Raw genomic sequence first — 72,089 nt, 5'->3', positions numbered from 1 at the left:
AAATGATTCAAGGACTTAGTCACAGAACAGAGATTCAAATCTCCAAAATCCAACTGGCTGCATCAGGACATATAGTCTGAAACTCTGCACAGTTTCCTGTTTGAAGCTGCTTCCTGTTGGCTTCAGCTGTTTGGAGTTTCCATTTTCTAAACTTCTACATTCTGGACCTTCTTCAGCTCTGAACAGATGATGAAACACTGAATGATTTCAAGCTCACACTTTGTCTAATAAACTTACATCTTTCATTCTTTATACAGATTGATCGACTGTGGTTTGTCAAAGATCAGCTGTGATTATCTGGCAGCAGCACTGAAGTCCAACCCCTCCCATCTGAGACAGCTGGACCTGAGCTCCAACTACAAGCTGCAGGATTCCGGAGTGAAGCATCTGTGTGGTTTCCTGGAGAGTCCAGGATGTGGACTTGAAACTCTGAGGTCAGTCAGCATGTTTTAGTTGTGCTGAGATGAATATGATGTGAAAGTTGTGCTGACACTAAACTGCAGACATCAGGCTGATATTATACTGATCCACACTGAGGATCTTCATGGTAAAGTCTTGTTGTGTCCACACATACTATTGCATTTGTTCTGTAGATGCATTTACCAGAAGCGCTAGAAGGGCGCTAGTTAGTATATTGTTCTGGTTGTCGTTTTTGAAGAGGAAAAATAAAAATAAAGGAAGGAGTCATCTCCGATGATCCTCTGTTCCTACCTGCGTATGTGTGTAATGCCTGCTAAACTAACACCACACAACAAGTGGCGACGAGACTGGTTGTGATTAAGTTATGGCTCTGCTCTCTTTGCAACTGGGTGATCCGAAAATTCCATTTGCTGCGTGGAAAAAGTTTTTCGATAACTACTTGCTGGCGATCAGGGGTAATGACTTTGCTACGCAGAGGAAGAGGGCCCTGCTCATTCACTGCTTGGGAATGGAGGGACAACAAATCTACAGCGCCTTACCACTCGCTACGGATGATTACGAGGGATCCGTAAAGGCTTTGGAAACGTACTTTCATCCAAAAGTCAATGTTGTCGCCGAGAGATACCATTTCAGGCAACGAGCCCAAGCTGTCTTTGAATCTACATATCACTACGTTGCAGCACTGCGTGAGCTCATGAAACAATGTAAATTCGGGGCTATGGAGAATGAAATGTTGTGGGATCAACTTGTAGAGAAGACAAATAATGCTCGTATACATGAAAGACTGCTAATGGAGGAGGATTTGACGCTCAATCGAGCTTTGGAAATTGCAAGGCGTACAGAGGCTGCAATAGCTGATGCAAAGTCCATTGCTGTTGGTGAAACAAAACCTGTTGCCACTGTTCAAGTACAAAAGAAGATGCGCAAGCCAAAATACAAAGCAGCTAAAAAAAAACGGATACAGCTCCGACGTGCTACCATTGTGGTTCAGCTGATCACAAAGCCAATGATAAATCCTGCCCCGCAAAAGACTGCAAATGTAATACGTGTGGGGAAATCTGACATTTTTCGAGAGTGTGTAAATCTTCTCATAAGCCTGTTAATGAAGTGACTGTGCCTGAAATGTGTGTTTTAACTGTTGACAATTGTGTCAGTGGTGATCCGGCTAAACTGATGTGCACTGTTACTGTCACTGTACCAAAAACTGCACAGGCATGCTCTGTTAAGCTACTAGTAGACACAGGGTCTGGTGTTTCCATACTGCCTGAACATGTTTACAGCACAAATTTTGGCTCAGTTAAGTAATCCAGCTGTTCAGCTTATTACATATTCAAAAGAGAAACTGGATGTATTAGGGTTTCTTAGAGCTGACATTACTTACAATGGCAAGAGTGCCTCCACAGATCTCTACATTGTGAGAACAGGAACACCCATACTGGGAATGGACTTGGTGACTGCCCTCCAGCTACACATAAAAGGGGGACAATTAGTTCTTGACAGTCCCAAGGTCTCTGCTACACTTCAGCAAACCTCTGCTCTGCCCACTCAATGTAAACAGGAATGTGAGTCTCCAGTTGCATTCGGATGTGCAAAGGACTTTGTACATAAAGTGGAGGTGCGACCTGAAGTGAAGCCAATACAGCAGAAACTTCGACACTTACCCCTGTCAGTCTGTGATGCTGTTTCTGCAGAACTGAAGAACCTTGAGGAACATGGCATCATAGAGAAAATCGATGCATCTGAATGGGTCTCCCCGATTGTAGTCACTAGAAGGAAGACTGGTGGCATATGCATGTGCGTTGATTTGAGAGAACCTAACAAAGCGGTGGTCGTTGACAGTCATCCCTTGCCACTGATAGAGGACATACTGTCTGAGCTGCGTGGGGCTGTCATGTTCTCCACCCTGGATCTTAAATCCGCCTACCATCAGCTGAAACTACATGAAGAGAGTAGAGGGCTCACTGCTTTCATTACACATGAAGGACTGTACCAGTACTGCAGAGTTCCCTATGGGTTGAGTTCAGCACCTGCAGTCTTCCAAAAGATGATGACACAAATCCTACGTGGCCAGAAAGGGGTGCAATGCTATCTTGATGATGTCATCATATACGGAACTTTAGAAGCTGAACATGAGGCCAACCTGCGTGCTGTGTTACACAGAATCAACAATGCAGGACTGAAACTCAATGTTGACAAATGTCAACTCCATCAAACTACTCTGAGCTTTTTGGGTCAAAAGATCGGTCCAGAAGGTCTGCTGCCAGATGACTCTCATGTCACTGCTATCCTGCATGCTCCGCCCCCTACCGATCCTGCTACCTTGCGCTCATTTCTCTGCTTGAGTGCATGGTACAGCAAGTTTGTGCCAAATTACACGACTGTTGTTGAACCTATGAGAGCTCTTCTGCGTAAGGACTGTTCATTCCACTGGAACGAAGCAGCTCAAGCAGCATTTGATCAAATCAAGCGGTTAATCGTGCACAGCCCTGCCCTGGTGATGTTCGACCGCAGTAAGCCAACCATAGTCTCAACAGATGCCTCAGACTACGGTGTAGGTGCTGTTTTGACTCAACTTGACGGTAATGATGCAGAACAGACTGTTGCATTTGCATCTCGCAGCTTGTCTGATGCAGAGAGGAAATACTCAATCGTTGAGAAGGAAGCCCTAGCTTGTGTCTGGGCTGCTGAAAAATGGCACACATGGCTCTGGGGCAGAAAATTCCTCCTACGAACAGATCACCAAGCACTTACAACACTGCTGACTACTAAGGGCAATAACAGAGCTGGTCTACGCATAGCCAGATGGTCAGCTCGCTTGTTGGAGTTTGACTATGAAGTGTAATATAGAACTGGGTCATTGAACCATTTTGCTGATTGTCTTTCTAGGCTCCCACTTTCCGAGACAGACATGGCATGTGCAGAGGATGTGGAGTCAGTTGCAGCCATCCTCACTGATCTGAGTGCTGTGTCTGAGGATGACTTCCAGTCAGAGTGCAAAGCCTGTCCAGTGTTCACAAAGCTCCATGTGCAGATACAGAAAGGCTGGCCTGCAAGGAAGACGTCACTGAAACCTGACTTACAGCCGTACTTCCCAATCCGCCATGAACTCGCGGTCTTGAATGAGTGCATCGTCAGAGGTACACATCGCTTGCTAGTGCCTGAGTCGTTGCAGAAAAAACTCACTGATATAGCTCATGAAACTCACTGAGGCATTGTGCGTACCAAACAACGCCTGAGGGAATTGTACTGGTGGCCCAAAATGGATTGTCACATAGAGACACTGATAAAGAACTGTGCAACGTGCAGACAGAATGACAAGTCCACTGTCACCCATGATGCTCCACTCCAATCCATTTCTTTACCAGCTGCTGCTTGGGAAAAGGTGTCTGTGGACATCATAGGCCCTTTTGAAATAGCCCCTTCTGACTGTAGATTTGCCATCACATTGGTAGACTACTTTAGTAAGTGGCCTAAAGTAGCTTTTGCTTCCCGAGCTGATGTAGCTACTATCATTCAGTTCCTTTCTGTAGCTTTCTCTCATGAAGGGAATCCAAAGACATTGATAAGTGACAATGGCTCTCAATTTCTCTCTGCTGAGTTCGCTGACTTCCTGAAAAGCAGGGGAATCCAACACCTGAGATCCTCAGTGTATTACCCAAGAGCTAATGGGGAAGTTGAGAGATTCAATAGATGCGTTAAAGACTGCCTACAGACTCCCTCGATTCAAGGACAACCCTGGAAATCGTTCCTGAGAACTTACCTGATGGACTACAGAGCAACCCCTCATTCAACAACTGGAGTTTCCCCTTCAGAACTGCTCCATGGACGACGAATGAGAACAAAGTTACAGGTAATGGATATGCCTGTTCTTCAGACAGAAAGGCATACCATGTGCGAAAGAGTTAAGAATAAGCAAATGAAAATGAAAGAATACACTGATGCTCGCAGACACGCCAAACCATCCAACTTTCAGCCTGGTGACAAGGTACGGGTTAGGAAGCCGTGGAAGGTAAAGAAAGGCGAGTTAAAGTTTTCCAAACCTAGGACTGTCATGACAAGGAAAAGACCAAACACTTATTTGCTGGATGATGGACGGACCTGGAACGCCTCACACTTATCGGCTCTGTCAGAGCTGAACACAGGTACTGATTCTGACACAAGAATGGACTGTCATAAACCAGGAACTGATCTAGCATCTAACTCTGAGTCTGATAGTAGGCTTAGGCCCACCAGGATGAGGAACCCACCTTTCTGGACCCAAGACTTTGTCATGGGAAAGTGAATGTTACTGAGTAATGTGAAATATGTTAAACGTGTATTAGGTGACATACATCAGAATGATGAATTCAGGTTTACATAAGAAATCCTTGTTCAAAGGGGGAGATGTTGTGTCCACATACTATTGAATTTGTTCTGTAGATGCATTTACCAGAAGCGCTAGAGGGCGCTAGTGAGTATATTGTTCTGGTTGTGGTTTTTGAAGAAGAAAAATAAAAATAAAGAAAGGAGTTATCTCCGGTGATCCTCTGTTCCTACCTGCGTGTGTGTGTAATGCCTGCTGAACTAACACCACACAACAAGTCTGTTTTCTTCTTCTCTGGTTTAGTCCATTGACTGCAGCAGAACAATGTTCACATTTCAAACAGTGAGACTCAACGTATGGCCCGCGGCCCACACGCGGCCTGCCCACCTTTCCTGATTCAGAGAGAGGGGACCCTGATTAACTGTGTAGTGTTCTTCCTCACAGTTCTAAGTATCAGACACAACAATGAATAATCCACAGCTGACTGTCTTTAGCAGGTCAAAGGTCACGGCACACAGCAGACGGTGGGAAATATTATAATTCTGATCATTTATCAGCACATATCCATATGTATAAAAACAAAGCTGACACTGTGAGACTTGATCAGAGGTGTGATCATCACAGCAGAGGCCTTTGTGTCAAAGTCACTGAGGATCAAACAGAAACACATGAAGCAGATTTTCCTGTTCTGGCTTTTTATAGCAGATACCCTTCAAAATATTCTGCAGTCCATCAAAAACTGAAGCAAACCATGAATCAACATGTGAACATGAGCTGATGCTGCTGAAGGGAAGCAAAGTTACAGAGGTTTGATTACAGACACAGCTGAGAGTTTGTAATCTGTCATCATTTTAAAAGGTTTACATTTCTTCAGTATTGAACAGCAGAAATGAGGCTTTGTTTTCGGAGGCCGACAGCAGTGAACACAACAGCAGACAGGTGCGTAATAAGCAGTGAATAATGCAGGAAACAGATTTTTGAAGGTAAACTGTTCTTGAAGTACACTGAGAGAGAGAGCTGTGCAGGAAGTAAACGTCAAAGTCAGAGAGAATTCATGACGATGTTCATCAAACGTAAAGCGTAGTTTGGATCTTCTTCTGCTGCTGGTTCACTCAGTTTTGGTTGGAGACAGATGAAACCTGCAGCTTCAGGATCTGTGAGCTGTCCACTTTCAGCCCCGATGGCGTGTCCGTGTACGTGCCGTCGAGTGAACGATCCACGCTCTGCGTTTCCATCTTTGTGTGTTTAGCTGCTCTCATTTACTGTTTTATCTGTTTGGTTGTTGTTGAAATACTTTTGGGAGCTTTAACCTGAGATTCTGGCAAAATACATTTATATTAAAAATCGATTCAGGATTGAAAGAATCAACATCGCTTTATTCAAATTAAAACCATTTAAATAGGAAAATCCATTTTTTTACACCTGCCTCTAATGCTGGGTAATGTCAGCTGGTCCATGTGCAGCTGGCTGTGAGGCTCAGGGAGCGTCTACAAAGTGCAACACTGAAAGAACATCAATAAATACTGAACTCTCATACAGCGAGACTCAAATGCCTTTAAACATCAGCTTATCCTGCTGATCCAAGTCCAACACTGAGTTTGTAAAAACATGTTTGTCAATCATTTTGTTTGGTTTCTGAGGAAAATGATTCAATAACTTGCTGCTAACACACAACATTTCATCATATTTCCTCATAACCCTCTTTTGTCTGACCATTTGATCCCATTTGAATTTGCAATAAAGGATCCACAGAGTTTGGTGACAATAATGACAGTAGATGTTTGTGTGAAAGTGCTGGAAGCAAATGAGTGTGTGATGTTCTTTCAGTGTTGCACTTTGTAGATGCTCCCTGAGCACTGGTCTCACAGCCAGCTGCACATAGAGACCAGTGTTGTTAGTCCAGGTCAGAAGATGACTTGTTGGAATGAAAATGAGCTTGTAGTTTGTCTGCTTTAATAATGTGACTGGAAAAAGGTGTTGGACTTCAAATATGTCCATTTCTTTCACACTTCACCTTTAAAAGTGAAGCCTTGTGGTTCCTGGAAGGAAAAACACGACTTTTTCAAGTCTTTGTCCTGTTTTTATGATAAATGTACGACTTTAATGTGAAACATTCAGAGTTTTTTCTCTTGTAGTGTTTGTTTGAAGCTGTTTCCTGTTGGCTTCAGCTGTTTGGAGTTTCCATTTTCTAAACTTCTACATTCTGAACCTTCTTCAGCTCTGAACAGATGATGAAACACTGAATGATTTCAAGCTCACACTTTGTCTAATAAACTTACATCTTTCATTCTTTATACAGACTGGGGAGCTGTGGTTTGTCAGAGATCAGCTGTGATTATCTGGCAGCAGCACTGAAGTCCAACCCCTCCCATCTGAGACAGCTGGACCTGTGGGGAAACAACCTGAAGGATCCAGATGTGAAGCAGCTGTCTGATCTTAAGCAGAGTCCAGACTACAGACTGGAGACTCTGTGGTCAGTAGAGTGATGGAGTGAGTGGGTGGTGCTGTCAGCAGTATTGTACTAAACACAGTCAGTATGAAACAAAGATCCAGTGTTTCCTGTAAAGCTGCAGCTTCTCAGTGAAGCTGTGAGAGGAGAATGGTGACAGGCTTCAGGATTGGACACAAACACTTCCTCTTTCTGACCTTTATGGTCACCATGGTAACGGCTGACACGCTCTGATCAAACACTGTCAACAGCCAATCAGCTCTCTGAACAAAGCAGCACGCAGACCAATGACTGCATTCATTTCCAAGTTTAAAGCAGTGAAGAACACAGTCTGTAGGTGAGGAAGAATTTAGTGAGAGCAGATGTTTGGATGGAATTCCTCCAGTTAACAGCTGGAACCGTCCATCTGGATTGTTGGGCTTGTTGTTGGGGTTCCTACAGAGCTCAGAGTGGACACACCAAGGTTCTTCTAATGAATGAAAGTCCAAACTCAAACTAGGAGGGAAAAACATTTTCAGCAACTTCAATAAAAATCCAAAGATTAGAAAAAGTGAAGCAACAATGAGTCCTAGTACAGTCCCAGCACTGAAGTCCTTGCTGCTCTTTATACTGGATGTGCTGCATCACTGACTGACAGCTGATGAAGAGTCTCTGGAAACACTCGTTTATCTCCTCTGCTCTTCCTTCTTCTCTCTGCAGGTGGAGGCAAAGATGGTAAACAGGACGGTGTGTGTGCTGAGAGAGGAGGAGCTGTGTCCTGATGATCCAGAGAGGTTGAAGCAGCAGCAGCTTGTGTGTAGAGACGCTCTGACTGGGCCATGTTACTGGGAGGTGGAGAGGAGAGCTTCATCCAGCAGAGGAATGAGAAGAAGTGCAGATGACTGTCAGTGCTGCAGAGTGAACTGCTCTGAGAACAGCTCCACTGTCAGACACAATGTAGAGTCCAGCATCATCCCTGTGTGTCCCTCTGGATCTGACAGAGGATCATCAGTGTATCTGGACTGCTCTGCTGCTGCTCTGTCCTTCTACAGTCTCTGCACAGTCTCTGTCTGACTCTGGCTTCAGACCCTCCTGGATCAAACTCACCTGGAAAGACTTTCAAACATCACTCAATAGATTTGAATACAGAATATATTTGATATATACTGTAGATGTACTGTAGAGTTGCAGTTTGTCACTTGTAAATACAGTCTGTGAGCAGCTATGAGCTGAAAGATCTTTCTAGAAACACGAAATGTTTTCACTCTTCTGTTGCTTTTTCATATATTTCCACAACATTAATATTGATCCCACCTGTCTCACCTGTTTCATGCTTTTATACATAATAACAGGACACGTGTGATCTGAGCGCTGCTGTGGTTGCTGTGCTGCACGTCTTCATTTAGATAACAGAGACATCTAGTGGTTCAGAGTAAGAACTGCAGGAGGTGGAGCTGTGTTTTAGCATGGAAAACTTTTTATCTTTTAGGCGCAGATACAAATATGACAAGTATCAGTGTGAGATACAAAAGGTCACATCAGTCAGCAGAGGGAACAGTGATCACACAGCAATGTAAGAATAGAAACATAACAGTGAATCTGGACATGTATACAGATGGAAGCAAACAAACAGGATGTAACACTACATTAAAGCCACAAATGGGAAGAAAACAAAGCCAAAGGAAAATATATTAGATCTCAGGAATCCAAATCAGATGCTTTAGAGCAGGGGTCGGCAACCCTGGGCACGCGTGTCACAGCTGCCACGTGAAGGGTTAACTGATGGCACGACCATAGCTGGACTGGCCATCGGGCATACTGATGGTGATTTTTCGTTTTTATGGGCTGATGATCTTTTTTTATTTTCTTGTAACGGTATAAACAATGAAAGATGGCGGATTGGCTGGATGCTGGTCGATGTGTAAAAATAAGTCAGTTGTTTGGTGGTGGCTTTGGCGGAGCTTCCACAGAGGCAGCAGGTGGATGAGGGAAAGGGGAGGGAGGAGGAGCAGAGACCCGAGGCGGCCGCCGGTCCGAGTGTCAGGTGAACTGAACTTCAGGTAAGAAGTTATGACCTGCAGTCTATCTGGGTCAGATATAAACCAAGTTTAGGTGCAGTTTATTTTCCTTGTGCTGACTTTTTACAGTCAGTTATAATAACTCCCACTCAGAGGAGACCAGAGATCACATTAACATGTGTGTCTCTATATTAACAAACACGACATATTGGCCCAGTTTATTTTTCTTATCATTGTTGTGAGGAGACCATAAATAGCATTTGTATTTTCTGTTGTACAGTTCATTTGCTGTTATGGATAAAAAGTCTTTTTTTGTTTCAAAATAGCTGATAACTATTCGCTGATAGCTGCAAACATCTGCGCACAAATATAATCCTATAAAGTGGTTCTATATAGTGTGTAATTTGTTGCTAATGCAATCATATGGCACATTGACTTCTGAGGAAATTTTAGATGCACTCATCATCAGAAAGGTTGCCGACCTAAACCAGGGGGTTTAGAGCATCATAGAGTTTTTGTGGTTTGTTTTCTTTAAGTCATTTCACAGATTTTCTCTATAATTTCAATTCCTTGAATAAAACAACAAACTTAGGGGATGATTTTGTAATCCAACTTTATGTATGAAAGATTTGACTAAACATAAAACAATCTTCCAACTCAGTCGTCATTCTTATCTTGTGAAATCAAACCAAATGTTCTGTTGTCTCTAAATCAGGGATTGATGAAATCTTTGGTTGCATCCATTTATGAACATGTTCTCATTCATATTAAATCGTAGTCTAAGTCCTTCTTTAGAGGGATAAATGTCATTCATTATCTTCAAATGTGTTTCTGTTGCTTTGGGGGGAAGTTTGAAGTCCATTGTTCAAAGTCTGTTAATGAAACTTTATGAAGTTTATGTAGGATGTTTCTCCTATTTTGTATTTGTTTGAATTATGATGTATTTCTGACTCTTGCTGCCATGATGCCAGGTCTCTCTTGAAAACAACATTTTTAATCTCAATTAAATTTTCACCTGGAGAAATAAAGATGATAATAATAATTTTGTCTTCAGGGAATCATTTCTCTGTAAAACAGCTTCTTCTGAAACTCTTGTTACATTTCTTGTTTATTGTTTGCTGGTTGTAGAAAAATGTCATCGTCTCTGTGTGAACTTAAACTCTACATGTGGTGTCAGCTATAAACGAGCTCTAGAGTCTAATAACGATGCTTTTATTATTGTCTGGTATCCAACCTAACCCTGGGCCTCTGGCTGAATGTGAAACACCAGCAGATGTTAAAAACTGTCTGGGTTACACGTGCATCACGTCGTGTGCTTCCTAACATGGATATGATTGGAATCTGGGCTGTTCAAGCGGTGCTGGTATCATTGTTGTTTCTGAGACTTTCCAAATCTTTACTGGATAAAAACGTAGCAACTGATGGATTTAACATTTAGCTCTCAGACTGTCCCAGAAAAGGCGGAGGTCTGGAAGTTTATGTGAAGCTCTGTCTTGCTGCTCAAGTCTTGTTCTCTCCATCTGCACCTCAGCCATTTGAAATCTTGGCCTTAACTATTGATCTGTTTGGAAATCAGACTGTTGTTGGCTGCTATCAGCCTCCACCTGCTTCCCCCAGCACATCACCGTCTCTGGTTCAACTTTTATCTGAGCTGCATTTTAATGACGTCTTTCAGATGGATGATTTTCATTGGGACTGGCTTTCTTCTGTGTCTGATGAGTTTAAGGCACGCTGCTTGTTTTTAAAACTGACTCAAATTATTTAAAGCCTCACACGCCTTGATCCTAAACACCCAGATAAATCTGCTCTTATTGACCTTTTTTAACTAATATGCTGCGTAAGTTTTCCACATCTGCAGTTTTTGCCAACAACCTGAGTGATCACTGCGTAGTTGGTGCTGTGAGAAACACTAAAATCTCACACTCCGAGCCCGCATCAGTTTGAACTGGGGTCGTATTAAACAGGCTGACAATGTCAGTTTGGGAACATTTACAGGAGAGTTGTGTCTACTTTGTGGACAGACACGCCCCTTTTTGCCAGGTCAGGGTGAAAGGTCGGGACAGGCCTGGTTTGGTTCAGTACCGGCCGATCTCCTACATGAGAGAAACCAGGCCTGGGCAGGAAGTCTGGCTCTGATGCTGATTGGCTACGTTTTCATTAGCTGTGTAATCGGATTACTGCCTCCATCATCAAGATCCAATGTAACTATTTTTTACTTTAACGACTGACAGTCCAAACGACCGTTTGTTAGGATGCCTGGGTCGTTGACCCAGGGTTTTTGAGTTTATTATATTATTTATACTTTCTAGTTTTTGGTTTCTTTGAGTTCTGTCTTATGGTTTATGTCTCTGTCTTCTTTAGTTGCTCTGTCTCCCCTATCACCTGCATCCCCTTGTCTAGTTCACGTCTATGTGTATCCTAAGTTCCTATATCCCCGTGTTCAGTCAGTGTTTGTGTCTGCCCTGGTCCCACGTCTCTGTTCCCTTTGTAGTGCCTGCATGTGAGTCTGTGTCTTTGTTCAGTCTGTGTTATGTGTTTCCTGTTTTACTTTGAAGGTCTCTGTCTTTTCTCAGTGTGTTCAGGTTACGCTTCTTTGGTCTCGTCAGTTCTGATTTGCCCCAGCTGTGTTTCCCTCCTGTTACTCATTTCCTGATTGCTCCCTCTGTGTATTTAAGCCCTGTGTTTCTCTGTGTCCGTGTCGCGATCTACCGTTTTCCTAGCTGTGTGTTCTGTCATTCCTCCAGTTTAAGTTTTTTTGAGTTTTTCCAGTTATGTTATATTTTGAGTATTAAATTAAAGCCTTTTTTGAGTTCACGTCTGCCTGCACACAGCCACACCTAGTGATGGCCAAATGAAGCTTTCCGAAGCACTGAAGCTTGTATTGAAAAACGGTTCATTACTCGAAGCTTTTCAACACAGTCCTCTCCGGTGACATCTGGTGGTGAAAATTTTGAAGAGCAGCTTGAATCTGCAAAATAAAACGGACTGCTCAATCATCACTGCTCACTCAAGAGTGGAGTTCTCTCTGATATTGGGCCACCGTTCCGTTGCTTTGAACATGTAATTGATTTTGTTTTCTCGATTGGGGGGGCTGAAAAAAATGTAATGCGTATTTGCGTAATACATTTTGATCAATAAACTTTCCCTATTTAAACATGCACTATGGTGTGGCCTTTCTTTGCTCATAACTCCTTGATGTTGGTAAATACAATAAGTGAGCAATATATATAATATACATATGAGAATGCACAGCACATTATGCAGTATGCCCCTGCTGTGAAGTCCTGCCTCCATCTACTTGTCATTTAATCACTGGACAGCTGGACAGGTTCATACAAAATATTAGATTAGGCCAATTGTCCTATACATATTTTTGACCTAGGGGTGGGATTGATTGTGAACTGGAAAGGGAAAATGCTTAGGAAGCTGAGTACGGCTGCATCGTCACTGATTTGTAGAATCATTTTGATTCGATACAGGATCCGATTCAATTTGATTGGAATCTGGAAAGTTTTGCCTCAGTCAGAAATATTACAATTCTGATCATTTAACAGTATTATATCCATAATTTTGTATCTATTAAAAGAAAGCTGACACATGTGAGACTTAATTAGAGATGTAAACAGAGAGTTATGAAACCTGCAGCTGCAGAAGCCAGCGAAAAAAAAAAGAGGCAAACACAGCGCGGACCCGACGACACATCAAAATCTGATTCTGACGCGTCGGGTCCGCGCTCTGTGTTTACGTTTGTATGCAGAATCCGTAAACCTGCTCCCAGTTACTGTTTTAGCTGTTTGGTGTTTGACGACATGTTGTGAGGTTTGACCTGAGATGCTGGCGTTTCAGGCATAATAACGTTAATTTACAAATCGACACGGGATTTTAATGAATCAATATCACTTTATTCAATTCAGCATGGATTGTAATCAGAAAAGCGATAATCAAAACCCACCCCTAATCAAGAACTTGCAAAGTAAAAACATGATCTATGTAAGGTAGCCCTTTTGTTATTTACATTTAAAAAGAGGATTAGTGTTACTGTGCGCTGGCTGAGTCTGTTTCTTTTCTTAGAAATAGTTTCTCCTGCCCTGGAGAAAATCCACTTGCATGGAACAGAAGAGGCTGTGGAGTGCAGGAACTACACTGCAAGTTGGTAGATATGCAGGTATTCCTGGGTCCTGCAGACTATCACCTAAAAACAATAAACAAAATGATTTTCTGAACTGTGTAGCAATGTCATGTACGTATAGTGTCAAATACATTTTTGTAGTCTTCATTAGCTTTAATTCACATGGAAGTGTTCCTAAAGTCATATGCTGTAATGATATTTACATTATGAAAACATGATTTTGGACATTTCAAGTTTTTCACTTCGGCAGATAAAATGAATTGAGCAAAATCAACTCAAAATATTTCCACACGCCAGAACGTCCTCTCTTCCTCGCTGGCTCCATATCTGTCAGTGGAATGATCACCTCTTCGCTATCTGTCACCATCAACACACTCCACGAATCCCGTGGATGATTCACTTCCTTATATCCGTTTGAATCAGGTACCGAAGCAGTTACGTGCGTAATGAAGCTTCGGACGTCACTGGTCACGTGACTTTTGCCAAACGAAGCAAGCCTCGACACAGTGCTTCTGAACCAGTGTGTTGTTTTTTTCGACACACGCTCCGGAGCGTCAGCTTCAAGCGGGCCATCACTAGCCACACCTAACACCGTAGGAGGTTTTGGCAAACTATAAAGTGTCTCTGCCAGCTGTGACTCCTCAGAGCTTCCTCCTCACTTAAATATCGACTCCACTCCTGTGTCACACAAAACTGAAACTTTGCTTTAACAAACACTTTGTTGCTTCTTGTTCTTTGTTCAGCACAGTATCTGATGGTAAACCTCTTGCACACAACTCTGCTCGTAGTTCCTGGTTACTGATACCTTTTCCTTCACACCTGTCACAGTAGAAGAGGTTTGTAAGGCTTTGAATAGCCCCAACACCAGAAACTCGTCCTCACAATCGTTCTCCTTCCTTCTTGCACTTGGCTGCAAATATCATAGCTGAGCCAGTGTCTTATATTTTTAATCTTTCTCTACAACAGGAGGCTTTACCACAGATGTGGAAGTGTGCCTCTGTACTCCCCCACTGAAAGCTGGTGATTCTTCAACAGTTAGTAATTACAGGCCAATTTCCAAACTCTGTGTCTTATCTAAGGTTCTTCAAAGGCTGGTAAATAATCAACTTCAAAGTTATCTGGATGAAAATAGGATTTTATCTCCCTTCCAGTCTGGTTTTAGGAAACTGCACAGTACTGGAACTGCTTCGATAAAAGTTCTCAAAGACGTCTATGAAGCGCTGGATGCAAAGAACTACTGTGCAGCTCTTTTTATTGATCTATCAAAGTCTTTGACACTGTTGACCACAACAAAAACTCTTCTGGCACAACTTCACCTACTTCCAAGCTGCGTGGAGAGGATGAGGATCTAACAGCACAGGAACTCCAGCAACACTCAGCAGCAGCTGCTCCCAGTCCCTTGGTTTATGAGCTGAGCTGCTGACCACAGCATTTTATGTCATAGATTACTGGAAATAGGCCTTTCAGACCGAGCAGCTGGCTGCTTCTCTAATGTTCTTTTGGACATCAGCAGTGCGTTCAGCTCAATGGTCTCTCTTCCAGCTTTTTAAATGTCACTAAACGAGTGCACAGGGTTCTGTCCTGGGCTACTTATGTCAACGGTGTGGCACAAAATCTAGATGCATCTGTTCATTTTATACCATCAACATAGTTTTCAAACCATTACAGCAGCTGTTGATAGTATTCAGTCTCAGCTGGCTCAGACTGGCTTTAAATGTAGAAAAGAACAAAGTCATGTTGTTCACAAACAGAAAGAGGGTCCGGCTTTATTTCCTTCTCCTGTATCTGCTCAAAGTATTTCTATTGAAACTGTGGCCTCGTACACAGACCTCGGTATTGTGCTTGATGACAGTCGTTCCTATAAGCCACACATTGACCATCTAATAAAGACACTGAGGCTGAAGTTGGGCTTCTCTTCCAGGAACAGATCATGTTTCGAAGGAAAAAGCTTGTTGCTGCCACCTTTTTTTTTACCTGCCCTGGATTACAGTGACATGATTTATATGAATGACTCTGCTCGCTCTCTTCATCTGTTGGATTTTGTCCATCATGGGGCATTAAGATTTATAACTGTCTGTAAACCTTTAACACACCACTGTACTCTGTGTTCTCTGGTTAACTGGTCCTCATTGGTCTTACACAGGATGGTCCATTAGTATCATTTTATCTATAAATCTGTTTCTGGGTTACTGCCTCCTATTCATCAGAGTACATGTTAGGCAAACAGTTTAGTCACAGCCTGCAGTCTCAGGACATCATTACATTCACTGTTCCATCAGTTCATGCAGAGCTTGGGAAGAAGGCGTTCTCCTTTTCTGCTCCGTCTTCATGGAAAACATAACCGAAGGATTTAAGGCTCTCCGTTGATTTCACTTGCAGACTTCAAAAGACGTACACATGTTTTTGTGAAACCATCTCTGGGAACTTGTTCTCGTTTTTAATGTGACTGAGTACATTACACAAACTTTTCTTTTATTGTTGTAATTTTAATATGTTTGTCTGGAACAGGTCTCTCTTGTAAATGAGACATTGAGTCTCAATGAGCCGACCTGTATAAATAAAGCTTCAATTACAAAGTCCTTTGTATAAAAGTTCCTTCAGCTGCCAGTGGGACGTGCTGTGGCACTATCGGTTGCTGAGCCTTTATATTGTTAGTTAGAAACTACAAATATAATGGCTCACTGTATTTCAGAATCAGAGAAACTTTATTAATCCAGGAGGGAAACTGAGTTATCATAGCAGCAAATATACAAGAAACAACAAGCACTCATATAAAGTGAGTGTAGAAACAGTTATGATAGATAAATATTCAGATAAATAGAGAAATACAGAAATATAGGTATAAATTGTTACGAAATCAGTTTTACCCCGGTTCTTTTATTCGTCGAGGCATCCAGAGACGGCACCAGAACTCAGTAGTTATTTCACAAAACCTGTATTCATCTTCATTTAAGAATAAGAATCTTTACTCTTTAATGTCACAAATTCCTCTTTGTATGTAACATAACAACATACATGATACAGCTGCAGCAACTGAGGCGAGGAGAGAGGCAGCAACAAGAAAACTGGAAGAAGGAGACCAACAACACCACCTGTGGAAATCTTTCCCCAATCAAGCGTCATCATATCAGCATTTCATCAAAAGCACACATGCTCCGACCTGACAATGCAGAGCTGTGGCAAAATCATTGAAATCATTTATGAAACAAATGAGTGCATCAAAAATAAGAGTGGAGCTGCAATGAAAGAGAAGTGAACTTTCTTCAGTCAACACAAAGTTTTCCCTGACAGGTGACATTTAATTAAAGTGACTTTATCACCACACACACATTCAGAGGCAGTCTACAGCAGCAGAGCTGCAGCTATTCAGCAAATGTCTCCCTGCAATCCTCACTGCAACACCTACATGTGAAAATGAAACCACCTCTACTGTTCACACATGAAAAGTCGTGTGAAGAACCAGTTTTCCTCAGATCTCTGTTTTAGTAACTCTGAAGTCTGAACTTTGGATTTTTGCATCCTGTTTGTACTGATAACTGTCAGTGGATGATTTTGATCCCAAAGAAATCTTTAACACACATGTAGTGATGGGACGTGTTACTGAAACAATGGTTAGGAAACAGAAATCGCCTGAGAATCTGCTCATGTTTAAGATTTCTTCTTTACAAACATTTTCTATGGCTGTTCCCAGTATGACCAGTGATACAAAGCATGGGAAATGGGGATTAGTTCATTCAGACAAATACACTTTTTAAAATGTAAAAATAAAGAAATGAATCAATAAAATAAAAAGTCAAAGAAATAAAAATAAGGGTCTGAGGCGTCTGTCTCACTGTATCCATGGCAACAATTTACTTCCTGTTCCTTCATATCAGAACCACATCTTTGAAATCAAAACATTTAAGATTCAAATTCAAACACAGATGTGTTCAATTAGATATTAAATGAAGCAGTGCAATGTTTTTATCACTATCCAAGTTTGAACTCTAAGTAGAAGATTTAAAAAAGCAACACACACACACACACACACACACACACACACACACACACACACACACACACACACACACACACAGTATGCAGACATGATTTAGGTGATGATAACATAACGACTGCACAGACCCGTGGGATGATTCATGTCCTTTTTCTTACTCTATGCAATGATGAACTTCTTGCTTCAGGACCTTCTTGATGAATTTGTTTTCTAATCCACAGTTTTCTACCTGATCTGTGTGTTTGAAGTAAAATGTGTTACTTCAAATGTAAAAGTTAAACAGACAGAAAGCATCAACGTGGACTTCAATCAGTGTTTTGTGTTCATACAGGTCAGCTGTTGCACACAGAGCTCCTGGATTTACACTGTGCCCTGGTTCCTGTGTTTCTGTATGTAGTTTAGTCTAAAGTGGATCCTCCTCATGCACAGACTGAATTATCTGTTCAACAATCAGCATTTCTGATTCATGGATTTCATTTGTTTTTGCTAGTTTTGACTGAGATTTCAACATATCTGTGGTGGCATCTGTTCAGTGTTGTGGAAGTTTTACAGCACTAATCTCACTTCACTCTGTAACATAACAGTGAACAATATTACTATTAGAAAGATTATTAGAGAAGCCACAATCAGATGATCCCCTATGAGGTGTCCTTGGTTATAGTGTGAAGTCATCTGAGGGGAGAGAGAAGAAAGAAACACTTCAGTGTTAATGAAAAAGTCATCAGTCTTCTTATGGGAAGAGACCTCCACCAGACCAAGACAGATAACCATCCAACACGTTCTCATCCCAAAACCTAACATACCGATGCCATGTGACAAATCGATGCCATGTGACAAACCGATGCCATGTGACAAACCGATGCCATGTGACAAACCGATGCTATGTGACAAATCGATGCCATGTGACAAATCGATACCTTTCGGTCTCCCTCTCTCTCTTGTGCTCCTGCTCCTGCCAAAAGTAAGTAGTAAGTAAGTAAAATTTATTTATATAGCACATTTCACAGATAAAAATCACAAAGTGCTTTACAGTAAGATCAGACATACAAGTTAAAATTAATTAAATTAGTTAAAAGCCCGTTTGTATAAAAATGTCTTCAGCTGCTTTTTAAAGGAGTCAGTAGAGTCTAGACAGCGTAAAGACAACGGCAGAGAGTTCCACAGCCTAGGTGCCAGTGCCTGAAAAGCCCGATCCCCACGTGTTTTAAATCTAGTACGTGGGACCACCAGTAGCCTCTGACCTGAAGACCTAAGTGCTCGGGATGAAGCATGAGGTTAAAAGCAAAGCAAAGCATCCACCCTTTTCTTACCGGCGTCGTGAATTGTTTGTCAGCATCTACTCATCCTAACGTTGGTCCAGTCTTTGTCTCAGTGTCAAGTCAGTCAACACTTTAGTCCACATGGTCAGTCCAGTCACAGTCCAGTCACACACATCATGCACACACATTCACACTAGATCTTGCTGATAGTGGAGCCTCACGCACAAAGCATCAGAGTCTCCACCCTCATCAATATGAGCTCATTTATTTGTTCTTTCTTTTGTTTTTAGAAAAAGAGTTCTTTATGATCTTGGACTGGATTGACTCGCTGCAATCCTTTAGACAGGAACTGGCAGGTTCCCACAGGTGACCTTTTCCTCAGCCCATTGTAATCTGGAAAAGCTCACCTTATATTTGCTCTCACAACAATGTTTTACAGCGCTGTTAATTCAATCTTGCAGGCCTGCTTAGAACAAAGAAGGAGGAAAAGAGAGCTGATTATTAGCTCATCAGAGCACAAAACATCATCACCAAAGGGGGCGACACCTGACAGTTTTCTCTAAGTGCACTGTTACAGAAATAATGAGCCGCTCCTCGACATGTCCATGTTTAGTAAAACTCCCTCTATTGAAATAAGAAAACAAGCCAAACCTAACTGACAGAATGTATGTATGTTTGTATGTAGACGTCATATGTTAATGAACGTCATATGTATATTCATGTAACCTCAATAAAAGAGCAGTGTTACGGGGGAGCGGACGAGAGCAACTGGGGTCAAGCGAAGGAACGGCGTTTGTCCGGTTCTCTCCCGTGCACGGGAAACATGAAGAACTTTGCCTACTCGTGTCTTGCTTTGCTATGTAATTAAATTGTCCTTAACGTTCCAACGAATAGGTTTATGCTACAAACCTATCACTGAGGTTAACTACACAACCCCTCGCCACCTCCTTATACACAGGAGTGAGTACAAAAGGGTTCGTACAGACGCATCAGCCGGCCGTCCTTCTGCTCGACACTGTTAGCTGAAAGATGATCGGATCATCCTCTGTCCTGTATTTAAGGCTGAGAGTCTTTGTCCAGTCTCTTTTCCACAGCTACTGTCCACAGCACTGATCCACCTGCAGCACAGCCCCACTCAGTTGTTTTATGATTTACATTGTGCACGTTTCCCTTCCACTGAGCTTACAAAACCTCTGACAGGAGAAGTCAGGCATGTGTTTCCCCCACCTCCCCTTTTAGGCAGTAATAAAATAGAAAACAAACAATCAAACAGGCTAAAGCTAGAGCACAAGCAAAGACAGCACCGGTGACTAAGTTCTCCCATACTGGACGTACGCTACCACGTGGGCTCAAACAGCAGCACATCAGATATGACTCGTTTAGATTTTGGGAAACGTGCATCGACAGGTACAGTGTCCTTTTCCCCGCGTCTTTAAAAATAATTCATGCATAGATCCCCCACTGAGAAAACCCTTTTATATACTTTCTCCTTTGTACACATTTTATATAGAACTATATATAATATCATTTCTCTATATCTATATTTTCAGAAAAATTCTTTCCACACAATAAAAAACAACAATTTAACAAATGCTTCAAACAAAACAACAAAAAGAGAGAAGATGGAAGAAAGAAAATCACGACTGAGGCCAGTTTGGCACTTTGTCATGAGAACATGACAGAACTCTGTTAGTTGACGGTAAATAGCGAAACTCTATTTTTCTTTGGTTTTTCTTCTCCCTCGATGAGAAATGAAACACAGCAGTACTTACTTGGCACCTAAAAATGCTGGTCGAATGAAAGATATCAGTGTTTTCATGGTTATATGTTTAGTGTACGCCTCCCGCCTCCAAACTGCTCAGCAGATCGGGAATTTTTAGAGAAGAGCAGGAGGGAGGCGTGTCAAATGAGAGGAAGAGAGCAGTAATAAAACACGGATGTAGAAAAGAGAAGCATAATGTGCACATAACACACAGGAGATGGAAAAAGAGATGACGCCAACGTAAAAAAGAGAAAACAGCGAGGAGCGAGAGAGCATTCGTCCCTTTGACAAATGTTGGAGGTCTTGAGCCTGGAAACAGCAGACCGTCTTTGAAAACAGTATCTTTGAAAGATCTGAGTCACCCACCCCAAACTGCTCATCTGCTGCTGGACACTTCAGTTGCACCTCCACATGCCACCAGTGGAGGGAGCTGCCAAGTTTCACAGCACATGACGCAGCAGGTGTAGTTGCTTTTGGAGAAAGAAGAGAATAAGAGGACAGAACGAAGGCCCACGTCTAGAGGCCTCCCTTCCAGAGCGGTAGCAGAGCCAGTGTTCCTGGTCCCTAGGTGGCGCTGTGTCGGGCCTGTCCCTACTATACCCTGGTGGTGGAGTGGGGGTGGGGCAGGGTGTTGTTGTGGCCGGTGGAGGGGAATGTGTTGAAGGCGTGAAGAGGCTGCATGCTGGTGATGGTGCTGGGGATCATGGTGATGGTGTTTGGCTTCATCAGCGGCACGTTGTCGGGGGCGCGGCGCAGCGCCAGGGTGTAGTCGGGAGGGCAGGCGGGCCGCAGGATGTCGTGGGGTCGCAGGGGCTCCATGTCGTGGTGAGCGTCGTGCTCCCAGTCCTTCATCTGCAGGGACATGATCTCCTCCTCCTGGCTGTGAGCCAGGTCGTTGGCGGGGCCGCCCCGCTGAGGGGACAGCCGGTGCCGGCGCATCTCGTGCTGCTTGTCACGCTTGTAGTAAAGGGCGGCGAAGGCCAGGATGTTGAGGAAGAAGAGCGACGCTCCAACTGCAACTGTCACGCTCAGTTCGGTGGAGTAGTCGCGGGTGTCTCCGGGAAAGAGGTCCTGGGGCGGGCGCTCTGAGCCCTCGGGCTCAGGATCTGATGGGAAGGTAGGGTAAGGATGACGAGTGGTTCGAGGAACGTTGTTTCTGGGCCTCATGGTGCCGGGGTCACGGCCTGCGGGGGAGCGCGTAGTGGTGGGAAAGAGCACGTCGTGCAGGCTGTGAAGATGAGGGACTAATTCCAGCCAAAAGGCCACTTTGTTAGCTCTGTAGTTGTCTCTGACACGAGGTTTCAAACCGATGTGAAGGTACTGCTTGTCCTTCCAGTTGAACTTGGTCCAGATGACCTCCTCGAAGCGGTTGGGCTTGGTATGAATGAACTCGGTGTCCTGAGGGACGGGCAGGTTGGGGTCCCTGGTGGAGCATAAAGGTTAAACGTTTCAGTTCAAAGTTATATTCAGTCTCCATTATAAGTAACATGTGGCATCAATACACTGAATACAGACAGGAGGCCCATTCTCTGTGCAACCTTTAAACTATCTAAGACCAACCGGCTGCTCTGGGATCTGGATGCTTTTGGTGAACCAGTATGTTCAATTCTTCAAAGCCACACGGGAATTAAACTAGCAACCCAGATTCAAGTATTCAAGATGACTAGAAGGCTGTCAGAGAACATACAGTAACGTGTACAGTTTACACTACTGTGACATGAGGCCTACCCAGTCTTTGCGAAGTTAGTCCAGTAAGTCATGACCACAGCGCTCAGCATCACATCATTCTTGGAGAAGTTGCTCGGGAGCAGGTCCGTGGCACCGATCATCGGTACGCCGAACACGTAAGGTATCTCGTCTCCGTGCGCGGCGTCGGCACTCGGGCCGCGTCTCGGTTTGGCAGTGGTGGTAGAACGTGTAAAAGTAAACTGGGGACTGAAACTCAGCATGGAGTTTGGCAGTGGCCACAGCTGGTGCCACCCACTGGTGGTCCGTAAACAGGGCCAACAGAGTCTTCCGCCGCATGTCGCCGTTGTCCCTGTCCGCCCAGTCTGTGTACATGAACTTAATGGTCTCCCTCAGGATGTCTTTGCCTGGTGAAGAAGCACAGGAGGGGACAAAAGGAGGGGGAAGAAAGATAAAAGTGGAAAAACTGCTAAGAGTAAAGTAACAGCAGTGCAAGACATTTTTTAAGAGATCGGTCTGATCAACAGATATGAAACCAAAGCAAATGTTGGTGAGATGAACCAAGAGCCAGGAAGCGAGTGAGAAATCTAGAGAGGAAAAAAAGTCTTTCAGATAACAGAAGGAGTGACAGGCAGCAGAGAGGAAGCATGACTGCATTATCCAAACATGTCTGTACTGTGACTGTGGTCCGGCTGTGAGGGGTTCGCAGGCCGATCTGTCAGAAACACCGACACTGAGATTGGGAGCCCACTACCTGGGGGATGATAGCATTACTGCCCACAGAGCCTCAAAGGTTAAGGCGCAGACACGCCGTGATGTGGATGAGTGGCTCTCTTTAGCACGCTTATCTTGTTTGATGCACTTCACTGGGCTCACATGTTACTGATTCCATTCTTTACTCGCATGTTTTAAACGCTTAAAGCACTTTCACAGGTTTTGATATTCTTTTGAAAATTCATGTGAACTCAAGCTGTCAGAATTGTAATGTGAGCTTTGATAATTGTCCACATTTGTCATTTTGACGATTATCCGTTTATTTTAATGAATACAGCAAACAGAAAAAAACGAACAAATCAACAAACGCGGCTCCTAATGAGACAAAACCTGATGATGCTGCAAAATGCAGTTAAGTGAGAGGAGGCTGTAAAATGGAATAACTGAAAAAGTGGCAGTGTACAGAGGTGGCGTCCTCACCCTCTGGGTAGCCGTAGAGGTTGTCAACAAAGCTGGAGATGGTGTAGTCGAACGCCGCAGCTGAGATGCCGTCGTTGTCCTCACTGTCGTCCACAAACTTCAGCCCCTCTCCCTGGTTCACTCCTATCAGGATGTCATAGTTTAGGAGCTCCCCCTGGTGGAGCAAATAAGGAAGAACATGCTGAGTGCTGGAACAGAGCCTGTGTGCATCACAAGTCTACAACAGGAAGTGCAGCTGAAGCACAGCTTTGTGAATTGGCAGCATTTCATTTCCCAGTAAACAAAATAAAGATTAGCTGTTGCCATGAAATTCCTACTATAAAATGTAAATACTGCAATATATGCAGGGTTCATACACATTTTTAGGGTCAAATTCAAGCACTTTTTAAGCACATTCAAGGTCAATTTTCAAGCTTTTCCAGCACATTACCAAAAAAGAAGCATGTTTCACTTTGCATCACCTCAGTAAGACCTTGTAAAAATTTAAACAAATCATCTGAGGTCGATTTAAATGTCTTTTGTTCCCCTTTTGTTAAAAGAGCAGCACACAAAAATACAGAAAAAGGAAACGGTTGCCTTACATGCATATAGTGTACAAACTCAAAAAACACATTCCTCTTAAAAATTAAGATGTGCAAATGTGAACAAATCAACTTGTTAGAGATCTTCATCTCCACTGTAAATAAACAACAAGCCAGAGAACAAGAAAACTGCACCAAACACCACAAACACCAACAAATTAATGTCTTCTCATCAGACATTGAAGCTTCTTTCCTGTGTGACATAAAAAATAAGAGACAGATGTTTGTTTGTTTTTTTAACTAGTTAAGCACCCACGTTCAGTCATCCACCCATTCACGCACACATTCACGCACTGGTGATGTAGCTACAGCCACCCTGGGGCGCCACCAGGCCCTCTGACCACCACCAGTAGGCAACGGGTGAAGTGTCTTGCCGGGTGAAGTGTCTTGCCCAAGGACACAACGACCGAGACTGTCCAAGCCGGGGCTCGATTACAAGGCGAACTCCTAACTCTTGAGCCACGATCGCCCAGTGGGGACATGGGGACATTTCAATTTCCAGCAGGAAGCTCCCCCTTTTTGTTAAACCCTTTAGATCAGGGGTCGGCAACCTGCGGCTCTTTAGTCCTTATAGTGCGGCTCCGCGTGGTTTGTGAAAATAAATTAGCTGAAGTGTATTTTATTTATGTTAGTTCTTTTTTTTAACTTGTAGTTCTAAATTGGAAGATTATTGTGATTTTGCAATATACAAATAAAATTATATTTTCTTATTTTTTCATCGCTCAAAATAAGCGTCACACTCGCGGAAGCCGGTGTACCCGGCGAAACGCCGTGCATTTATCGAGCCTTTCAACCCCAGATAGGCCAATTATGGCTCTTTGGCTCTTTGGGTCTTAAAGGTTGCTGACCCCTGCTTTAGATGAACAGAGTTTTTTAATTAAATACATAATCTTTAATAAATGTTCTCTTTTATAAAAAGTAGGATAATTAAAAAAACTTTTATTATACCTCTATTGAGTAGAAAAAAAACTCGTGTTTTCTGTCGTCTGTTATATAATATTAGGGATGTTTGTGACAATTAATTTCTTAATCGGCTGGACTAACCAATAGTCCACAACCAGGAAACACTGAAATTTTAAGTTAAGTTTGAAAACAGTTTAAAAAAAAATACCCCATTCCAAAATGTCTTGTGACAATCTCATTGGCTTAGGGAGTGATGATGTCATAGATCTTAAGAATCTTAAGTCCTTTGATGTTTTTCCTTAAGTAGGGGTGAGAAACAGCAAGTTTTAGTTCGTTTCAGCAGCATCTGTGTTTGCAGCCTACAAAACGTTCACCACAAGCTCTTCAAAGTCATCGTATAGAAACTCCAACATGTTTCCAAGGAAAAAACAACCAATTCAAAAAGATTACTCCGCCTCTCCTTCCTGGCGTGGCCGGCCAATTTCCCCAAATGGCTCCTCATCCTTCCAAAGGGCGTTAGAGGAGAGTAGGAAGGAAAACTACCTTCTCCAGAAAAAAATGCAACAAATTGAAGAAGAGAAACTTCAACTGGAGGACAAATGTAGACGAATGGAAGCCCAAAATAAAGAGCTGGAAGAAAGACAACAGCGCCAGCCGGACATAAAAATTATTAATGAGGGCTGGGGAATCAAGTTTGCTCAGACCCGAGAGCAGATTGTGCACTTCATTAAAGAAAACAGGCAAAAGAGTGCAGAACTAAAAGAAATGACCAACCAGCTCCAAGACAAGAAAACGATGACTGATAAGATACAACGGGATCTCCAATACATGGACCGAAAAAATCGGCTCCTCCAAAGACAGCTCCATGAAGCTGTGGAAGAAAAGAAAGAATTCCTCCAACAGAAGGAAGAGCAGGACAAAAAGCAACGAGACATGCAGCACGAACTGAAGAGCATGCAGGAAAAATACCGCATGCTGAAAGAAAGCCTGGATGAAACACTGCGCCAAAATAAAGACCTTCTTCAACAGAAAGATCAACAGCAGGAAAGACTGAAAGAAGGAAAACGTATCGTCCAGGACTTTGAGTCTAAAAATCTAAAACTGCAAGAGTTTTGTAATCAGCTGGAGGACAAAGCAACTAAAGTGGAAGAAGAAAAGGACAAACTGGAGAAACGCTGCTCACAGATGCAGAGAAGGATCGATCAGATAGCGAGAAACAACTCCGAGCTCGTTAAGGGGATTTTGGTGGAATTCAATAACTTGAAGCGTGAAAACACTCAAATGCAGGCGCAAAAACAACAAGAAGACAAAATACATGAAGACCTGCAGCTCACGCTCCAAGAAATCCAGAAAAGAAACGAGCAGTTAGAAGACAAGCACAAAGAGGTCCAACAGAGAAATGTAGACATGCACAAGGACAAGCTGATACAGGAGGCAACATCAAAACAACTCAAAGACAAGCTTGAAGAACAACAAGCAACATTGGAAGAGGTGGAACAAAGATGTGAGAAACTTGAAGAACAAAACGCAGAAACCATCGATGAGCTGAGAAATCTCATCCTGGAGAAAAAAGCGCTCGTGGAAAAGTGCATGAAAAAAAAGAAAAAATGGTTCCACTTGTTCCGGAGGAGAGACGCTACTGCTTCCTCACCTGATGTAGCCTCGTCTTGCTCCACCTCTGTTCACCCCCCCAACCAGTCCCGGCCGTTGACTGTCCCCTCCTGAGCCTGGTTCTGCCGGAGGTTCCTGCCCGTTTAAAGGCAGTTTTTCCTCCCCACTGTCGCCAACTGCTTGCTCAGAGGGGATTGTTGGGCTTTTCTCTCCTCTGCCTTGTTTCTTCATTTACTTGTTTAACTTTTTTCATTATTACTTCATTTTACCTTGTTTCTTCATTTACTTGCTTGTTTAACTTTTTTCAACTTATCTAAATAATAAACCAATTAAATTTATCCTTTGAGTATTTTTCATCTCATCTTTACAGAATCTTTCCAAAACATTTTCAAACATTCAGATCTGTCTTTTATTTTCTTCTTGAAGCCTCATAAATGGTGAACTAAAAACCCGGAACATGGTTTGAAACATAGTTTCAGCTGAAACTGCTGTGTGTGTGTGTGTGTGTGTGTGTGTGTGTGTGTGTGTGTGTGTGTGTGTGTGTGTGTGTCAGGATATCACTAGTTAGGTCATCATGTTTAGACTCATTCACTCCAAAATTATTTAGGCCAAATCTTTAAAACAGTGTCATTTCATACACATTTTCAATTCACTTCAATCGCACAAATGCAGAAATAATTATTTGCAGTATCTTATTTATTATGAGAATGTCATGCCTGATCATTTGTACCTACACCACCAAAAATGGGGGCAAAAGGGAGGAGATCATGTTTAATCGGTTATAAGAAAAGGTCAGAAATATAAGTGCCGACATGAGCAGTGTCCACAGAAACCTCTGACTCTCAGCTCAAAGCTCATATAAACCATTTCTACAACCAGCAAACAAACAAAGACACCGAACAGTTAAAAGAGCAGTGACGTCACCACGAATCTGTGGTCAGGTAATATCCATGTTTTGATTGATGATTTTCTGGAGTTAAATGTGAACCGAAGCATATTTTGGGTGTTATATGCTATTAAATACTTTTTAATTTATTTAAAAGTATTTAATAGCATATAACACCCAAAACATGCTGGGTGTGGAAATAAAAAAATCAGAATTTCCTCTGTTTGAGTCACAGTAACTTTGACATAGTAACATTTGCAGTAAGTCCTAAATGTTCACCTTTAAAATCCCTCCCTCTGTTCATTTTGCCCACATCATGTTTCAGTGGTTGGCCTCAGGTTCTTCAGCTTCCTGACAGTCTGAAGTCAGCTGACAGAGTTTCACCTGCTAAATACACAGAAAATCTTGTTAAAGCCGCACAGTTTGCCCAACAGTAATATTCCCATTAAGCCCTTTCTAAACACTTTATAACAATGTGTCATCACTAAATTATAAACTTCTTCTCCAGATCTGCACGACTGCACTTAGTCACAGACTTTATTTAATTGTCCTGCGGCTGCTATCATATATTTGACCAAACAGTTCTTCTCACACAGTCACAGATATATTTCTCTCAATGCAAACTTCACTCATGTCTCAGACAGGAAACTTGAGTTTTTCTTTTTTTTCTGTCCCCACTCATTCAACTAATTTGCATATTGAGTCACATCTCGAGAAGTTGCCCTGACAACAGAAATGCATATTCAAAACATTGCTGCATAATTCAATTATTATTCTTTTATTTTTATTTCTACAGTCGTCACTTCTTTTGCTCAGTCAGCTGGAAACCACTTCTAATTCACTATTTTAAACCTGCTTTAAGCTTCTAATCCCTGGTTGGTCCTCCCAGTCTCTTTTTCCTTGTCACAAAAGTCGCTCTATTGTCCTGCAGCTTCCTGAGTTATTCCTCAGCTTCAGCCTTTAAGTGTGTTAAATCTACACCATTTAGCATTTATGTCATGTATTCACATTCATGAGTGTAAGCATGTCTTCATTGCGTGTATGTTGTGTATTCATATTAATATTGAGTGTAAGCTGGTCTTCGTTGCCTCGATGTGTTTTTATAATCAGATTTAATTCCTGCATCTTTGCGCTGAACTGTGGATTCAAACTGTCTCACTTCTGATTCTCTCCAAAAACAATTTCACATGTGACAATTTCTACATGTGTGTTTTATATTTTTCTATTCATTTATGTATTATTAGTTCATTTATTTCTTTATCTCTCTCTCTTTTCTTTTTTTATTTACCTTTCTGTTGTGATGCTCTGGATGTTTCTAAACCCACAAATTCAGCCTCAATGTTCAACCCAACTTTCCTATGCTGTCACTTTAACATGTCCAGCCTTCGCCTCTCACCGGTCCTCGTCCCCTCTTCTCTCAACTTCCTGTGTGGCCTCCCAAATCAAACACAGGCCCAAATCAGCTGTTTCTTCTTCTCTCTTCCTCTTTTCAGTCTTTTCTTGGCGCTTAACTCCCAGCATGGCAAATATGAACTCAGACAGTCCCATCCAGTGGTTTCACACAGTCATGTCACTGGTACACTTTCCAGCTTGTAATTCAGAGCGCATGTTTCCATCAACATACATGCTGCTGGACCCTTCAGTGTTTTAGGTCAGGTGCACTGTCTTTTTGCCTGCAGTTAATTCTTCAAGTCCTCGGTGTTGTTCTGTCTGTCTTCTGTCTTCATCAAGAGATTAACTGTCCTTTAAGCTTCTTCTCAGGATAAGGACAGGATGAGAGGTGAAGCTGTGACATTTTAAATCAAAGCCTGTTTTCCTCCCAATTCTGTTAATCTATCATTTTTCTGCTGTATTCTTCCAGGAGGTTGAGCAAGTCCATGGGCACCTGTATTAACACACTAAGACATTTATTTAATATCATTTTCATTACTATTACTTTGCACTTTCATTCTCTAATTCCTCTGTTTTCATTTTGAAACGTCTCTCACAAGCTCACAAGCTATATTCAGACTTCCTGCTTCACTTCCTGCCAGACACACACTGCGATTGGTTTATAAAGGCCTCTCTTATTAAAATACATAAAACAATCTAATCAGAAAATAAGCACTAAGAATGTATATTTATCTTGTAACATTGTTTAAGTTAATGAACAATTGTGTTGAAAACTGAGATTACAATATCAATCAAGATAATTATAATGATGGTTTTTGCTGTAATTAAACAGTCATGTGGAAATGTGGCAACCACAGAACTTTAGAGGCCTTTTGTTCAATTATGTGTGGACTGTTTCTTTAGTCTCATATACAAATTGTTCTCAGCGTCTATGAGACTGATGAAATATCCATGTGTGCTGAAAGAGACTGTGCTGGTCTGACGCCCTCAACCGAGGTATTGTGGGTAATGAAAGAGCAGATAGGTTGGCTAAAGCAGCTGTTAAAAAAGTAGACATAGATGTGCAGATACCATTGTTGAAATCTGAGGGAAAAGAATAGTTTGGACACAAAGTAAGAACTTCTGGAGAATGGCATGGGATAATGGAACAAAAGGGAGACATGGGGTACAAAACACAATAGAAGTTAAGAGGAGTAGTGGGTTAAATAGGCAGCAGGAGAATACAAACAGGTCACTGCTTTCTGAATGGTTCTCTTTTTATGATGGGGAAACATCCGACTGGGTTATGTAATGGTGTAATGCTATGGAGACGGTTGAACGTGTGGTTATTAGTTGCAGGAAGTATAGAAGTCAAAGGAGAGTGTTGAGGGTGGGAACTGGTGGTGAAATGAAACTTACGTTTGAAAAAGTGGTTAATCAGTTAAGTCCTGATGAGGTGAAAGGAGTGGTTTTTCATTTTTGAGAAATACTGATGTCATCAAGAGGATCTGAGGATCTGGAGGAGAAGTAGGAGTAAAAGCCAGGAGATGGCAGTAGTGCAACATCTTTGGATGCAAGCTGCTGTTAAAAATGACAGAAGAAGAAGTTTGCTTGATCGTTCCTCAGCTCGTCTGTGTGAAGCTGAGTGTAAAGAGGCTCCTGCTGTCAGAGAAACACTCTGACTGTTTCACAGAGTCAGACATGTTCAGACTCAATCTCAGTCAGAAACTCAGCATCACATTGATGAAGCTGCAGATTAATTGTGGTTAATTTCTGATTAATTTCTTTGCTGCCAGCTGAAATTTAAATGTAATTTAAAAGAAGGATTCAAGGTTATTGTGTTTTTGAACCCAAAGATATCACATGAACGTGTATGAATTGTATGATATGTCTCTTCTATTTTTCCATCCATCCGTTCGCTTCCACATCTCCTTTTCAGGGTCGTGGAGCTGTCTTCTTCTTCTTCTTCTATTTTTCTATGATCATATTTTGATGTTGATTGTGATTGGTTTTATTTGTTTCTTCGGTGGTTGTAGTGTTTTAATATTTAGTCTTTTTTCCATTATTGTAATTGTGTATAAAGTTTGATTTGAATGAAATTTACACTCAAATGCTTTCAGTGTTGCTGTGTTAAGTGTTTGCATGTCTAACGTTTGTATGGAAGACTGGTGGGGGAGGCTGTTACATCTTGCAGGAGGTCTCCTCTCTCCAGGAACTCACTCTGCAGGTGGGGGAGATACAGGAGAGGTGGAGGAAGAACTCAGCCTGGGTGTCTATGTCTTGTGTAGTCTGGAGGATGAGTGGATGACAGGGTGCGTGAAGTTTTCTCTGTGGTGGGATCGGGTGGGCCGTCCTGGGCTCTGTGGGGCCGGGCGATGCTGCTTGCCCCTCCTATCCTTCCCTCCCCATCTCCAGCTGCCTCCCTCTTCCCGCTCCACCACAATCACCCACACATGCAGGGCCTTGGGGTAAAGGTGTGTCACCAGGGTGCAGGGGAGGCATCTCCCCCCCTCTGTCCCCTTTTGGCTGCCTGTGCCTCAATTTTATCCCACAACTTAGACATTCACATTACTCACACTCTCATAACACATACATATAGGACCTTGGGGGTGGGCACGCTACACGGCATCCAGAAGACCATCAGGGTGTACGACCTCACCCCTGGCGCCGTTGCCCACCTCTCAATTTTAAATCCACGTAGACATTGAGGGCTATCAGGAGGGGCTATGCGCTTACCTGCTGCTGAGTAAGTGCATATGAGAGCATGAGGGTGGGAATGGATGTTTGTATCTGTGTGTGCCTGTTTGTCTGTGTCCATATGTCAGGTCGGGTATCAGACGCCACCTCTCTGGGGACATCTCAGGCCCTCCAAGGTATGGAGGCCTATCTCCCCCCACCACTCCCCCTGCCAGTGGCAGACGCCCTCAGACATCGGTGCATTGGTGGTTCTTTGTGTCCGGGGATGGGCGTCCAGGTACTGCTTGTCGGGGCCTGGAGCCTGGGGCTCGCTCGGGCTCCTTCGGGGGTGGGGTGCCTTTGGCCTCTCAGCCTGGGGCTCGGTCACTCTGTCGATCTTACGTGCTGCACAATAATATTCAATATTTACAGTTATATTCACATAGATCATCGCGGTGATGTTGTTTATTATATTGCTCTCTTTTGTTTGCTTGTTTTCTCTTTTTTCTTTCTCAACAGGTGATCCAGGTGATTGATAGATGGATTTTTTGTCTGTTTGTTTTGTTGGCTTGGACAACTTCCTACCAGACCCGTGGAAGTGGAAGCTTCAGTGAAGAAAGATTCCTGCTCCCAGCCGTTCATTGGCTCGGCATTTTAAACCCCTAAAGGGTCACCTGGCCTGTAAATAAACAGGGCCAATAAAAAAAATCACAAGAATAATACAAAAACTTCAGCCAGTTTATCTTAATACATTAACTTATTCTTGTGTACACAGTAATTCATAAATAAATAATGTATATTATCAATAAAGATTGATCTAAACAGTTTAACTGCTATGTGCAGATAAAGGTTGCATAGCTTTAAAACATTTGCTATCCAGCAAATATCAGTCAAACTCAACACAAAAGGTAACACAACAATCGTTCAAATTGTTTGGACCGGTGATCCAAATCAACTGGTGTTGGTCAAACAGATGTGTGGTAGACTTACTTTGAAGGAGCTGCTACCGACAAACCAGCAAATAAACACCAAATATTTCATCTGTGACATTTGTGAGGTTTCCTCAAACACACTCCGTCAGTCTTGTTGCTGTTGAACGACAAACTATTTAAAAATGTCGCGGGTTTACCTGGTCATATTCTCATTCACGGGGCGATCGCCAAAACAAAAGCAAACCATTAACACCACGCCGATGCTGTTCACAGGACAGCAAGAGTAACGATCAGGAGCATCTTGTCTTCGTTATCGTTCCCCTCGTGCGTGTTATTACTGCGATTTCAGCGTTTTCACTTCACAACTAAAGTGTGCAGTTTACTTTGTGTGGACTCAGATGTGTCAGTTGGTTTGTCTTTGTTTTTGAGTGTGGAGGAGAGTTAGATTGGGTTGGTTTTAAAGCTAAGTTAAGAATATTCTGAATTTCAATTCAATTTTATTTATATAGCACCAAATCACAACAACAGTCGCCTCAAGGCGCTTTATATTGTACAGTTTAATTTCCAAAACTTGCATATGATCTTCAGTTTGCAGCTGGACTATCACATAGCAGCTGGAGCAGTCTCACATGGAGGCCAGTCCACTGCTGCCACCTGTGGCCAAGTGCCATAGCCTACTACTAGATGAACTTTTTTTTTTTTTTTTAATTTTAACTTTATTTACAAACAACAGTATAACATACACAGCACCGTCATTAAACCGATTATGTTACATCCTCGGTTGAGCATTATAGCAAGAAAAAAACAAACAAACAAACAAAAAACAAACAAAAAAAACAATAAGCACAAAGCTAAAAGAGTTAGCACAAAAAGAAAGAACAGTCATTGAAGGATTTGAACCAAAGGCAAAAAATAACATGAGCAAAAAAGGGCAGTCATGCTTATAAAATAGGGAGGTTTTTATTTTTTTATTTAACATAGATTAAACTCTTTAAATGGTAAATGGTAAATGGCCAGCTCCACATGTCAGTCCAGAAGGAGTGCACTGATTCACAGTAGAAAAACAAGTGATCCAGACTTTCAATATCATTTTCACAAAATGTGCAGGCGTTCACATCTAAGTTAAATTTCCGTCTTAAGAATTCATTGGTTGGATAAACCTCATTAATGATTTTAAAGTGAACCTCTTTTACTTTAGGGGAAAGAGGAAGTGAAATATACTTTTTTCTTATCGCCTTAACCTCTCAAATTCTTTCAGGATATAATTTCTTTTAACCGGATTTGGGCAAATTTCGTTTATCAAAATATTCCTGATCACTTTGTTTGTAAACCTGCTGTCACCAAATTCAACTCCAGCTATGCAGAGCTGCCTCAGTCCAGGAAAAATTTTAGAGTGCACAATATCTTCTTTTATCATTGATCTCAAAGGGACTGGGATGGCTTTCACTGGGGATTTATATCTCTTAGCAGTACATCTTACATCAAATTTCTCACAAAACGTCTCATGTTTTAGTAAGACCCCATTATCATCCATAAAATGAGCTACAGCCCAAATCCCTTTAGATCTCCATTCATCCACGCACACAGATTTCCTACACAAACGGATATACCTGTTGTTCCATATAGGGGTATTGTGAGGAGTAAAGTTATGTTTATAGATTAATTTCCAGTAGAGACGGACCTGCTGATGGAAAGCTGAGAGTTTAACAGGTAACGAACTGCAATCAAAGTCACAACGTAACAAAAAGTCTATTCCACCCATTTTGCCAAAAATCACATTGGGAATAATGTTCCAAAAGGAATTTTTGTTCCTAATGAAAGATCTTAACCATTTCAATTTTAGTACACCATTCATAACATCAAAGTCAGTGGCATTAGCCCCACCCTCTTCATAATTCTTAATCACATCATTTTTCTTTATATAATGACATTTGTTCCTCCATATGAACCTAAAATTAAGAGTATTTATAGATTTAATTAGTTTTGGAGGTATGGGCAGAGAAAAGGCTGGATAGATGAGTCTGGACAGACTGTCCATGTTGGTTAGCAAGATTCTCCCAAACAGAGTTATGTCCCTTTGCAGCCACATGTTTAAAATTGACTTACACTTTTCTATATTGGTACAGATATTCTTATTTTCTGTTGATGTCTTATCCTTGCAAATTACAATGCCCAGATACTTCACCTCTTTTTTGATCTGCATATTATTTATTGCTTGCAGGGGACACTCATGCAGAGCTAGAATTTTGCATTTATTAATATTCAGCTGTAGGCCAGAAGCTTTGGAGAAATGGTTGATCGCCTGCAAGGCTAAAGGAATCTGGTCCTCATTTCTTAGAAACAGGGTGGTATCATCTGCCAGCTGACTGATTATTATCTGTTCACCCATCACAGTTAACCCCTTAATGTGACTGTTTTTAATCAAAATAGACAACAGCTCAGCAACCATGATGAACAGAAGTGGTGAGCTGCTACATCCCTGCCTTATCCCTCTATTAACCTCAAACCTTGAACATGTACCATGTTCTAGCAAAACAGAGCTGTTAATGTCATTATATAGCATCTCTATAACATTGATAAATTCCTCTCCAAAACCAAAAGACTGCAGAGTTTTTAATATGAACGTATGTTCAACTGAGTCAAATGCTTTGTAAAAATCCAAGAACAGGATGTACCCTCTCTCTTGGATTAATTCACTGTATTCAAGGAGATCCAAAACCAGCCTAATATTGTTATGAATTAGTCTTCCTTTCAAAAAACCTGATTGTGTTTCACTGATAATGTTTGAGATGCCTTTCTTTAGCCTCTCAGCTACAGCTCCAGACAGGATCTTATAGTCAGTGTTTAGTAAGGTGATGGGTCTTAAATTGTCTAAAATTCTTTTATCCTTACCCGATTTAGGGATCAGGGTTATCAGCCCTTGTTTCATGCTCGGCATCACTTCTTTTTTCTCTATCGATTCCTTTAATGCATCAAACAATAAAGTTCTTAGGTCCTTCCAGAAGAATTGATAAAAATTAGTAGTGAGTCCATCTGTCCCTGGGGACTTGTTTAATGCCATTTTCATGACCACCAAATCCAGTTCCTCAATTTTAAGCTCTGAATCACACAGATCTTTGAACGGCTTGTCAATACATGGGATGAGATTATGAATCTTATCAAAGAAACTATCAGAATCAGCTGCTGAATATTCTGAGGAGTACAATTTGGAATAAAAAGTGAAGACTTCTTTTCAATCTTTCTGAAATCTTTACATTCAGTCCCATTTATCAACAAGCTTGAGATTAGATTTCTCTGCTGTCTGCACTTTTCCAGCTTACTAAAATATGATGAGTTCTTTTCACCTGCCTCAATCCACTTGGCTCTCGATCTTATAAAGGCACCCTGGGCTTTCTCTAGGTAAAGATCGTCTAATTTAGTTTGTAACTCCATCAATTTATTCTTTTCTTGCACGTTTAGTTTTTCTTTACTACAGCACTGAGTTATTTCACGAAGTAAATTACTTTCATATTCCCGTTTTTCCCTGTTCAGTTCTTTGCAGAATTTTATAGTGAATTCTCTGATTTTGAATTTAATAAGTTCCCATTTCTGTATATTACCCACTACTGAGTCATCATTTTTTATATCTGTAATTTTATGTCTAATTTTATCACAATACTTGTCCTTATTTAAAAGGCTGGCATTAAATTTCCAATATCCCCTGCTACTACGTTTCATCCTTGTTGGTTCTAAGACAAGATCAATGAAACAGTGATCAGATAGGGGTGCTTTGGAGATTTTAGATGGTGAAGTAAATCCTCAAAATGTCATCGCTCACTAACCAATAATCAATTCTTGACCTGCTTTCTCCATTAGGTTTAAACCATGAATAATTCTTAACTCCAGGATTCAAACTTCTCCAAATGTCTGTAAAATTATTATCACTAGAAAAGTTCTCAATAATGTTATTCTGTTGCCTCCTTCCTAAGCGAGGAGGCCATCTGTCCATCCATTCATCTGAGGTCATGTTCCAGTCTCCTCCTATTAGGATGTAAACTGTGGGGTACATAACTTTAAACTCTGAAATAACATTTGTTAGATTTTCCAATAGACGTTTATTTTGACCTTCGTTATTATGTCCATAAAGATTTGTAACAATTAGAAATATACCTTCGCTCTTCAAGCTGCAGTTGACCAATGACCCTCACGATCAGCTTTATATGTTATAATCTCCCCTGGGAACTTATTAAAACAAATCGCCACACCTCCAGATCTGTTAGATCCACGACTGAAAAGAATCTTGTCTCCCCACTGATTAGCCCAAAAGGTAACATCGGCATCCACAGAGTGAGTTTCTTGTAAAAACAGACAGTGACATTTTTGCCCCTTGCAAAATAAAAAAAGTGCCTTTCTCTTAACAATTTCCTTCAAACCCCGAACGTTTAATGAACCAAAAGAATTTTTTGAGTGAACCATAATAAGAGTATGCTAAGAAAATAACTTTTTTTTTAAAAAGAAAAGAAAAATATATAAACATGAGTTTAAATTGTAACACTTGTCACCAACTCAGTGACTAATAACCTTTAACTTTAAGTAGAACTCTTTTGTCCCATTAATAATATTCCACTGTATACAGTCTTACATCAAGTCTTTCATTCAACGTCGATGATCCTCCGTCCTTCGATGTATCCATGAGGACCCCGGAAAAAGGCCCGTTTCCCAGCCCGTCTGGCTTGTTCAATTTGCGGCCACAGCCGCCTCCTCTCTTCCCAGTCCTCCCGCGGCAGTACCTCAGCGAAGTGGAAACCGCCGTTCTTACAGACAGCCGAATCTTTGGTGCGACGCCAAATCTCCTCTTTCACGTGTCTCAGAGCAAACAGAATGATGATATGTCGGACCTTGTTCTCAATCTTCTTCCCAACTCTATGCACCACATCCACAGATTCTTCAAGCTTTGATATCTTATCAGGTGCGATCTTGCCAAGAATTCCAATAACCAGCGATCTGACACCTTCATCTCTTTTCTCTTCTAATCCTTTAATCCGGAGGCACCACCTCATTTTGTACCTTTCTTGCTCTCACACTCTCTCCTTGAGATCGTAGTTATCTTTGGTCAACTGCTCGTTTCGTCTCTCCAACTCTTTAACCTTTTGTTTACATTCTTTCACCTCCTCCGAGTTGAACTGAACCGCTTTGGCTAGGCTGGCTAGCATCGTACTAGCTTGCTTGCATTGCACACTCAGGTCAGCTAGCTGCTCGTCCACTCTTTTTTCAAGGTTTTTTTCTACGTAGTCATGATCCGTTCCTTCTCTGCTGTCTTCCTTTCCATCACATGGCGATGTTGTTTCTTGTTTTTTGAGGTCGAGTTTGAATTTAGCAGGTTTAACTATACTTGGGGCAGTCATTTTACTACTTTCGAGTGGAAACAATAACGAACACAAAGTAAATTCTGGGACAAGTTCAACGAGCTCCTAATTCGTGCGACTGCTCAACTCGCCATCTTGCGCCACCGTCTCACTACTAGATGAACTTGTGACACACATCTGCAGCAGAGGCTGAGTGGCTGCTCTCACACCTGGAGCATCCAAATCGACCCACAAACACGTTGAAAGATGCAATGCCATCAATGTGGATTGTCAAGACTGAGAGACCTCTTCCCTCTGACCCCTCCCCAAACCCTCAAACCCTCCTACCCACCTCGACATACAAACTCTGTGTGGCTTCACGTGTTCTGTTGATGTTTACATGATCGAAATAACTTGAACACAAACACAAACAAACAAAGAGGAAGACCGCACCGGAAGGAAACAACTACAAGTCCCAGCATCCTCTGTGTTTAGGGAGCAGCAGTGAAAGTGAAAGCAGGAGGAGGAAGGTGGAGCTGAGGCAGGTGAGTGTTAACATGAATATGTTTCTTCTTATGACATAAAATAATTCCACGCTGTTCGTGTCTGTGGGTGAAATGTGAGGCCGGTCGGCTCCTCTGAGCGCTGGTTTCCTGTAAGTAGAGAGGAAGTGAGTTTAGCTGAGCCTCCGTTTAGTGTGAGAGAGCAGGAGGAGAGTGAGAGCTGTGCTGAGGCAGGGTGAGTGTTAACACCGCTCTGACATTACTGTGTCTCTGTGGCGGGAACAACAGGCTCCGTCAGTGGAGGCAAAAATAATCAGACTTTGGTTTTTCAAAGGAAACAACTTTATGTCGGAAGTTCCCGCACGCTCATTGGATAACGATGTGTCAATCTCGAGCTATTAGCCAATGAGCGTGCGGATTCACAGAAAGACCCGCCTTTATCACGGGACTTTAAAAACTACAATGGCGACAGAAACTCCGTGAGTGGAGTTCAGGGTGACGTTATGAAACTGTGACGTTTGAGCCACTTCCCGTTGATCGTGAAACTGATGGTTTCTGGTGTTTGGGTCTGTTTTTCTGTATTTATGCAGATAAAGTGTAAACTCAGATGAATTATACCATCAAATGTTAAAGGAAAATATCAGGATGAGTGTCTGTGAGCTGAGAAGGACGTGAAGCGAGCAGTTTATCCCAGAGCTGAAGCTGCTCTGTGTGCAGAGATGAGCTCAGATTCCTGCTGTGATTGATCAACAGTCACAGAAATGTAGACTTGTAGTTATTACTGCAGTATGGTCACAGCAGATACTGATAAACATGTATTATGAGGATGGATGATCAAGTTTCTCACTCTCTCCTTTAAATCTCAGTTTTTTCTTCTTCACAGTTTATCTGTTAATTTATTAATGAATAACACTGAAAGAGTTTCTGTTATATTTCCCCTTGAACATCAGCTTATTAGGGCGGCATTAGGAAATAGCCCCCCTCCAAAGAATGAATAAATGAATGATGATAATAATAAAATGATTCAAAAGCAGAGCTCAGAGTGGTAGAATGGTCAAACATGGATCCACGGGTGGTTCAACTGCATTTGGTGACGTGACTAAAGCAAATCTTTCAAATAATCCCACCATCAACGGGATGTTGTCTCCTTTACTACGGTTACTTTTGTCAGGGTTCGAATTTGAGGAAGAGACAAACGACTGCATGGTCTCAGTAGATGTCAGAATAGTGATTTTTATTATACATATGTACATATGGGGAAGATGAGCATCACAAGCCTTTTAGAGCCGATCTCCCCCGAACAAGCATCTCACAAGGCTTTTATTACAATGATGACGTCAAGTCCCATGATAAGTATCAGTCAGTTCTCAGAACTCAGGAAGTTCCCCTCACTCCACAAGTTCTCCTTATAAGGCCTCCAGATGTTTCCACTCAGCCCAGCACTCAGAGAAAACCAGTGTGTGGTGTGTATATCTATTCGTGTCTATTGTGAAAGTATATCTATCAGAAAACTGTCCTATTCTTACTAAGTGTGTGTGTACACATGCATGTGTTATATAAGAGCGTGCATGTACTTTAAAGGCCTGTGTACGTGCAGAACTGAACATAGAACTAAGGCAGGGTCCAGCAAGACCCACAGGCTTCTGAGTGGTTACAGAACTGTGAAACAGCTTTAAGCAAATAACATGAATAGTACAGAACAACAATAGACTGATTAAAGTACTGATAATCTGTGTAGCTTAATGTTAACATAGATGTGGTTCAAAGATTATTCTGTCAACTGGTTCAACAATGGTAAATGATTAATGATTGATACTTCTGATTATAACTGTGATCATAAGAATACAAAATAAAATATCTCCTGGTCACACTTTACTTGGTCACCGTGTGAATTTCTTTGAAATGAACCAAATTCTTTTATTTGTTGGTTGTTGCATATTTAACCTCTACAGTCAGGAAAGGAGGAGATGAGGCCTCAACAATGTTGGGTTGTAGCTGTGGTTCAGGTTAGAGTGAGTGTCCATGGAATAAATGTAAGTCAGTGAACTGGAAACATGACTGTGTTCAAACTTTGTTTCCTTTTTATAATGAGTCTAATCAAAGGTGGACAGAAGTATCTCCACTGTGACTTTTCTGTGTCACCATCAGAGCTTCTGCACAGTGTTTCTGGGGCAGATAACATTGCAGCATTATGGAGACATTATGGAGACAAAAAGAAAAGCGTCTGGATTTCTTTAAGTTAAACTTAAAGAAGTCCAGACGCTTTTCTTGGACTGTTGGTTTCAGTGTTTAGTCTCATTCACACACTCCCTCAGACTCTTCACACACACTGATTTGCTGACATAAACACACTCCTGTGTGCTTCACACACACACTGAGGACCATCTACAGACTGTGAGCTCCGTCTTCTTTGTCTTTGGAGCCGAACTCTGACAAAGTTAGGAACAAAACTTTCTCCAGCGTGTGAACTTTCCTCCTAGACTCAGTCTGAGCAGTCAGACCACATATTTCTAAAGCAGCACATGAAGGTGTGGCTCACACACACACAGGTGAAGGAAACAGCTGCAGTATTAAAAACTGCTTCACTGTCTACAAATATATGAACTGAATGTTTCTTTCAGGCTGTAAAAACCTTATTTATCCTCCATTACAGTCCTGCATTCAGAGCATTACTTCTGTTATATTAGTACATGTATTTTATTCTGATGAACACATGAAACTCTGAGCTGGATTGAATCCATTGAATCAGAGTCCAGGACTCAGACTAAACACACTGAATGTGTCCTGAGCTCGGCCGCTGTTCCACAGTAACTGCTGTCAGAGTCACTGTTACTGAGTTAGCTTAGCTAGCAGAGCAGCTAGCAGTTAGAGTATGAACTCTGTAAGCAGTCAGCTCGGTCCTGGACATGGTTACTGACATAAAGCTGCTCTCTGCAGCCATGTTTGACCTGCTGCTTTGTAGGACTACAGTAATGGAGGATTTGGAGGCTGAACTGGGCTCTGTGACACTTTTTGTAGTGAACTGATGAAAGCTGCGTCTCAGATGGACGTTAGTCCAACACATCAGACACGACCTCTGCAGCTCTCAGTTGATGTGCACATGAATGATTTGTGTTTCCTCTGCAGGTGAAGGTAGAAAGTGTGTGTGAGCTGATGTGAACTGAGCAGCATGGATCAGTGTGAGGACAGAGAGGAGGGAGTCCCTCCCTCTAAAAGCACTCTGTGTGGGGAACATGAGAGCCAGACCAAAGCTCAGAGGTGAGATGACCATCTCTAACTGTCCATGACTCTTCTCCATGTCACAGCTCAGCACTCACATCACTGCTCCATCATTATTCACACTCATACCTCTGTGTGTGTTGTTTTAAAGCCCAGAGCTGTGGGGCGTACCAGGCTCAGCTGGACATAACCCTGAAACTAATCCAGAGCCTGGACCTGAACCCAGCTGTGTTTCCTTAAAGAGCAACGAGTCGAAGGATGCTGCTGTAAACTTTAACAAAAGACTGTTATGTGACAAAGAGTAAGTACATTATTTTTATGAGTTTCACATTGTTCATCATGTCTTTAATTTAATATTTCCAGTTTTCCTTCCTGTCTCATGAAGCTGTGACATTTATTCTTTTTCTTTTAGGATCAATAAGAGGCCAGAATCTCCTGGACCTGAACCCAGCTGTGTTTCCTTAAAGAGCAACGACTCGAAGGGTATTGGTGAAGACTTTAAAGGCTGTTCTTCTGCTGCTGAGAGGTAATGTGTGTCTAGATGTTGTTCCTGACTCTGTATTTTTGAATAAATCCTCATGTTTAATATCAGCTCAGCTCTTTTTCACACACATTTCTATGTTGGTATGTGAAGCGGTGTGTGTTGGAGTGTTTCCACAAACACAGCAGTCAGAGTGGAAAGAGTGGATGTTGTAGGAGGTGTTTGTGTAGTGAAGAGGCTGAGTGTCTGTAGGACTCCAGCTGCTCCAGCAGGTGTCTCCTTTGTGCTTTGCTTCAAACACAGTGTAGGGAGGAGCTTCCACTCAGGTGTTTCAGGTGTTGCTGGATGGAGGAGGACAAATAGTTTTTCCCTTCAGTGACACTTCAGCAGCTCAATGTTCTGGGAGATGTTTGTCTTTATGAAGGTTTATGGATTCTTGTTCTTACTTTGGTTAAACTGAGCAATACATTTTCCATCTAACATTTAAAGTAAATTTCCAGGTGAATAAAAGATCTGCAGCTGCAGCCTCTGTGATGTTTCACAGTCTGAAAGTAACAAATTCAACCAGAGTTCAACCAAAGGCTTAATATACGTGTGTGTTTGATATAATGCCAACAAGTACAAATAGGTGTTCTTACAGGTCTTAATCACAGAGCTCTGATAAGTCTGGTGACTTTCACACTCAGCAATTTTGCTGCCTTTTATTTTATATTGGCCTTTTTAAAGCCCTTCAAAGTCTCCCACATTCATACAGAGCTTTTAACACCAAACTCCTTTACAGTCCTTCTCCTCTCACACACGATCACATGACTGATTTGTCTGCAGCAGCTGTGTTACTGCTAGTATTTTATTATGTGTGTAATCTCCAAATATTGTTCCTGTGGTTTAGTTTGACGTCCTTCTGCAAACTCAGCTGCTCTGTTGCTGATACACGTCTCCATGAATATGATTGATCAGATGCTGCCATGTTTCATGTGAGCGCTCAGCTGAAACCCTGGGTTGACTTATCGAGTTAATAACAAGCTTCACGTGACTGTGAATGCTAAAGTGAATCCAGATAAAGGAAAGAGACCCTGCTAATGTTGGACTCACTTCTTAGTGTAGATCCCAGGAGGAAGTTCAACATAGCCATTCTTTGTGCTAGCTCGACCAAACCTGAGAGCACAGTGCAGGATAATGATCATCATCTGTCTCTGTCAAGGACATTTAAACTCCACAAATAACAAACATAATTATATTTGATCATTAAAAATGATGATTAAACAAAGTGTCAAACATACTTAAGTAGAAGGACTGATGTTTGTGTTAAAATACCCTCTTAAAGCTGAAATACTGATTCAGCTTCTTTACTCAAGTAAAGGTAAAAGAGTACAGGCTCTGAAATGTACTCACAGTATTAAAGTAAAAACGCCATCTTTGAAGGAAATTTCTGCCAGTTTTTGTGCAAAGTTACCTGAATTTCTACCTCCAACATTAATAGGAGAAAATTATCTGAACTTTTATTCTAATGAATTTAATCAGCTTGAACATTTTGTAGCACAAAAGTAGAAAAAACCCAAAGGGAATCAAAAATAGCTCCGTTTGCTGTTGCCTGCATTGTAGATGGGCGGCTTTGCCTCAACACCTAAACAGGAAAATGAGTTTAGTCAAGTATTAAAGTGGGATTGAAGAGGTGAGGAAACCAGAGATCAGGTGTTGTGGTGCAGCATTAAGATAAGATGGGGCCTGATTATTTAAGACCTTGTATGCAGTGTTGGGTAAGTTACTTTAAAATAGTAACTTAATTACATTACTAGTTACTTCTCTCAAAAGTAACTCAGTTACTTCAAGTTACTCGTTATTTTCAAAGTAACTAGTTACTAGGGAAAGTAACTTTGGTTTTACTCAGAATTCTCTTGTTAATGTGTTGCTTCCATAACTTTGCCAGTCTTCTAGCTTGCTTACTTGCCACAGTGCACTGTGCCACCTACCAATAGAAAGGAAAAGATAATGTGCATATTTCCACGAGAGAAATCCCACGCCTGGACCGTCATTGACTGCTGCCATGATTCTAGCCTACGTCACAGCGTCATGTGCGCCTTTTACATCCAACACAAAAACTGCAGTCGTGGTGCTTTGATTGTACTCAGAACTTGGAAATTCTGCCTTCCAAATAGGAAGATGTAGGTAACACCAGACTGCAGATGAGCTGCATACAGGGCTGGACTGGGACAGAAAATTGGTCCGGGCATTTTGACTAGAGACCGGCCCACCATTATAGGAAAAACATAAAGCCTTTGAATGAAAACAAACGCTGTTGTGACAGTGATGTACACTGTTTTGATGGTATATATGCATCAATCTATCAATCGTTTGTTGTAAGATTCAGATAATTATTTTTTAAAAGCTAGACATTTTAAATGAGAATAAGAAAGAAAAGTATTTCCTTGTGCCCACCTCTCCCTGTTAATGCCCTACATGCCCCCCTGGCAACACTTTGCTAGATCCGCACCTGCACAGTTACCAGCTGTCAGCTACCTAAAAAAGGATCCTGGTGTTATTTGTCTCTCAGAAACAGTTCATAACTTCCCTTCAACTCATTCATGTCACCTAAAAGGTAAACCTGTTTCTCCATCACCTGTTCAGCTCTGATGATCCAGTAAGGACATCTCCTGGTTTCATCTTCATGTTTCCCTCTCACCAGATAACCAAACCATATCATGACCAGCAGCTTTTTTTACAGCTGTGGCTCCAGCAAACATCAGCTGATACTAGAAATTAATATTAAATAAATTCTAACAACAGCTGATCAAGCTTAAAAGTGCTGCTGTTGTTTAGCGCGACATCCGCTGGTTTCCTCTTTCTGACGCAAAGTGAGCGATAAACAAACAAGAGAGCCGATCAGCTGATCATTGATCAGTTTTCATGATTGAAGTAGAAACGGGAGAGGGAGGGGGGAGAATGAGAGAAGAAGAGGCAGCTGTGCAGCAAAGACACAGAGTAACTCCAGCTTTGTGTCTTTTTCATTGTAGCTGAATTACGGGACAAACTGATCCTTTTCACCTCAATAAGAAACGCGTAATATTTTCTCTGAATACCAGACGGGACGGTTGGCAACTCTAATAACTTATGAACAAAATAAAGTTCAACATCATTAACTTCATAGCACCACCCAGCTGTATAGAAACTCCGTCATGCTAGCTAGCACGCAGTACGGAAAAAGTCAGAATAACGAAAATAAACTCCACCTAAACTTGGTTCATATCTGACCCAGAGAGACTGCAGGTCATAACTTCTTACCTGAAGTTCAGTCCACACTTGGACCGGCGGCAGCCGCCTCGGGTCTCTTTTCCTTCTGCGTCCCCTTTCCTTCATCCACCTGCTGGCCTCCACCACTTGCTAATGTTACTGAATCTGTGGAAGCTCCGCGATAGCCACCACACGAAGTAACGAGTAACGACCCTATCTAAATCCCAGTAACGACTAACGTGTTCCTGATTTTGGCATAATAACTAGTTACCGTGCTCGTTACCACAATAATAACGTAGTTACTGTAACGCGTTACTTAACTCATTCATTGCCAGCCATTGGCAGTGAATGAGTTAAACCCATTGACTCATGCACTGCAATTGACGGCTATAGATGTCGATGGCAGTGAATGAGTTAATAACGCGTTAGTCCCAACACTGCTTGTATGTGAGGAGCAGGATTTTGAATTCTGGATTTAACAGGAAGTCAATGAAGGGAAGCCAAAACAGGAGAAATCTGCTCTCTTTCTAGTCCCTGTCAGGACTCTTGCTGCAGCATTTTGGATCAGCTGAAGGCTTTTCAGGGAGTTTTTAGGACATCCTGATAATAATGAATTACAGTCGTCCAGCCTGGAAGTAATAAATGCATGAACTAGTTTTTCAGCGTCACTCTTTTTAGCGTTTTTTAACAACAAGGTTCTGTCTATTAGGGCTCTTGTCTCGCCGACTGCTGTCTCAGATCAGAGTCTTTCTCCTGTGTGCTCAGCTGTCTTAGAGCAGTTTGATCCCGTCTCCCTTAATGACTTGACTGCAGTAGTTTGTAACCTAAGATCATCACACTGCCCCTTTGATTGTCTCCCCCCAACTACTCTTTCAAGGATTGTCAGGTTGGAGATTGGCCTATAATTAGCTAAGACAGCTGGGTCTAGGGATGCTTTTTAAGTAAAGGTTTAACTACAGCCAGCTAGCGATGGGTACCGTTTAGATTTGAAAACCTGCTAAATCAGAATCAGTTGCTGATGACGGCTTTTTTCTTTTACATTAATCACGTATAATCTTAACTCAAAGTGAACATAGACTTGACTGAAGTAACTCAGATCAGCCAATTCAAAATGCTAATTCAATCAACTCTGAGTTCATGGCTAGACTCAGTTTGTTGGCCCTGCACCTTAAAACTATTTCCTGTTTGTCTCTCGTGTTTTTTGGATATTGTTTTCACATCTTATGTCACGGCTAGCGGGGCGAGCCATGTTGAATTTAATAAAGGACCCAAGATGCCGACACTGCTGTGAAGTGAGTGAGCTTTATTGAAACGGTGAAGTGCAGTGGAGATGGCCTGTGCAGAAGCTAAGATAACCTCTACTGAAAAACTAAAAAACTAACCTGAAACCTTAAACGGAGACACGGGGAGACAACACAGACGAACCAGCAACAAGCAGGAGAAAACAAAGGGCTCATATACACAAAAGAGAAATCAGGGAATGAGAAAAGGGAGACACAGCAGGATTCATTGGACATAACCAGACAAGGGGAAGCAAAAGTAGACACACTAACGTAGGACATGGCACTGTCAAAATAAAACAGGAAGTGAACACAGAGACACAATACTAACACAGTACAGAGGGAACACAGAAACCAAAACCTCAGAACTAGAAAATCTTAATCAGAATGAAATTGTAACAAAAGACAATAACAATCAAAACAAAACTACTGAGTCCACAGACTCGGGACATACATCGGCTCAAACTGTGGTCATAAATATTTTGTACTTGTAAATCAGACTGTGGAGTTGTGAACTGAGTTTTGTAACATTGTGAAACAAAATATCTGGAAAGTTCATGTTTTTGCGTTCATTGATTTGTGTGTGTAAAAATGTAAAAATGTAATAAATGTAAGAAACATTAGAACTACTTTTGCTGACACAAAGTTTGGCGAGCACTGCAAGTTGTCCCTTTAAACCAGTCACTGATATAAAGAGAGCACCTTGTTCCAGGGCATCTGAGCATGGAGGGAAAGCTTTATGCAGGAGATGGTAAGAGCTGTTGGGACTAAAGAAACTGAGCAGAAAACTACAGACATCTGGAAACTGAGTTGTTAATTCTCAGTGGGATCACCAGGACTAGCAAAGCTTCACCATGACAGTCATCTGATTGACTGAACCCATCCAAACATCACTTCATGGACCTTTAGCTTGTGTCTGTGTGTGGACAGACATAACATGAGCTAATTATACATTACTCCTCCACAGAGTGGACCAGCAGAGAGCAGAGGTTTCCACTGGTCAGTCTGCACAGCAGCATCAAACACACCTGGACTCTGTGGTTATGGTTTGTAGTTATACGTTTACATTTGTTCTTTTCAGTCACCTCTATGCTGCACTTTGTGGACCAGAGGATTGTCAGTGTGTCCAACATAAGTCAGAGTTTGGGCTCCATGATTTCAGTCAGATTGGGGTGACTGTAGCTCAGGAGGGGAGCAGGTCAGCTACTAGTCAGAAGGTTTGTGAATCAAACCCTGGCTGGCAAATGTACTGGGTAACGTACTAAACCCAAGCTGCCCTCTGATGCATCCATCAGAGTGTGAAATAAAGTATTTAAGCATAGAACAATGTGCTTGGTTGAATGAGGCATGTTGTATAAATGCTTTGTGTGCACAGAGTATCAAAGAGAGCTATATAAGAACCAGTCCATTTACCACTGGGTAATTCATATAGTCTTCTTTTCCAGCGGCTGGAGGACAACATCACCATGTTTGTGAAGAACGAGCTGAAGAAGATCCAGAAGCTTCTGAGTCCAGATCACCCAGAAACTTTAAAGAGCCAGATGGAGGATGAGGAGATGTTTGAAGGAGAGGATGAAGATGAAAGAAAGAGCTGCAGAGAAGCATTTCTGAAGATCACACTCCACTTCTTGAGGAGACTTAAGCAGCATGAGATGGCTGACCATCTGCAGAGCAGTAAGAGAATTTCTCTAAAGACTGAATATTGATCTTTCCTAATAGCTCAAGAAATGGACCAATAGACATTCATCCTTTCAGGGTACTGAAAGGCTGTGATATTTATTATATAATATTTGTTTCTGAATTTCTTACCTTCAGAAATATTTGCTCCACTCTGTAAACGAGAACTTAAAGCCCAACTGAAGAAGAAGTTCCAGTGTGTGTTTGAGGGCATCGCTAAAGCAGGAAGCCCAACCCTCCTGAATCAGATCTACACAGAGCTCTACATCACAGAGGGAGGGACTGCAGAGGTCAATGATGAACATGAGGTCAGACAGATTGAAACAGCATCCAGGAAACCAGACAGACCAGAAACAACAATCAGACAAGAAGACATCTTTAAAGCCTCACCAGGAAGAGACGAACCAATCAGAACAGTGCTGACAAAGGGAGTGGCTGGCATTGGGAAAACAGTCTTAACACAGAAATACAGCCTGGACTGGGCTGAAGACAAAGCCAACCAGGACATCCAGTTCATATTTCCATTCACTTTCAGAGAGCTGAATGTGCTGAAAGAGGAAAAGTTCAGCTTGGTGGAACTTGTTCATCACTTCTTTAATCAAACTAACGAATCAGGAATCTGCAGGCTTGAAGACTTCCAGGTTGTGTTCATACTTGATGGTCTGGATGAGTGTCGACTTAATTTGGACTTCAACAAAACTAAAATCCTGACTGAAACAAGAAAGTCCACCTCATTGGATGAGCTGCTGACAAACCTCATCAGAGGGAACCTGCTCCCTTCTGCTCGCCTTTGGATAACAACACGACCTGCAGCAGCCAATCAGATCCCTCCTCAGTGTGTCGACATGGTGACAGAGGTCAGAGGGTTCACTGACCCACAGAAGGAGGAGTACTTCAGGAAGAGATTCAGAGATGAGGAGCAGGCCCGCAGGATCATCTCCCACATCAAGAAAGCTCGAAGCCTCCACATCATGTGTCACATCCCAGTCTTCTGCTGGATCACTGCTACAGTTCTGGAGGATGTGCTGGAAACCAGAGAGGGAGCAGAGCTGCCCAACACCCTGACTGAGATGTACATCCACTTCCTGGTGGTTCAGGCCAAAGTCAAGAGGATCAAATATGATGGAGGAGCTGAGACAGATCCACACTGGAGTCCAGAGAGCAGGAAGATGATTGAGTCACTGGGAAAACTGGCTTTTGATCAGCTGCAGAAAGGAAACCTGATCTTCTATGAACCAGACCTGACAGAGTGTGGCATCGATATCAGAGCAGCCTCAGTGTACTCAGGAGTGTTCACACAGATCTTTAAAGAGGAGAAACAACTGTACCAGGACAAGGTGTTCTGCTTTGTTCATCTCAGTGTTCAGGAGTTTCTGGCTGCTCTTCATGTCCACCTGACCTTCATCAACTCTGGACTCAATCTGCTGGAAGAGCAACAAACAACGTCCATGTGGTCTAAATTATTTGATAAACCAAAACTCCAATCTCTCCACCAGAGTGCTGTGAACAAGGCCTTACAGAGTCCAAATGGACACCTGGACTTGTTCCTTCGTTTTCTCTTGGGTCTGAAGACTAATCAAACTCGTTTGCAAGGCCTCATGACACAAACAGGAAGTAGCTCAAAGAGCAATCAAGAAGCAGTTCAGTACATCAAGGAGAAGCTCAGTGAGAATCTGTCTGCAGAGAAAAGCATCAATCTGTTTCACTGTCTGAATGAACTGAATGATCGTTCTCTAGTGGAGGAGATCCAACAGTCCCTGAGTTCAGGACGTCTCTCCACAGATAAACTGTCTCCTGCTCAGTGGTCAGCTCTGGTCTTCATCTTACTGTCATCAGAAAAAGATCTGGATGTGTTTGACCTGAAGAAATACTCTGCTTCAGAGGAGGCTCTTCTGAGGCTGCTGCCAGTGGTCAAAGTCTCTAAAAAAGCTCTGTAAGTTATAAAGTTTTTATTATTTAATTTGGTTGGTATGTTATGGAAAACACACTGCCATGAACTTCTGTTTTGTTTTTGTCAAAATCACTGTAATATAATCACTGTACCTTTATATACACGTGACTTGTATTAATGCTGCTGCCCTCTTGTGGCTAAAGTGTAATTATGTTATTGTTATTAGGGAGGATTTGAGAGTAACATGCCAAGTGAGTCAGCACCTTCGCTTTAGCTTAAAAATCCAAATTCTTATGTCATCAGTTATAGTTGCATGTATTCATTATCATAACTTAACCTTTAATATTGATGTCTTAAATTTATTTTGAGTAAACTAATGTTAAGGTTCAAATATTGGGGAAGGAGAGTACAAACAACCATGGTCCAGAACTTGGTCAAACAATTGATTTTAATGAAATACACGCGTGGGAAGACCAGCTCCGTTCGCAGACCGGGCTGATCTCCGACTTAATCAAAGCATAAACAGATATTTTATACCATCAGGGCTTGAATTTAATGACGCCCCCTCATACGTCACAAACAGAATATATGCATACGTCAAATCAAAACCACAATGACTTTTAACACAGTTTAAAAGAACATTATCTCCTATCTTCATGGCAGGTACTTCCTGTCACTGCCGGATGCTCGCTTATCATCTTGACACATCAGCAGCAGTTCTGCGACAAACTGCTCTTTTGCAACCCCGAGCAAAACATGATTAAACTTCCACCTATAAATGATTCTCTTTAACTAAGTGTGTGCCTCGTCCTTAAAGGCTCCTCAAAATAACCTGCACTTAGACTCTGCTTTCGGTTTCAGTTCTGCAAAAGGCACACTCTTCAAACCTGCAACTTCCTGTCAGCCTGCAACTTAGTCTTTCTGAAAGACACACACTGTTTAAACATCTGAATGCAATATCAATTTTGTAGATTATATTATTAATGCAATGGTAATGATGATGATTATTAACAATAGCAGCAAAATATCTCTCCAATCTCAATACTCCCTCTCTCGACCTCTGGAACACCAGAGGTCACAATACATTGTGTTGGGTCACTCCTCGGCCCACTCAGCTGCTTCCATGTCCATCCATGGCATCATGGACATCGGGGTCACCACTCCCGCTCTGACCCTCTCTAGCCGTCCTCTGGCTCAGCAAATCAGACAACCTCATGTCATCTAAGTGGTCCAGTAATAAACACCAGCTCCCCCTCGAGAACACTCCATGCGTAAGATTAGGTTTTTTCTGCGTCCCTCTCTTGTGGTCCATCATGCCTCGGGCCTCCAGGATCCTCACCCCCCTGTGGTCGCCGAGATCTTCTGCAAAGCAAACCAAACACCTTTTCCTGCACCTCCCTAACTTATCATCTTTGGGACTCTTTAATCAAAAGCCTGATCCTAATTATCTTCTTGACTTATTGACTTGTATTTATATATATTCTTCAACGTTACTCATCATTTTAAAACTCTTAAAACGCTGCTTTCACGTCCCTGCATGCGTTTCCTGTCGCTTGCCTTATCTAATCATCAACATCCTGTACACAGAACTCTCGCTGCTGCAAGGCCTCCACTCTGACCTAGAATCTCCTTTCACAAGAAAATCATTATAAGCGCCTATTCTACTAAAAGATCCAAAAAAAACAACCACTTTAATCAATTACGTTTAAACATATAAGCAATTACTCCTGCATACATTTTATCACAGCTAAACGCTGCCTTGAAACAACTCCTGTGTGTTAACACTAACTTCATTTTAAAACTCACATTTCCTATGTTATAACCTGTTTTTGGTACAGCCTTTTTATTTCATCTTGCTCCTTTGATGTAACAATACCTTCTCATTCTAGTTTATCAGACTTAACCAAAATATATGCTTTCCTTCCTTTGGTCCTTCTCTAAAGCAAGAAACTCCTATTCAGTTCCTCTTTTCTGTCACTTGTTACAGGGCCAGCTCAAGTTCAGTTAAACGCTAAATTAATTTGAGGCCTTTTGCCTGGAATCAATACTGTCATGTGTGTTTATGGACTCTGTGTCTGTAAGCGTGTGCAATCCTTCAATAACTCATATCATCCTCACAGTAGATTGGCTAATCATAGCGCTAGCCAAAGGCTCGTGACCCACAAGAGACGAATTGAGCCACAACTCCCTTAAAGGCACAAAATGCAATATGTATAAAAAGTCATTTCTACGTATAAGCTCTCCCCTTTATCCTAAAAATAAATCTATGTAATATCTGTATGTGTGTCTTCTATTCATTAATGTAATTGTCAGTTATTTTCTCTCTTTATTTTACCTTCTTTTTGTTTACCTCTTTGTTTGTGACGTGGACATCCCTAAACCATCCTGAGTTCCGGCTTCAATTTCAACCCAATTGTACCCTCTATTCTCGCAGTCGAACTCGTCTGGGCTTCACCTTCCCACTGGCCCCTGTGCCCTTCTCTTAGTGTCCTTTGTTGTCTTGTGATCCCCAGCAAACACAGTCTGTTTCTTCTCTGTTTCTTCTCCGTTGCTCTTTTCAGTATTTTCCTTTTAGATTAAATCCCAGCCTGGCAAAATATCCCATTCAGTGTCTTTAAACAGTTATGTCACACTGTTCTTACCAGCCTGCAGTTCACCGTGCATTTTCCATCACGTGCTTTTCTTCCATGCTGCTGCTGGTATCGTCAGTGTAGTTTCAGTTGCACTGTCTTTTGCCTGCTGTTAATTCTTGAAGTCCACGATGTTCTGTCGGTCTTCATCAGGAGATTAACTGTCCTATGAGCTTCTTCTCAGGATCGGGACAAGTGGGAGGTCAAGCTGTAAAATTTTAAGCCAAAATCTGGCCTGTTTTCCTCCCAATTCTGTTAATCAATGGTTTTGTACTCAAGATTCTAGGTTGAAAGAAGTCCACCTGTATTGACACACTAAAGCATACAATTAATATCCTTTTCATTTCTTTTCTTAAAACCTCCATTTGCTTCATCTGCCTGGAGTTTAACTCGTATGTTTCTCTCTCTGTGTGCTCACTTGTCACAGTCAGTTCCTTTTATGGGCATGCAAAGTTCCTGTCACACACACCATTTCCTGTCAACCTTGCAGCTGCTCAGAACCATATTTTCTGTTTCTATCTCTCCTGTTTTGTTTTTTTTACAGGCTAATAAAACTCTTGTTTTACTAAGTCTTGATCTAAAACAATTCACCCTTATTTCACGCACACACTTCTAAATATACTAAATTCTTTGCGTTTGTCAGATCGTCTCACACACACACCGCCTTTTCTCTCACACTTCCACTTCTGCACTCACTCTACTATCAACTTTCATAGTGTTATTATTATTTATTATTTTGTACAAATCACACCCAATCACTCAAAACCTGCTACTCACAGCATTCACACACTTAAACTGTGACAAGAGTTGAGGAATATACTCACAACACGCTTTCCTAAGAGTATTTCAGACATGCCTTTCATAATCAGAAAGAGCAAGTCAAAGAAAACAATTGAAACCTCTATTAATTCTCACAGCACACACATAGAATAGAAAAAATAAAACACACCAGCATTTATTGCTGATGAGAGGTTACTCCTAAAAGTAATATGTTAGTCTTAAATATATACAGTGCACTCACTATATTTATATATATATATATCAAAACTCAGTCAATTACTATACATCCACTACGGCAACTCAAAACTTTATTTATAGCCCTCTAATGAACATAAATGGCGTCTTAAACACACACTCAACAATGTTTGCAGCAGTATTTGTAAAACCAACTGTGGTTTAAACAGTTCACTGCTGACTAATTTGCATTTTCACACTCACACACACACAGTCTAAAAATAGCTCCAGCACTGCCTCAGACTCCTTTCACACAGAGATCTCTTATTTTATATTACAAAGACGTCTTATATTTACAACCACTGTCACATCTGTCAGCTTTAGCGCCTAAACAATTTCGACAAATTTAAGTTAACGGTCCAACCGATAAAGTCCAACTTTTTTGTGATCAATTAACCAGTATCTGTCCAACAGTTTCTGGCCTCATCTCTAAAATCCCTAACTCAATTTAAAAGCGTCAACCAACCCAAACTTTGCCTGAAGCTCTATTTTTGGCATTTCACAGCCAAGGCTTACCCCGAAGTTTTAAGTTAAAGTTACACGCCCGAAGTCCAACTTCTGCTGGCCAAAAAAGCGCAGACTACCGTTCCAAACGGTAAGGAGACTCTAACTCCTAGTTATTCTGGAGTGCCCCAAGCTCCACAGTGACCAACTGACTATCCCTCTTCGAGGACAATGCCTAAGCATCCTTGGCATTGGCAAGCGTTACCTCTGAGCACTGCGCTTCCTATCAGTCCAACTGACGTTCTTGAATAATTTATAATACTTTGGAACAACAGTAAAACAGCCAAAAAAGTGTAAGACTGAAGCAGGTCCAACCTTATAACCAATACGGGCTCCACCCCAAACAATAACCAAATTCCCTAATATACTAAAATCACTCAGCAGTCCAACTGCTTTCCACGGTCCAACCGTATTAAATCCTTTAGCGGTCCAACCGCATTCAATCATTTTTAGCAGTCCAACTGCATTCAATCCTCAGTACTGTCATGAGATTCTCATCAAAATCAAAGCAGACATTCCCCAGTAATTTCAGTGAGTAGACTTTAATTTGTAATGTCCAATTTGGCACACTTTGGAAATAATTCAACAGGTAGTGCCTTACCTTTGGATAAGCGGCTTAGAACAACAATGAGAAAAAGAGAGCTGATTATTAGCTCATCAAAACACAAAACAAAATCACAATGAATTATCGGTTAATTTCATTTAAAATAATTCATTAAGTATTTATGTACAATTCAAATTAGTTAATTACATATTTTGTTGGTTTGTTTTCTATTTTAATTATTTTACTGACACATTTAATGAATTATTTAATGATGTATTTATTTAATTCACATTGCTACTCCTGGCCCTGCATCGCTGTTCATAAATACATTTTATTTGTCAGCTTCACCCATCAAAGTCAGGGGGCGGGGTTAATGCTGATCAAGTCAACACCATTGCTTTGGTCTGGTGGGCGTTCTTTTAGTGGGCTTTTCTCAATACTAAGTAGGCCTACACACCAGGGTTTGGACATGTGTGGACCCAAACTATACTTTTACCCTTTTTTGTGTGTCACCAAATACACTTTAATATTTTCTAGACAAGAATGTAGTGGCATAATCTTTAACCTCTTTTGGCTCCAAACAGAAGTGACAGACTTGAGCAGGGTTCATTTAAAGGCTGACAGAAGTGGAGTGGTGACGGGGAGATGTTTGACAGGACAGTGTTTCAGCCTCCACAGGTTCATGTTGTGCTCCATCAGTCAGTGAAGATGAAGTCAGTGCTGATGAGGCTGTAGAGTGTGTGAGGGATGTGAATGAGGATGATGAAGATCTGATGATAGCAGATAAAAACAGGCTGCAGAGACTTTGAGCCATACAGGGCACACAGTGTGTGTACAGAACAGCTGAAATCATTATGGAGGCCTCACTGGAATATGGAAGCATCACAGTACAGCTTCAGTGAAGCATTAAAGTCTCTGATATGAGATGAGAAATGAAGCAGCCAGAGCTTTTTCATGAGTGGAAACCCACTGTGACTGTGAGCTGCTGCTACAGCCTCCAGATTAGCCAGCAGCTCATCCTGCTCAACATGGACCTGTGGTCAGAGTGTGTGCTGGATAATCCGGCCCAGGATGAGGCCAAACTGACATGGGATGAAATGTCAGTCACATAATTGAGCTTAGTGTAGTTTCATTTCTGCACAATTTAAAAACAACCAAAACTTTGTTCTGTCTTTTCTATGTTATACTGTAGACTTTCTTTGATACTGTGTCCAAAAGGAGCAGCTTTTACTTTGAAGGGGAGGCGTCTCTGTTTCCTCTTCAGGTTGGATGATGGAAGCAAATTAGTAGCTGTGTCCCAAAACGTCGGCTGCATCCTCCAGAGGCTGCATTTGAAGGCCGATTACGTCACAGCCAGGCGATGAAGGCTGTCCGTATTTGTCGACTCCTTCAAATGTGCCCGACAAATGCGTCCTTCATTTCCCCGAATTTGAAGGATTCGTCGGGTGTGTCCTTCGTGGCCCACCATATCCCAGAATTCATAGCGCGGCCCAGCCAAATTTCAGCTGCCAACAATGGCGGCAGCTACTAAGTTTTCAAATTACTCTTATTAATCTTTCTGGGTCACAAAATAAACTTAACATATTTTCAGGCGAGAAAGTAGCTGTGTAAACTTCAAATATCTGCTTGGTTTATCAAGACATCGCATATTTGCAAAAGTGTGCCGACGTTTTCGGAGACGTCTGTTACCCACCCGCTCGCTAGCAAGCCGGGGGGTTCAATGGTCACTCCAGCCGGCGAGAGCAGCGGACGCCCGGCTTCATCGTTTTCAGACCCCGCTCTTTCGCTACTCAGGTGAAACACGATATATAAGTCACTCGGATAACTTAAACATGTAATTGTTTGCCTTTTTTCTGTGTTTTATTTGTTCCGGAGTAAATCGGTTTGGCTGAGATCAAAGTTCCTCCGGGATTTTCACACAGCTGAATAAACGTTAAACAGGAAACTGATTAAACAGAAGTGTGAGACGGTCGAGAGTTTACGCCAGTGTCCTGTTATATTTTAGATAGCAAGGAGCAGACGGCCGAGTTTATTAAACTCCACAAAGACAGCGGTGACGCAAATCTGAAGGCTAGACCGTCCCATTTCACAGCCTCGCACTTCCAGCCTTTTCGGTCTTTGAAGGACCCGGCCCACGTAGACCGCGAATACCGGGTCCTCCGAAGGATGCAGCCGACGTTTTGGGACAAAGCTAGTGTGTGATGTTCTTTCAGTGTTGCACTTTGTAGACGCTCCCTGAGCACTGGTCTCACAGCCAGCTGCACATAGAGACCAGTGTTGTTAGTCCAGGTCAGAAGATGACTTGTTGGAATGAAAATGAGCTTGTAGTTTGTCTGCTTTAATAATGTGACTGGAAAAAGGTGTTGGACTTCAAATATGTCCATTTCTTTCACACTTCACCTTTAAAAGTGAAGCCTTGTGGTTCCTGGAAGGAAAAACACGACTTTTTCAAGTCTTTGTCCTGTTTTTATGAGAAATGTACGACTTTAATGTGAAACATTCAGAGTTTTTTCTCTTGTTGTGTTTGTTTGAAGCTGCTTCCTGTTGGCTTCAGCTGTTTGGAGTTTCCATTTTCTAAACTTCTACATTCTGAACCTTCTTCAGCTCTGAACAGATGATGAAACACTGAATGATTTCAAGCTCACACTTTGTCTAATAAACTTACATCTTTCATTCTTTATACAGATTGTATCGCTGTGGTTTGTCAGAGATCAGCTGTGATTATCTGGCAGCAGCGCTGAAGTCCAACCCCTCCCATCTGAGACAGCTGAACCTGAGCTCCAACAACAATCTGCAGGATTCAGGAGTGAAGCATCTGTGTGGTTTCCTGGAGAGTCCAGGATGTGGACTTGAAACTCTGAGGTCAGTCAGCATGTTTTAGTTGTGCTGAGATGAATATGATGTGAAAGTTGTGCTGACACTAAACTGCAGACATCAGGCTGATATTATACTGATCCACACTGAGGATCTTCATGGTAAAGTCTGTTTTCTTCTTCTCTGGTTTAGTCCATTGACTGCAGCAGAACAATGTTCACATTTCAAACAGTGAGACTCAACGTATGGCCCGCGGCCCACACGCGGCCTGCCCACCTTTCCTGATTCAGAGAGAGGGGACCCTGATTAACTGTGTAGTGTTCTTCCTCACAGTTCTAAGTATCAGACACAACAATGAATAATCCACAGCTGACTGTCTTTAGCAGGTCAAAGGTCACGGCACACAGCAGACAGTGGGAAATATTATAATTCTGATCATTTATCAGCACATATCCATATGTATAAAAACAAAGCTGACACTGTGAGACTTGATCAGAGGTGTGATCATCACAGCAGAGGCCTTTGTGTCAAAGTCACTGAGGATCAAACAGAAACACATGAAGCAGATTTTCCTGTTCTGGCTTTTTATAGCAGATAACCTTCAAAATATTCTGCAGTCCATCAAAAACTGAAGCAAACCATGAATCAACATGTGAACATGAGCTGATGCTGCTGAAGTGAAGCAAAGTTACAGAGGTTTGATTACAGACACAGCTGAGAGTTTGTAATCTGTCATCATTTTAAAAGGTTTACATTTCTTCAGTATATCCACATTTGCAGCTGGTACCTCAACCTCCACTTGTCCAACACAACTGCTGTCCACTGCCTCCATGACATTGTGATTTCGCTGTTGGTCTTCTGTCAGATCTTCATCATCACTTCTGCACGGGGCACACCTTCAGACTCTGCAGCTGCATAACGAAAGCCTGTAAGATAAAATTAGACATAAGGTAAATGTACACCAATATTCCAATGACAGGTGTGTGATTCATCTGGAAGTTATGTGCGGATTAGTGTACAGTGATAGCAATTTAGTATGTTTTTAGAGGGGGGGGGGTTGTTTACCTCCGATGGGTGCTCTTTTTCGCTTCCGTTGCGTACGCCTTGAGTGCCGGTCCGAGTCTGATACAGGTATGTCGTCATGCCCCATGTGCAGTGTTGGTTCCCAGTCTGGATTTGTTACATCCATTTCATATGCTGGTTTGCCTGCAATAATGCCAAATCATAAGCTACTCAGTCGACATGATGTGGTTCTGCAGCATCACACATTAGCATGTTTTATCTCATTATCTATGACCTCAGCACATTGAAAATCACACTAAAAGCCTTTCAAGAGTGATATGAATTAATTTAGAACTCACCGGAAAGAAAATGCCGTGAGCAAACCAACAAAAAGCTGGGGATTGCAGAGAACTCGATATCCGCTCGTCTCACCGCTGCAATCCAAGCCTGACGTCTTTGTTTAGTAATATCGGATACATGGGATCCCTCACGTTGCCTCCAGGATGGAAAACGATGAAAAGAGAGCCCGTTATCCAGCTTCTTGCCTTCACGATCGTGTGATCTAACGTTGCAACCGACAACACAACACGTACGATCCATAGCTGAAATGGTATCCTTTGGCTGGCCTACTGTCATGGCGGAAGGGGGCATGGCCCATCTCCCGTGACATCACGCTCCAAAGCCCTATAGGTGGGAAAATGTACCATGTCGACCAATCAAAAATGATATGGAAACATGACATTTGGTTGTTTAGCAAAAGGGGGAAGTTTTAGGAGTGACCGGCAAGAGAGAGCGAGTGAGCGAAAGAGAGAGAGAGTTTTGATACGTGAGAGATTTGTGACGTTTACCGTGTTTGGTCTCAAGTTAGTTTGTTGTCTTGTGTATTTAGTGTGTAGCTGTTGTTTTGTTTTGTGTGTCAGTTCTACTAGTGATCGTCACAGTTGCTGCCTTAAAGCCAACAAAGGCAGATTGCAGTGTAAACGCTGACTGACACACCTGCTGTCAGACCTGCAGGTTTATCCCTGTGCTGTTCTCATATGTGTTAGAGTGACACAAACTATTGTTTGACACCTGATTGTTCTGTAAATAGTTTGAAATGATTATATGAAAAACGTCTGAGCCTTGGCTGCATTTTTTGGTAAATAGTACCATATAACTTTGTTGTTTGCAAAACGTGTGCGTATTTTTAAAAGTGTACAATCTCTATTTGCATTTCAAGTTATGAAGATGATTCGTTAAACATGTGTGTGGTTTTTACAGTCAAAATATCACTTTCTACTTGTATTTTAAATTTTGTCTGAATTTAGATAAATTGTGCTGATACAGTTGGTCAAAATGAGAAAATAACAGATTGGCAAGATGAACTGTTTTTAAAGGTAAAATATAGAGGCCACATCAAAAGTAGTCAAGAAGGGTTAAAGGCTAAAAGCAAAGTTGTCACCAAGTACTGTTTATATTTGTGTGTATTGCTGCAGCTTTTTTGAGTATTAATTTGGTGCCTTTGTGTGAAATAATGGTATTGTGAGTGATCCATATAGTCACAAAGAATAGCCACTTGTTTCTGTGCTACCAAAGTTCCCCGGCTTTCATTCAAAATGTGTTTATCGTCAGCACCTGCACATTAAACTACTTAAACATTATAAATGTCTTCAAGCTCACACTGAGGCCTGTGGGGTACTAACAGCCACTGAGACAGTACACACATTTATATGTGTTTGTATATGAATATTTCATACTTTAAGACTGCCTGTTTATTTAAGGGAGATGAACAAAATACATTGGAATTGTACAAAATAATATCATGGATGATAAATTAAATAGATTTTAAGTAGATGCTTGTGCATTCTTAAAGTCTTATATGTTGAACTGAACTATGTGATCTGTTCAAAGCCTTAATCTTAATTTGAAGTGAAATGTGCATTTTGAGTTTATACACTATGTATATAAGGCGACCGTTTCCTTTTGCAGTATTTTTGTGTGGTGTACTTTTCTATGTCTTAACAAAAGGGGAACAAAGGTGTTTAAGTTCACCTAGGATGATGTGTTTTAATTTTCACATGGTCTTGCTTGAATTTGACCCTGACAAAGGCGTATGAACTCTGTCAGCTGTTTGGAGTTTCCATTTTCTAAACTTCTACATTCTGAACCTTCTTCAGCTCTGAACAGATGATGAAACACTGAATGATTTCAAGCTCACACTTTGTCTAATAAACTTACATCTTTCATTCTTTATACAGATTGATCAACTGTGGTTTGTCAGAGATCAGCTGTGATTATCTGGCAGCAGCACTGAAGTCCAACCCCTCCCATCTGAGAGAGCTGGACCTGAGCATCAACTACAAGCTGCAGGATTCAGGAGTGAAGCATCTGTGTGGTTTCCTGGAGAGTCCAGGATGTGGACTTGAAACTCTGAGGTCAGTCAGCATGTTTTAGTTGTGCTGAGATGAATATGATGTGAAAGTTGTGCTGACACTAAACTGCAGACATCAGGCTGATATTATACTGATCCACACTGAGGATCTTCATGGTAAAGTCTGTTTTCTTCTTCTCTGGTTTAGTCCATTGACTGCAGCAGAACAATGTTCACATTTCAAACCTTCAAAGAAGAAGAAAAATCCTCCACTGGATAATTCACTGTGAAACTCTCCAACTTTTCATTCCACCTTAAAGTCTGTCTGACACTGAAATCCAAAGCAAAATGTGCGTTTGCTTTACAGACAGCAGTCCAACACAAACATACACACATCATCCAAAACACAGTCCAACATCCAAATCTCCTCCACTGCCAGCATGAATGATGGGAAAGAGAAGGAGGAACACTCTGACATTCAGGGTTAGAATGAGTTTCATGAAGCAGACTGTGAAGATCAAAGCTGCATTAGAAAGCTTACATGAATGAATGAGTGGACAGAAGTGGACAGAGATCATCTGAAGCACTTCAAAGGCTTTAAATCAGCACATTTCTCTTTATTCTTTATCAACTCTGTTAGTTTCTCTCAGTTTTCTGTGGAATGAAGCTAACAGCAGGCTAATAAGATGCTGACCAATAGGTTTCTATTAAAGGTTGTAATTTGTATATGAAAAAGTGCTTTGGCTCAGCAGGGATCAGCTTACAGGTAGAATACAGCTGCTGGATGGGATTAGCATGTCATAGCTATCTACCAAACTGCTAACTGGGGGATTTCAGGCCATCTATGGATCATTTTTGCTAACTGTTTATTCAGCTTAGGCTCACAGGGCTGCAGCCTGTGCCCTAGCTGTCATAGGGCAAGAGGCGTGGTCCACCTGCACAGGTGAGCAGTCCATCACAGGGCCAACAGAGAGAGACAGAGAAGCACTCTCTCACATCCACACCTACAGCCAATTTAGAAGCACCAATGAACCTAAGCAGCATTTCATTGGACTGTGGGAGAACATCCAACCTCCACAGAAAGGCCAACAAGCTTCAACCTACAACCTTCTTGCTTTAAGGCACTAGTGCAAACCACATTTCCCCATTTCAGCCCAAATCCTGCATCTTCCTGTTTCTGACTCCAGGCCAGCTCCACTAACACTTTCTCATCAGACACTGCCACCTAGTGGAGGAAGTCTTAGTTCCATTTGAAGCTTCAGATTACAGTTAGTTCCTTTACAAAGAGGTGGAGGTGGTGGGGCCACAGCACCATCATCACTGAGTGCCATAGGACACTTAACCTTTGTTTCCATATGCTGGGAACTTCCTGTTGTTCCAAGGAGGACTGGAAAATGTGTGAAAACCTCCCAGTCAGTTCCTCACAGCACACTTCAATCATTTCCCTCCCACAGCATCAGGACCAGGGCTTTTTCTCTCTTTGGTCCCACTAAGAGATTTCCACACAAACACCTCATCAGTGGGACTCTCAGAGCTACCAGCCCTTTGCTACAATCACAAAGCTCTTCATTGAAATCAATGATATCAAAGCTGGAATCAAATGAGTCCAAGTCTTCTGCTGATTCAGCATCACATTCATCTTTGCTCCTTGTTCTGCATCCCCACCATGGACTTCATTCCTTTCCAAGCCAGCCTTGAGTGTCCTTTATTCAGCTCATCCTCTGCTTTACTTTTACACCTGATTTTAGCTGCTTTATCTCTCTTTCAACAAGTTTCTGTGCCTCAATCTTTTTCTTCTCTCCCTCATAACAAGACAGCTTCTTCTGCCTGAGAACATGTTGGAGTGATTTACTAATCCAGGGCTGCTTATTGGGGAAAATACTTCCTGTTTCCAAAGTAATCCCCATTTTTCCCAGAAAGAAATGTAAGTAGAAATCGATGATCTCAGTGAGAACATGAGCCTTTAAAAAGTCCCAGTGGGTGCAGTCAGAGCAGTCCCTCAGTCCCAGTATAGAGTCTTTGGTCCAGACTGGAACAACTGTGTGCCCAGTTTGAGCTCTCTTCAGTGCTGTGACCTGACAGACCCAGAGGGGCCATCACATCACATTTAGAAGCTCCCCTAATGGAGCCACAACACATGTCCAACACTTAGTCTGTCTTGTTGGACCAACTGGAAGAAATGATTCAAGGACTTAGTCACAGAACAGAGATTCAAATCTCCAAAATCCAACTGGCTGCATCAGGACATATAGTCTGAAACTCTGCACAGTTTCCTGTTTGAAGCTGCTTCCTGTTGGCTTCAGCTGTTTGGAGTTTCCATTTTCTAAACTTCTACATTCTGAACCTTCTTCAGCTCTGAACAGATGATGAAACACTGAATGATTTCAAGCTCACACTTTGTCTAATAAACTTACATCTTTCATTCTTTATACAGATTGAGGTGGTGTGGTTTGTCAAAGATCAGCTGTGATTATCTGGCAGCAGCACTGAAGTCCAACCCCTCCCATCTGAGACAGCTGGACCTGAGAGGAAACAACCTGCAGGATTCAGGAGTGAAGCAGCTGTCTGATCTTCAGCAGAGTCCAGACTACAGACTGAAGACTCTGCTGTAAGTAGAGTGATGGAGTGAGTGGGTGGTGCTATCAGCAGTATTGTACTAAACACAGTCAGTATGAAGCAAAGATCCAGTGTTTCCTGTAAAGCTGCAGCTTCTCAGTGAAGCTGTGAGAGGAGAATGGTGACAGGCTTCAGGATTGGACACAAACACTTCCTGTTTCTGACCTTTATGGTCACCATGGTAACGGCTGACACGCTCTGATCAAACACTGTCAACAGCCAATCAGCTCTCTGAACAAAGCAGCACGCAGACCAATGACTGCATTCATTTCCAAGTTTAAAGCAGTGAAGAACACAGTCTGTAGGTGAGGAAGAATTTAGTGAGAGCAGATGTTTGGATGGAATTCCTCCAGTTAACAGCTGGAACCGTCCATCTGGATTGTTGGGCTTGTTGTTGGGGTTCCTACAGAGCTCAGAGTGGACACACCAAGGTTCTTCTAATGAATGAAAGTCCAAACTCAAACTAGGAGGGAAAAACATTTTCATCAACTTCAATAAAAATCCAAAGATTAGAAAAAGTGAAGCAACAATGAGTCCTAGTACAGTCCCAGCACTGAAGTCCCTGCTGCTCTTTATACTGGATGTGCTGCATCACTGACTGACAGCTGATGAAGAGTCTCTGGAAACACTCGTTTATCTCCTCTGCTCTTCCTTCTTCTCTCTGCAGGTGGAGGTGATGATGGTAAACAGGACGGTGTGTGTGCTGAGAGAGGAGGAGCTGTGTCCTGATGATCCAGAGAGGTTGAAGCAGCAGCAGCTTGTGTGTAGAGACGCTCTGACTGGGCCATGTTACTGGGAGGTGGAGAGGAGAGCTTCATCCAGCAGTGACTGACAAAGGAATGAGAAGAAGTGCAGATGACTGTCAGTGCTGCAGAGTGAACTGCTCTGAGAACAGCTCCACTGTCAGACACAATGTAGAGTCCAGCATCATCCCTGTGTGTCCCTCTGGATCTGACAGAGGATCATCAGTGTATCTGGACTGCTCTGCTGCTGCTCTGTCCTTCTACAGTCTCTGCACAGTCTCTGTCTGACTCTGGCTACATTTTTGGCATTTATATTCTTGGTTGCTCTCTTTATATTTTTCACATGCAAAATGTGCCCATCTTTGGCAAGATTCACACTGCACCTGGAAAGGAAAAATAAATGGCTCATATTCTGTTTGGTGAATACTATTACTCAACATTTTAATTATGATTGGCAAGTAATGATACTAAGACTTATGTGTTTCTTTTGTTTTGTTTTGTTTTACCATTTCAATCATGCTGCGGTCAGCGTTAGCATCTAACATGGAGAAAACAATGCAGTAGTCCTCAGCGTTCCCTGAAACACAATCATAGTTAGGTTTTAATCAAACATTATTTATTGAATAATTAAAAAATAATAGTACATTTTTTCCAAATATACTTCCTGGAAAATTAGTCTAAATTAGACTTTGAGAAGGGTCTTATCTGAAAGTGTTTGAAGAGCACTATTTGTACTGTGCTGTTTGAAAAGCACTATTTAAATTGGAAGTACGCACTAACGTGATAAGGACTTTACTGGACTTACCTCGATTTTCAAGTAGGGTGCAAGCTATCTGCATTCGCTCCAGCACAACTGGCTCTGTAGTGGTTGACACCTCACTGACCTCTCCAAAATCAAGGTAGTGTTCTGCAAACTGTGAGATTGATCATAATTAGAATGTAAAGTCTTAATTAGGTAAAGGATAGGATAATTATAAGCCACAAGGCTTCAGCCTATTCCTTTTTCAGTTACTGTATGATTAAGTACTTCTATGTAAAATGATCATCTTTGTTGTTGTTGACCGAAATAACTTTCACTTCACTTAAATTCACTTAAAGTCTTAATTCTAGCTAACAAGAAACTGAATCATTTGAATACGGGTTACCTTTAACAGTAAAACTCCACAACTGCAGGAATCCTGTCGCTTGTTGTGTTGCATAGTCTGTAACTGCCACTCCATGGTGTCTTCATGCCCTCTCATCCTCAGAAAATTCCTAGTTGAACAAAAGTGTTTGTAATGAAACAAGATTTTCTTTTTTTAATCTAAGAATAACACCTCAGTATCATACATACCTCCAGTTGCGCAGAATTTTCCTGTCATAAACACCTTCATTCCCATGGGGTCTATGAGCAGTATTTTCTGTGCAGAAATGTTGACAATCTAAAGAAAAAGTTAAATTAAAAATTACAATTGTTTGTGCCACTGAAAACTTATTTAAAAATAACACTTTGTGCAAGAAACTGCTTCACAACAAATTATGCAAATTAATAACAAAATGAACACATACCACAAGAATCCAGTGTGTACCAAAGTTCACAGGGCACAGCCACGTCTTCAACTGGGAACTTCATCTGTGGGATTGGAAGTGCAGAGTAATTTGGATTTACTTAGGTACCATGCGTCTCAGGGTGTTTTCAAATATAGTCTTCTTTAAAGGAACCGAACTCTTTCCTCAGCAACAGAAAGGAGTCAACTGTTTGGACCACTTCTGAGCTTTCAACATACCAGTTGAGGCATCTGAACTGCCCAGAAAACAACGAGCTTGCAACTACTGAACAGAGCAGGTGTGCAGCATTCTGCACAAGTATACAAAAATGTTATAGAACAGTAAATAGGTTTTTTTTTTTTTTTCAAAATTAGTAGGTAAATGACATTTCTTACTTACCTTTCGTCTGTCAATAACACGGTGCAGATATGCATCAATGACCTGTTTTGAAAAATCTGAGTTTATACAACAACAGCAACAATTTTTGAAGTAACTGCTTGAGTGCTGTACACAAAAACATCTAAAGGAATAGAATTGCTGATAAAGGTTCTTTCTGCATATACTGAAACTGGGTATTATGATGTCACAGATGTCACAACATCTGTGTTGTGGTTGATAACATTTTTTCCTGTTGAAGTGAATGGGTGAAACCTTATCAGAGTTTTGCTATATAAACCCCCCGACCTACCCGCACATTTTAAACTATTAATGGTCTCTGCACTGCAAATACTTCAGAAGGAGCAGAACCTCGAAATCAGAATCAATAATAATAAGTTCTCTTATCTCATCAGAAACCACCGTGACCCCTGCAGTGTTCGAAAAATAACTTGTATGGTCCAACAGCTGCCTCCAAGCGCCCAGTATCCTTTGCACGCCATAGCCTCTTTACTAAAAGAAAAATATGATAAGTTAGCTCAGGCATGCATGAGATTTGTAGTGGATAAGCTTGGTAAATGCCAACGGGCCACAACAGGAAAAAAGTCAATACAATAGGCATGCATTTACACGCAGAGAAATAGGAAAGGTACAGCGGGTGGGCAAAATAGAAAATTACTGACAGGCAGATCCATTTCCAGACTTCCACAAGCTCAGTGCACGTTGCATGTTTCTTTACATCCAATATGAGTTGAAGACTGCAAAATGCAAACAAAGTCATGCAACAGTCAATTAAGTTGCAACGCCAAACTGGCAACAAATGACCAACTGGTCAAAAAGAGTTGTTCACTATGTCACCTTCATTTTCTAAGCTTTGTTTCTGGGAGGGAAGTTCTTGTTCACGCGTTTCTGGTCCTGGAACACAATTAAACTCCTTGTGTCAGCCGTTTTGGGTGCATAATGAATCCTCTGGACTTTGCTGGCACTGAGGGTTAGCAGTAGGATGGCAGGGGGGCATCTTCAGGTCTGTGCTGCTGTTCACTGTCTGACTGCGAGTTGGGTATTTTTAATTGTCACTGATATTTACATGGTGGCTTCTTCTGTATGGCTTGATATGGTCAATGCTGTAGTGATTTCTTAAAGTTGCTCCTTCTGTGTTTTTTTAATCTCACACATTTGCCAGCGATGTCTTGAATGGTGTAGGGTCCTGAAAAATCTGGATCAAGTCTTCCTCCCTTCCTTCCACGTTTCGTGTTGAAGAGAAGAACTTCATCTCCAATGCTGTACACAAGGTTTCTGTACTTCTGGACTCATCTAGCATAAGCTTATGCATAAGCATAAGATTGTACTTAAACTGAAATATGACACCTACTCAGTGATTTACAACATAGAGGTAGGTTGTTTCCTCTTAAACATTTTAACTGCTTTCCTTACAAAATGAACTGGAAACCTATAAGTTCAGTCTCTGAGGTGCTCTGGGATTTCTCTCAGGGTAATGTCTGCCTGTTTGGTCAGAGTCCATAGTGCTCTGTGTGGAAAGTTCAGGTGTTTGAACATTGGTGGTTTCACGTAACCCTGAACCTCAGGTGGTGAAGCGAGGGCAAACTCTTCTGAATCTTGAGGTGTAGATGTGTCCTCTCAGGTTGCTCTGGAACCACGTGACATTCTGCATCTAGAATCTGATCAACATGTCTACGCCAGACTAAGTTGGCTCCAACATTTATGGTGTATATCAGCGGTCCGGTCCGTGAACGAATCGTGCCAGAATGCCATTTCTGACTTGGGTCTCTGTAGTCTCTGGCGAGAACTCTTTGTCCAACATTGAAGAACCTGGTTTTGTTTCTTGTTGCTTCCACCATGGAAGACTGTTTATCTTGGACATCCTTGCGAATGTCTGGTTTCAGCAAATCTAGACGTGATCTCAGATCTCATCCCATGAAGAGCATTGCAGGTGTGTGTCCAGTTGTTGCATGAGTGGTAAGACAGTAAAAAAATTGTCAATTTTCTGTTGTAGCGGTTTCCCCTCTGTGCGACTGGCTGGTTCAGCTTTGTTGCAGGATGATGGTGAGCTGAAGTGATATGTCGTATGCCGTTACTCCCAAGGAAACACTGGAACTCCTCTCCAGTAAACTGATGACCATTGTCACTTACGAGCTGTTGTGGCAGACCTGTGCGTGCAAACGGTGACCAAAGACTATTGATCGTGCTGGCAGCTGTTGCTTGCTTTACGGGGAAGATTTCTGGCCACTTTGAGTGGGCATCAACCACAACCAGGAAGATTTGGTCCATAAACGGGCCAGCATAGTCTATATGAATGCGTTGCCATGGAGCGGATGGCCACTCCCACGCGTGTACAGGTGCTGTTTGAGGCTGGCGCAGCGTCTGCTGGCAAACAATGCAGGATTTAGCCATATTCTCCATTTCACAATCAGTGCCTGGCCACCAAACATAGCTTCTAGCAAGACCTTTCATCTTAACACCCAAATGTCCATCGTGCAGTGAGTCCAGTACCTTTGTACGTAGTTTCGGTGGCAGGATGACACGAGTTCCCCACATGACACATCCTTGGCAAACGGATAGTTGGTCTTTGCGGGTGGAGTACGCAGAGAACTGAGTGTCACTACAGGACGGCCAACCATTCACAGTAAGATCGTTTGACAAGATTGTGTTTTGGCTCGTTTCTCTTTTCACCTGAGCACTTGTGACAGGTAGGGGTTCCATTTGTGTAACATGAAACACAGTAGCTGGAGCAGTCATTTCTTCGGTGGGTTGCATGTGTGGAAGACGTGAAAGTCCATCTGCATTTCCATGTAGCTTTGTCCCTTTGAACTCAATGGTGTAGGTGTGTGCACCCAGGAACAAAGCCCAAGCAAGCGTACGCAAGCCATGGTTGGAATACCTTTCTGAGGGTTAAAGATGGACACCAGCGGTCGGTGGTCTGTGATCAGGGTGAAGTGTCGTCCATATAAATACTGATTAAACTTCTTCACTCCCCACACTAGACTGAGTGTTTCTCTGTCTATCTGCGTATAGTTGCGCTCGGCTGCATTTAGGGACCTTGAGGCAAAGGCAAGTAGTCGTTCGGATCGATCAGGCATTTTGTGAGATAGCACGGCACCAATGCCATATGGTGAGGCATCACAGGCGAGGCGAAGTGGTAGATTGGGGTCAAAGTGTGTCATAACCTCCTCTGATGTAATGAGCTGCTTAGCGCCATTAAATGCCTCTTCATAGTTTGTCCATTTCCATTTGACATTTTGTTGCAGCAGAGAGTTCAGCGGGTGCAGGACTGTTGAAAGGTTTGGTAGAAACTTGTGGTAATAATTAATTAAGCCCAAGAATGAACGTAGCTGACTCACATTTTTAGTGTCTGGTGCCTTCAGGACTGCTTCAACTTTGTCCTCGGTTTTGTGGAGCCCATGTCTGTCGATCTTGTGTCCACAATACTCAATGGCATCCTTGAAGAACTCACATTTGTTTTTGTTTGCTCTCAATCCATATTTTTCTAGCCTGGCCAGGACTGCTGTTAGGTTAGCCAGATGAGTCTCCTCATCAACACCAGTGACTATTATGTCATCCAGAAAACACTGTTCCTGGAATGCCTTGTAGGACCTGATCCATGGCACGTTGCCATACTGCTGGGACACTGGCGATACCAAATACCAGTCTGTTGTACTGATATAGGCCTTTGTGAATGTTTATCATCAGATATTTCCTGGATGTCTCTTCTACTTCCAACTGGAGATAAGCCTGGGCAAGGTCAGTTTTTGAAAAGTGTTTGCCACCTGCGACTGCTGTGAATATGTCTTCTATCCGTGGAAGTGGGTACTGATCTATGTGGAGAACTGGGTTCACTGAAACCTTAAAATCACCACAGATCTGCACTCTGTCACTTGCTTTCTTGCTTACTGACACTATTGGTGCAGCCCAATCTGACCATTCCACCTTGGTGAGTATTCCTTGCTCTTCCAAGCGCTGGAGCTCTGCTTCGACTTTGGGGCATAAAGCATAAGGTACAGGACGTGCTTTGTGAAATCTTGGTTTTGCATTGTCTTCCAGTATGATCTGTGCTTTAATATTTTCAGGGTGCTGATTCCATCTTTGAACACCTGGGCACGGTTATTAAGTTTCTGTTTCAGTCTTTCATCCACAGAATGTGCACTCAGGCCTCGTTCCAGTCTCATTGACATAAAGTTCCAGGTTGCGTTTCTAACTCACTCGCCAGGCGAGTGAGTTAGTATCCACACGGATGATTAGTTGTTTTTGCCGTAACCTTTTTCGTGTCTTTTGGCCACTTTCACAAGGATTTCCCCCTCCTGTCATCCAGTGCACATTGGAGATCCGTTTTAATGCCATTTTTCGGCTAAATTATCCACACCCACTGCCGCGCTATGCATTCTGGGATATGTTGGGCCACGAAGTCTACACTGCCACAGCCTTAAAATTCAGGGAAATGAAGGACGCATTTCACGGCCGCATTTGGAGCAGCCTTTGAATTGGGACAGCCTTCGGCGCGCCGCTGTGACGTAATCGGCCTTGAAATGCGTACTTTAAGGCTGCAGACCCTGAATTGGGATACAGCCACTGACATGAGACAACTGTGACCAGGAGATATTTTATTTTGTATTCTTATGATCACAGTTATAATCAGAAGTATCAATCATTAATCATTTACCATTGTTGAACCAGTTGACAGAATAATCTTTGAACCACATCTATGTTAACATTAATCTACACAGATTATCAGTACTTTAATCAGTCTATTGTTGTTCTGTACTATTCATGTTATTTGCTTAAAGCTGTTTCACAGTTCTGTAACCACTCAGAAGCCTGTGGGTCCTGCTGGACCCTGCCTTAGTTCTATGTTCAGTTCTGCACGTACACAGGCCTTTAAAGTACATGCACGCTCTTATATAACACATGCATGTGTACACACACACTTAGTAAGAATAGGAGGGTCGTCTGAGGACAGTTTTCTGATAGATATACTTTCACAAAAGGCACGAATGCAATACACACTTGTTTTTCTCTAACAACTAACAGTTGATGTCCATATTAGGTAAACTCTCTGAACAGGCCCAAACTGTTATCATTTCCAGTAAGGTCTGACTGTGTTACGTCATCATGGGTTATATAAGGATGGGGAGCTGTCCACTCTTTGGAGATCTGTGGCTGTACGCTTGTCTTCCCATGCTTCTGTCTTAGAAGTGTGTAATAAAGTCACTATTTTTGTCACCTACACGGACTCGGCTGTTTTTCCTTCTTACCCAAACTGAACCAGATGCAACACAACCCTTCACAATAAAACAGGAAACAAGAAACAGACGCAGACTTGACACTGAACCTATACTAAACACGAGACACAACCTAAGAACTAATCCCTCACTAAGAATAACAGAAACATGGAATACCAATAAACAAAAGCATCGGGATACAAACCATAATACAAAGTAATATAAGAACTGAAAATGCTGGGTCAAAATGACCCAGAACCGTGACAAAAGCCCAGAGTTCAGTTTGGTCTTGAATTCTTTTAGTTTCTTCTCCACGTTCAACGACCGATTTACTTTTTGGTCCTTTGTGAGATGAATTTCCAAATATCTTATTTCTGATTTAACAGGAATCTTACAGTTTATCATTTATGGCAAAGAGTTCACAGTTATTAGGATTTAACGTTAATCCAGATGTCTTGGAGAGTTTTTACATTTTTCACTAGTTATTGGAGCTTGATTTGTTTTATCTTGAAGATGGCTGTTAGAAAGAGTGTGTGTGTGTGTGTGTGTGTGTGTGTGTGTGTGTGTGTGTGTGTGTGTGTGTGTGTGTGTGAGAGAGAGAGAGAGAAAGCGCGAGAGGTTGCGTCTTGATTTAAATCGAGTAGTTAATAGTCAGTAAGTGTCCGGCTGCTCCTGTATGCGATTAGAATGATGCCACCTTATCCCATAGTCCAGCCAATGATGCGATTCACATTCGTGTATATACGCAGCTAATCAACATGGTTGACAGGCTATGACAGCGTCCTTATGTGTTTTAGCTAGCAAAGCGGCGTGGCTGATGTGGAGTGATACATCTGCTGTTGTCAGGCCTGCAGGTATCAGGCTGTTGTTCTCCTTTATCTCATAGTGGACAGAAATTATTTTTTGCAGTGGCACAAATAATTTGTGTGGCATCAGATTTGATGCCGAACAGCTGATTGTTCTGTAAATAGTTTGAAATG

General features: G+C 41.9%; 2 protein-coding genes and 2 pseudogenes across 4 annotated transcripts in view; 3 read left to right on the top strand and 1 right to left on the bottom strand.

Moving 5' to 3' along the window:
- LOC145426154 (protein NLRC3-like) overlaps positions 1–3,628 on the top strand; it is a 17,315-nt pseudogene extending 13,687 nt beyond the window's left edge. The window contains exon 5 of the transcript XR_013906890.1: positions 3,307–3,628. The product of XR_013906890.1 is annotated as a protein NLRC3-like (transcript). The remainder of the gene's footprint in view (positions 1–3,306) is intronic.
- The window catches only part of LOC145425230 (protein NLRC3-like), a 611,895-nt gene extending 603,425 nt beyond the window's left edge, over positions 1–8,470 (top strand). Inside the window, exon 5 of the mRNA XM_080298205.1 lies at positions 7,872–8,470. Within this exon, the coding sequence (XP_080154331.1) occupies positions 7,872–7,890 (19 nt within the window). The 3' untranslated portion in view covers positions 7,891–8,470. The remainder of the gene's footprint in view (positions 1–7,871) is intronic.
- Positions 8,471–19,931: 11,461 nt separating this feature from the next.
- Positions 19,932–25,090, bottom strand: LOC145422946 (neuroligin-2-like; annotated as a pseudogene). The gene is made up of 4 exons (XR_013904104.1): positions 25,041–25,090; positions 23,194–23,381; positions 22,042–22,406; positions 19,932–21,736 (listed from the first exon to the last, which is right to left on the bottom strand). The product of XR_013904104.1 is annotated as a neuroligin-2-like (transcript).
- A 22,639-nt stretch (positions 25,091–47,729) lies between these two features.
- LOC113017569 (NLR family CARD domain-containing protein 3-like) lies at positions 47,730–64,388 on the top strand. Its single transcript, XM_080294952.1, has 4 exons — positions 47,730–47,862; positions 48,004–49,798; positions 63,049–63,222; positions 63,898–64,388. The coding sequence occupies exons 1-4, from the start codon at positions 47,730–47,732 to the stop codon at positions 63,905–63,907; spliced, it is 2,112 nt and encodes a 703-aa protein (XP_080151078.1). The 3' UTR covers positions 63,908–64,388.
- Positions 64,389–72,089: the final 7,701 nt, after the last annotated feature.

The sequence above is a fragment of the Astatotilapia calliptera genome, chromosome 3 (assembly GCF_964374335.1).
Source record: "Astatotilapia calliptera chromosome 3, fAstCal68.1, whole genome shotgun sequence".
NCBI lineage: Eukaryota > Metazoa > Chordata > Actinopteri > Cichliformes > Cichlidae > Astatotilapia > Astatotilapia calliptera.
This window is presented reverse-complemented; position numbering and strand designations above follow the sequence as displayed.

What these genes read in the sequence shown, in the direction of transcription:
- LOC113017569 (XM_080294952.1), top strand. Translation starts at nt 47,730, where the DNA reads ATGGAGGATGAGGAGATGTTTGAAGGAGAGGATGAAGATGAAAGAAAG. An exon ending in GGCTGACCATCTGCAGAGCA is followed by an intron (nt 47,863 to 48,003) that starts GTAAGAGAATTT and finishes TCTTACCTTCAG; the next exon opens with AAATATTTGCTCCACTCTGT. An exon ending in AAAGTCTCTAAAAAAGCTCT is followed by an intron (nt 49,799 to 63,048) that starts GTAAGTTATAAA and finishes TTCTTTATACAG; the next exon opens with ATTGAGGTGGTGTGGTTTGT.